This window comes from Dendrobium catenatum, unplaced genomic scaffold (genome assembly GCF_001605985.2).
Source record: "Dendrobium catenatum unplaced genomic scaffold, ASM160598v2 fragScaff_scaffold_920, whole genome shotgun sequence".
NCBI lineage: Eukaryota > Viridiplantae > Streptophyta > Magnoliopsida > Asparagales > Orchidaceae > Dendrobium > Dendrobium catenatum.
Genome location: NW_021319382.1, coordinates 2,656,594 through 2,728,682, shown reverse-complemented (window position 1 = coordinate 2,728,682; position 72,089 = coordinate 2,656,594). Strand labels below are relative to the sequence as shown.

Here is a 72,089-nt window from a genome sequence, read left to right as displayed (position 1 = left end):
CCTATTGGAAAATTAAGCTTTTATTGTTGTGCATAGATCGTCCATCTATGAATATTTGATCTTTGTACTTTTCCTCTTCTTCAATAGTGAAGAAAGGAAGTTATTTGTATCACTTACTATATAATGAATTTTGAAACTAGGTCAAGCACGTGGTGTTTCACATTCTTGGTTTTTCATATAAAAAATTCTTCTAAACTTATCCTTTTTATCTGTTTGTACTAAATCTTTACACACTGCTAAGACATGAAGCAAAAACTCTACGGACTCAAATTTTCTAGTATGCAACAAAACAAAATACATATCTTGTTCGGATCTTAATCAAATTTTATTCCAACAAACGAGTGTTCAAATAATATTTGAATCATATTCAAATTATATTCTAATATCTTTATAATCATATTTAAATAAATATCATCTGAGCCATATTCAAAACTTATTCAAATCATATATATATATATATATATATATATTTTTGTCACATAGAGGGATAATTTACTTTTGCATAACATAGTACCATACATGGTCGCTTAAGGCCCATCTCCCTTCTATGCCTCCCACCACTCTTTTATTGGCATATGATCGAACTTCATGGATTTGAAATTCTAGGTGAAGTTTAGCTGGTACCCCTATTCAGAGTAGAGTGGTAAATCCAGATCGGGGCTGCCTAGATCCCTGGTGGGGTTTAGGTTATAAGTCCCCTCGGTGTCTTATATTAGTTAGGTTATGGTCGTTAGTACCGAGTATACAATACGTCCTTTATAAATCTAAGGAAAAAGGCTGGAATCTCCTTTTCCCCTTTTTCCTCTTCTTCTTCTTTCTTCTGCGAATTCCGGGCGTTTCCCGAAAATCCGGCAGAGTTCCGGCGTCTTCAGGCGGCAGGAAGAGCTCCGGCGGCGGTGGTCGAGGAGGTGAGGAATCTTCTTTTCCCCTTTCTCCTTCTCCTTCTCTTCTTCTTCTCTCTCTTCACTTGAGTCCCTTTGGTGTAGAATGAGGGCTCTATTTAAAGTTTTTCTGGAGTGGCATAGCCCGTAAATAGGCGTGAGATCAAGGGCGAACAGGGAGTGGTTTGAATGGACGGCCGATATCGAATCCTTTGATTATGCACCGTTTATTGGACATTTGAAGGCCTTAATGATGTTGGAATTCGATGATCTTGGGCTCGTTGGATTCGTCTCGTCGAGCCGCTCAATTCGAGTATAAGCTCGTCAAAATCGGAGACCGTTTGGTAACTCAAATCGCGGTTTGAATCTTCCAACAGCGCTTTGAATCCTTGATTCAGACTCATTTGGGCTCGGATTGGGTTGATCTTGGTGTCGTTGGGTTCGTATTTCCGAGACGCTCAGTTTGACTGTAAGCTCGCTGAAATCAGAGTTCATATGATCCCGAAATTAATTTTTGAAGTTCCCAACCAGCTTTTGCCTCGAGATTCGTGCCCGACCATGATAATTTTGAGATGACGTATCACTTATTAATCATATATTTAAAATTAACTGATAAAAATAAGAAGATTATATCAATAAATAAAAAAAATTAAGAAAAATTAATTAAACATTGTCATTTCTTCTGGCCAAAATTGAGTTGTCGGACTAACCCATTTAATAAACTAGTCAAAATATTCTATTCGAAATTTCGAATTAGGAGGCATGTAATGTGAAATTTCAGTTTACCAAATTCCGGTTCAAAACTTCTGGATTGACTCGTTTGGGCCCACCTCAAACCTTCATTCTCCTCCCACCACAAGCCGAATTTCTCTTTCCAAAAGGCTGGGAATTTTTCCTCAAATATCATACTTTGGCATACTGCAACAATCCAATCTGTAACACAGGGAGAGAGAGAGAGAGAGGGAGGGAGGGGAGAGAAGATTAATGGCAGCGAATCAAGTGATCAATGTGGCAGCAATCTCCGGCTCCCTTCGCAAGGCCTCCTTCAATCACGGTCTCATCCGAAGCGGTCTCTGCCTTTCTCTCTCTATCTACTGTCCTTTCATCCTCGTCTTCTCTTTTTCTTCCTCTGTTTACATCTTTATTATTGATGAACAAATATCTCCGTTGCATATGAAGCAATCGAGCTCTGCAACGAGTCTATTGAATTGGAAGGTCTGCAGATCGAGCATGTGGACATCTCTCTGCTTCCTCTACTCAACACGGACCTCGAGTTCAACGGCACTTACCCTCCCGCCATCGACTCCTTTCGCCGCAAGATCCTCGGAGCTGACAGCATCCTCTTTGCTTCCCCTGAGTACAATTACTCTTTTTCCGGTAATAATTTGATTTTATTCTCTAACCTCCGCCCCCCTTTCGATTTATGGTCTTGATTCTTAGGATTAATTGGCAAATTATCCGTGGGGTAATTGTTCTTAATGTTCCCAGAATTATTCTATTGCTTAATCGGAAATAGCTTTTATTTAAATTTCGAGCTTTTCTCACTACGTAAAGGCTAGATTTAGGTGTTCATTCAAACGGATGTCTTTCTCGGGTGAGGAGAATAGATTTAAAGAAAGAGATGAACACTCTGATTAGGAGTTGGCGAAAGAATGTAATTGCTTTTCTTTGATTAAGAGTTTGAAGAGGGAAAAGAAAGCGATCAATCTGATTGGGAGTTCTACGAGGGAGAGAAAGATATATATTCTTTTCTCTTTGATTGGGAGTTCTATGAGGGAAAAAAGTGACTCGTTCTAATTTTGATTATGCGTTGGATGAAAGAAAATATTATGATGTATTTTGATATATATGCTCTTCTAGAATAAAGTGCTTAAAAATAGCGGTGTCAAAATCTGACTCCACTCGGAAAAATTTGGGTTCGTGTCAATCTGTTTGTTATACGAGTTGGTTTCGGTTTGAGATTTCGACCTGTTTCTAAAATCGGGCCAAGTACGGGTTGATCCGCTAACCCAAAATTAACCCGATTTGACCCGCCATCAACCCGCGTCTGCATAACCACTACCCACGTAGTGTGTCTCCGACCCCGCAGGTGTCGGCGGCATGCCTCGGCTAGACGACCAGTTGGCCTCGACTCACAGCCGCAGTCCGCGGTGTCCGTCGGTCCAGCATTCTTGCTGGTGGCCTTGTGTACAACGTGTAGCCACTCGCCTCGCTGGCCCTCACTCCTGCTGGCCCGCGGTCGCAGACCTCACCCGAGTCGCACCTCCAGGCCTTGCACGACATGCCTACCGCGCATCCGCGCCAGCCACGTGACATTGTAGCCTTTGGGTTCACATTTTACGACGGGCTGCGGGTCCGATCAATCCGATAACACGCGCGGGTGCGGGTCTGGGTTGGAAAACCCGACCCGTTTGCAAAAACGGGTCAAGTTCGGGTTGACCCGTTTGCAAAAAAAGGGGGTCAAGTTCGGATTGACCCGTTTACGACCATGTCAAGTCGGATTCGACCCGAACCCAGCCCGTTGACCCGAATTGACACCCCTACGTAAAAATGAGACACTTAAATTAATATATAATTAGTTTGATCATAGAAATTCATCAAGTTAAACATTAAATCTCATAATTTTAGCATAAAAAACTTAAAAAAAATTATATTTCTTTTAACACACAAAATGAGATAATTTTGTGCCAACAATTTTCGGGTGAAGCATATGCATTGAAAGACCACGCAACAAAAAAATTTGGCAAAAAGTTGAGAGAAAAAAAAATGTGCAAAGGTCGACAAAAATCAATCAAAATTATAAAAAACCAAGTTATTGATGGAACCATGCATCAACTTTATTGAAGGAACCTCCTTCCTCTATCATCTCCGCATGACCTCCTTGATGGCGAGTTATACCTTGGATATAATCTTCTCAACATTGATAATAGACCCATTTTCAAAGGAAGATTTGAAGCCGGCATGGTCATTCTTAACCTCTGGCATCTCTCATGAAATCTAACAGTTAAATGAGGACAATCGATCCTATTTTCTTAAAAGACTGGTGCTTTGCCAGAGGGATTATCAACCTCGAACATTGTTCTTGCATCTTATTTGTTCAACAAGAACAATCAATCTCATTTTTTAGAGGAAGACAGGAGTCTCGCTGGAGGAGTTATGATCAAACTTCCTGATACATTATTGATAGGTTTAAGCTATATATAAAGCTCCTCTTATTCATGAATTTTCAGAAATTAAGCTAGTCTACTTAATGTGTAGTGGAAGTTTTGTTGCTCTTTAATGGATTAGTATTTTGCATTTTTTTTTTCTCACTGAAAAGTATTCATGTTCTAATCCAATCCTGAAAATACATCTCATCTTATTTGTATTGTTTGAGCCAGAAAATGGGGGACTCTTCTAACTAGATTTACTAGGTGATATTTTTTTCTTAATGGTTTTTTTTTTTTTTGGTAAGAATGCAGTAGCCTAGGACCTAGTTGAATACATTTCCATTGGCATCTGGAATAAATAGGAAGACTATTTGCAAAGCCATCTTTAAACATTTCCAATGCATAGTTCATTGTTTTTAACGACAAAAAAAAAATGTGCAAAGGTCGACAAAAATCAATCAAAATTATAAAAAACCAAGTTATTGATGGAACCATGCATCAACTTTATTGAAGGAACCTCCTTCCTCTATCATCTCCGCTTGACTTATACCGTGGATATAATCTTCTCAACATTGATAATAGACCCATTTTCAAAGGAAGATTGGAAGCCGGCATGGTGATTCTTAACCTCTGGCATCTCTCATCAGATCAAACAGTTAAATGAGGGCAATCGATCCTATTTTCTTAAAAAGACTGGTGCTTCGCCATAGGGATTATCAACCTCGAACATTGTTCTTGCATCTTATTTGTTCAACAAGAACTAACAATCTCATTTTTTAGAGGAAGACTGGAGTCTCGCTGGAGGAGTTATGATCAAACTTCCTGATACATTTTTGATAGGATTAAGCTATATATAAAGCTCCTCTTATTCATGAATTTTAAGAAATTAAGGTAGTCTACTTAATGTGTAGTGGAAGTTTTGTTGCTCTTTAATGGATTAGTATTTTGCATTTTTTTTTTTCTCACTGAAAAATATTCATGTTCTAATCCAATCCTGAAAATACATCTCATCTTATTTGTATTGTTTGAGCCAGAAAATGGGACTCTTCTAACTAGATTTACTAGGTGATATTTTTTTCTTAATGGTTTTTTTTTTGGTAAGAATGCAGTAGCCTAGGACCTAGTTGAATACATTTCCATTGGCATCTGGAATAAATAGGAAGACTATTTGCAAAGCCATCTTTAAACATTTCCAATGCATAGTTCATTGTTTTTAACGACAAAACCTTCAATTGGAATGATTAATATCCTTTAAAAGTCAAATATGCCTCACTGGCCTATTTTTCCATTTTGCTACCTGCAATGCTTTATGGTGCCGAATGTTGGTCATTAAAAGAGAAACATAATACTAAGTGTTGTAGAGATGAGGATGCTCAAGTGGATGAGCGGCTTTACCCTTAGAGATAGATACGAAATGAGCATATACGTGAAAAGCTTGGAGTAGCTCCAGTGGAAGATAAGATTAGAGTGAGCCGCCTTGGATGGTTTGGTCACATAAGACGGCGGCCTCCCGATGACCCGGTTAGGAAAGTTGAGGGAAAGACTTGGTTAGAAAATATTAGAAATGATATTCCTTTATTAGATTTAAACGAGAATTTAGACTTTTAATAGGACACAATGGAGAAAAAAGATTCATGTTGCCGACCTAACGTAGTGAGGCAAAGGCTTGATGTTGTTGTTGTTGCTACTTGCAGCCCCTCTGAAGAATGCAATTGACTGGGCATCTCGGCCCCCAAATGTTTTTGCCGATAAGCCAGCAGCCATTGTGAGTGCTGGGGGAGGCTTTGGAGGTGGAAGATCTCAGTATCATCTGCGCCAGATTGGAGTTTTCCTGGATCTTCATTTCATCAACAAACCTGAACTTTTTGTTCAGGCATTCCAACCTCCTAGGAAATTTGATGATGAAGGAAATCTCATTGATCCTGAAATAAAGGAGAAGTTGAAGCAGGTACTCTTATCATTGCAGGGTTTTACCCTCAGACTCCAGAACAAAATTTAACTATATTTACATATTCTTGTTCTGTCTTTTAAGGTCTTCTCACTTGCTGAATTGCCTTATAAATTTGAACGTTACTGTGCTTTGGATATTACTTCCTTCTATAGTATTTACTCTTTTGATTAAGCTTTTGTATAGTACACAACATGAGATTTCACCCCACAGAATTTCCTCATGGCTTGTACTAGCTGCTTTTATCTTAAATATTCTGGCTATATATTTATATTTAAAATAAAATATATCTTTTTATGTATATATTTTGATATGATTTAGCTGAATAAATATAAAATATTAGATATTAAGTATATAAGTATTTGAGGAATTTAGTGTTATGCAATCCCCCCTAAAAAACGTTATGTTAAGCCGATCATCAATATTGTGGCGTTGCGGTAACTGGAAAATGTAAGGATGATTTTCTATAAGGCATAAATTAGTATTAATCATTAAATTGGTTGTAAAATATTATCATTTGTAGTGTAATCGCAAATCATGAGACATATTTTTGATAAAAAATACATCCAAAATTATATTTGTTCTCGTTAAGAAGGAATATATATATATCACTTTCTATCTTATTATTTATTAAGAGATTAATATTTTTTTCATAAGATTGTTAATGAATTGAGTTCAAATAAATTAATTTTATGTTTATGATTATTTTATTTGAATTAGTTAAATTAAGTCTTAGTTTTGAATTATATTTAGATTAATTATAATTAAATGAGTATAAGATAATATTCTACCTAATTCTAATTTAATTATTTATTAAATTAATTTTACATAATAGTTCACATTTTGTTCAAGAAAATCATAAATAATAGAATATTATAAAGTTAATATTATTAAATTAAATAATTTTCTTACTAAGATTTATTAAAACTTCTTATTAATTAATTAACCTCTCCTCCACTTCACCTTCCTTCATCCTTCATCTTTCATCTGTGCACAATCCATGCAGAATTATGTGGAACATCCCTATGCAATACTTTTTTGCCCTTTTCATATGCTTTTGCATTCTTCCTTTCTCTACAGAATTGCCAACTCTCCCTTATTTCCTTGGTGTGCTTCATTCTGCTCTCCAGAATTATCCATTAGTTTTTTTTCTGTTAAGATGGGAAGTATCTCGTATTGATGACCTGCACTCTCTTCGGAGGAGCGGGGAAATTATTGGGTTCGGACACCGGATGTCGTTCAGAGCCCAATGAAAATGCGCTACATCACCTCCTACTCGGTACTGAGCTCGGTAGTGAGCAGTACTGCAGTACCGAGCTCGGTTTTGCTTGGTATTGGATAACGTAGCTGCACCTGATTGGTCTCCACAAGGTAAACTGTGTCCGGTGTCCGAACGGTAAGCCTTCGAGCGCCACCTCTCCTTTATTCCCATGTGGCAACTGCCAAAAGGCAGGCCACATTTTATTCTTTAAAGTGGTCCTTTATAATTTCAAATTAGTATTAAGCTTTGGGGCAGTTTTTTTACTCTTATATGAAGTAGTTTTTTAATACATAAATTTTAAATTCAAAAAAATTTTATACTAAGAAACTGGTTCAAACCAATAAGAAAGTTGACCTAATGAAGCCTTAGTTGGACCATTTTAATTAGATTTTCATAGAAAATTTTTTAGTTTCATGTGCAACTACTAGAAAGTTAGATTTTTCGCACCACTTCGGTTTTAGAACCGCTTCTAAAAATCTCTTTTAGCACCGGTTTTAACCGGTGCTTTTTAAGCACCGGTTTTAACTGATGTAAATTATCCTCTTTTGATCCCGCTACAGCCCTATTTCCATGCGCGCGAAACTAATTCTTCCATCCCGCTAAAGCCCTAATTCTCTGATCCCTAACTTTCTCATTCCTGCGCGCGACTCAAGTGGACCATACGAGGGTTCGTCTCCGATCCCTCTTCTTCCTCCTACGCTCGACTCAAACAGCACATTTTGCTCGGTATTCTTCTCACGCGACGAGGCACCAGATTAGGCTTCATTGTGAGTCTCCTCTGCTTCTTCCTCTTCTTCTTCTTCTCATTCTTCTACTTATTTTGTTAATGTAATTCCTAAAATCAAGAAGGATAAAATAATCTAGGCAAATAAAATATAAATTAAGATATACATCTAACATGTTTCCAAGCTCATTAAACTACATAGAATGTATAAGGAAATGTTAGTGAAGTTAAAGCAAAGAACGAAGAAGATAACTGAGAATATTATAAATGATGAAGAAACATGGATCCTGTAATCAAATTTAAATAACAGCAAAAAAAGTAAAGTTGCAAGATGTGGCAAGCCAGCAACTTTACATTCTTATTAAATTTATTTAAATTAGCTTATGATTTTAAAATTATATTCAAAATAAATTAAATAAAATTTAATATTAAAAACTTTATTTAAATAAAAAATATGTTTGTTGAATTGTGTTCCAGTTCGATGATTTTACTAGTTGAACAGGTGGTTTAAACCGATTCAAACCAGTTCAATTCAAATTCGGTTTTTCAACTTCTTTGGGTCGACAACTGAACCGGTTCACGATTGAACCGGTCGAACTGGACGGCCTTGTCCGATATTTAAAATATTGTTAAATAGTTTGAGTTGGAAAATAAAGCAAGAAAATAAAGCAAATCATTTCAGAAAAATGTTAGTTATAATGATATTTTTAAATGAAATAATAATTATTATAATAAGTTAATTAATAAATATAATTTTAGTTTAACTTAGAGACTTATATAAAAATAAAAAAGAGAAAATTAAGTGAAAAAAAATTATATTAAAATATTTAAAAACATTATTGATAAAAATAGAAATTAATAAGAATTATATTTTTATAATAAAAGCAACTCCTATAAGTTAATAATTATTTTCAAAAAAAGTCTCCTTTAATTCAAATGGATAAAAGAAGAGATCTCATGTACAGCAAAAGGATAACATAAAAATTTAGATATAATAATAAAGTTATAATGCATTAATTTTTTATTTTAAAAATATATATTCTATAAACAAGATGAAATAGAATTGGTATAACAACATCAAGTGTTTATCCCACTACGTGGAGTCAGCTACATGAATAATTTTTCTCCATTGTGTCCTGTTAAGAATCAAATTCTCATTTAAATCAAATAAAGAAATGTCATTTCTAATATTTTCTAACCAAGTCTTTTTAGGTCAACCTCTACCTTTCATGGCATAAGCCAAATCTAATATATATACTTTCCTAACCAGTACATTGTTTGATATGATCAAACCATCTATGGCGACTCTCGCTAATCTTATCTTCAATTGGAGCTACTCCAACCTTTCAAGTATATAATCATTATGTATCCTGTCTCTAAGAGTAAAGCCACTCATCCACCTGAGCATCCTCATTTCTGCAACACTTAATTTAATATTATGCTTCTCTTTTAATGGCCAACAATCTGCACCATAAATCATTGCGGTTCTCACCACCATCTTATAGAATTTTCCCTTATGTTTGACGGGCTCTTTTCTATCACACAATGAGCTCAATACATACCTCCAGTTCAACCATCCAAATATTTGTATCTATTTCACCATTACTCTGCATAATAGACCCAATGTATATATAACATGTACTATTATTAATGACTTGATTGTCCAAAGTCATAATCCCTCAATTAGATCTATTACTACTAAAATTATACTCCATATATTCAGTTTTAGATTTACTAAAACAAAAACTTTTAGACTCTAAGGTTGACCTCTATAATTCAACTTTACCTTCAACTTCCTCTTTAGTCTTATCAAAAAGAAGAATATCATCCACAAAAAACATACACCAAGGTACAACCTTTTGCAAATGTCTAGTGAGAATATCCATGACTAAAGAAAAAAAAGATATGGGCTTAAGGCAGATTCATGATGTAATCCAACTGAAATAGGAAAATACTTGGTCAAACCACCTTGTTTTTTAACACAAATAACAACTCCTGCATACATATCATTGATAATTTGAATATAAGCATTATTAACCCCTTTGTTTTCTAAAACTCTCCATAGCACTTCTCTTGGAACTTTATCATATGCTTTCTCAAAATCAATAAATATCATATGATGATCCTCCTTATTCTCACTATACGTCTCCATCAAACCATTCAATAAATGTATAGCTTCCATAGTAGACCTACCCAACATGAATCCAAATTGATTTTGAGAAATATTAATATCATGCTGCAACCTATGCTCCATAACTCTCTCCCATAGTTTTAAAGTATAACATATTAACTTAATTGATAATTTCTCTATAATTCGCACAATCTTATGTATCACCTTTATTCATAAAAATAGGAATCAACACACTCATCTGGCATTTTTTTGGTTGTCAAAATAATATTAAAAAATTTAATAAGCCAAGAAATTCCTTAATCTCCTAAGCGTTTCCACTCATCTATTGGAACATAATCAGGTCCAACAGCTTTTCCACACTTCATTTTCTTTAAATCTCTCTAACTTTAATTTTACTAATACGCCGATAAAAAAGAAAAACCTTTATTGATAAGACCATTAAAGTTAATTATATTCTCACAATCTTCCTTGAAAGTTTAGCAAAATATGTCATCCACCTTTGTTGAATATCCTCTTCTAATAAAGCACTTTTTGATCTTCATCCTTAATACACTTCACTTGAACTAAATCCTTACTACTCCTATCTCTTTGTTTGGCTAACTATACATATATCTTTCGACCTCCTTAATATCTAATATATTATATAAATTACTAAAAGGAAAAATCTTTATATCATATATTGCTTTCTTAGACTCCTTACAAGCCTCTTTAACACTACCATTGCCAAGTCCCAAATCCTAGATGAGAAAAATGCAAGGTTGCATTAGATAAGGGACAGTCAGCGTATAACTTGTCGAATAATCATAACATAAATCTTTTAATATGAAATAGAAGTGGTGTACTAAATAAAATACTTATAAATAAAAATTCATGGTTTTGTTGGCTCTTTTAAATTTGGAATACTTTAATTTAAAAGTGAAATGAGAATGTTTAAAATTCCTCTTGACTGTATGTTAACACCTAAATACTCCAAGCTCCGAAGCAGGGCCAGGCCATGACATGAAATAAAATATATACCAATTTTCACATAGAAAACACCAAATAAAGATATTTTTATGTTCCTTAGATTTAAGATCTAATTTTCTCTAACGCATAGAATGAATGACGAACATCTAAAATTTTTGGGGTTATAGAAGAAATGGTTTTGTTAATGGCAAATGAATAAAGATGGATGTAAAAATAAGTATATTTTAGGGCAAATTCTATTAATGAGATATGTAATTGTTATGACAACTTTTCCATAGAGATATTTGAGAATATTTATAATAAATATTATGGATCTAACTACCCTCTAAAAGGAGTCTATTTTTTTCTTTTAGCAGCTGCATTTTGTTGAGGGGTGTTGACATAGGAGTTTTGGTAGATAATCCATTGATATAAGTAATAAGGTAATCCATTAATATAGGAGCTAATATTCTAAGAATTCTTAAAAGTATTCTTTGTCATTTCCAATTTTTAAAACTTGGAATTGGGCTGAAAATAAGAATGAATGATGTTGAAATTTTAAATAGGTCTATCTTCGAATTTTTATATAATTTTAGAAAACACATGTATAATGGGAACAATCATTGATGAAGAAAATAAGCCATCTAACATCGAATAAAATTTTGACTCCTCCACGCATCATTGTGGACTAGAGCAAAAGATTGAGAAGGCTTATAGGTTTCAATGGAATAGAATTCTGAAAATGTTTAATTATATGACAAATTTCCAACATTTTTTTATTATTCTTTATTGGTGAATAAGAAGGAATTAATTTTTCAAGATAAATAAAATTCGAGCTTTAGGTGATAGTGCCAAAAGCCAAATATCTCGATCATTATTTGAAGTATATTTGGTAGGGGTGTCAATTCGGGTCAACATGTTGGGTTCGGGTTGACAATATTTGACATGACCCGAACCCGACTCGTTTTTTCAAACGGGTCAGGAAATGCAACAAGGACTCGATCGGCCGGGTTGACACGACCCGACACAAAACGGGATTTCAACTGAAGCAGCACGCGAAGGGAGGAATCGTCTCTCTTGTCGAAGCTGCCACCAAATTAAATTTTGAACGTCCTCGTTGGGACTTGGAAGGGAATGTCGGTGCCTCAACGGGATGGAGTTGAAAAGTCGACGGACGGCCTAGAGTTTAGCTTAGGAAGGACAACGGACGGTCAGGACTCGAGAGGGAATGTAGCTAGTGGCCTAGCTGCTTAGTGTTTAGAGCCTAGGGACGAGTTGAACAATAGAAATGGCAGAAGGCAGTCGACGGGGCTGCTGGATGGAAAAAGGCGATCGGCACAGCCGCAAGATGATGCGTCTGGCAAAGTCCGGGTTCACTCGCGAGTCGCAAGTGCATGCGAAATGAACTCAACGAACAAAATTTCAGGTCATTGTCGGGTTGATTTCGGGTTTCTAGGTCAACCCAACTCGATTTTTGAAACAAGTCAAAAATCTGAACCTGAACCGGACCCGTTTGTTAACTAGGTCAACCCGAACCCATATTTTCTGGGTCGGGTCCTAGTCAGGTTTCAGGTCGTGTCAAAAATTGACACCCCTAATATTTAGTACCATACATGAGAACGTTCTTTAAAAGTTAGAGTCAAAAACACTTTCTTGTAGTGTCAATCATCCTCCTCAGGTTCAAGTCATAAAAGTTTAAAAATAATAGATTAACACAAATTTTTTCTTGAATATTTATTTTTCTAATATGATTCTTAGATAATCTTGTTGGAGAATTTTTGTATCCTCAAACGGATTGCATATTTTATAATCGAGTACGGCATAAGAACATGATATATTACCCCGAAGGGTAAAAATATCATTTCCTTATGGACTCAATGATAAAATTTACAATTTAAAACAGAGATTCCACAATTCGATGTTTGGTCGAATGGGGTTTATTTTATTTCTGGGGTATAGACGTCCCATAGGGGCAAGCCCCTATGGTTAACTGCATCCCAAGTTTGGCTTGGAAAAAACTTTTGATTAAACTAGTGGTTTTGCTTTCTTTTTGAAGTCATTTAAACGTTGGCTAAGATTTGATTTTTGAAATCCATGAAAGTCTTTGTTAAAGGATTTGGTCCTTTAGAAATTTCAGAGAGGAGTTGATCAACTTAGAAATTAGATTTTGGAATGAAGGTCAAAATAGGTGAAGTGGGAGCACTTGATTCTGAGGGACACTCAGAGGTGCTCAAACTATCCTATGTTGGGCTTTACATTTTAGAAATCTAATTTTGGTTTAAGTTGATATTTTAATTAGAAAGCTGGGGCTTACATTCCAACAACACATGTTGGAGGAATTGCCCGAAAGGTTAGGGCTTATAGGGTGATTTAGAATCAACTCATGTCTCTGACCCTAAAACTAAGGTGAAGACTACCGATAGGTAGTGCCTAGAACCTAAATCTAATGAGTGCAAAAGGAACTTACAAATTACACCTCACATGAGGCATAATCTGCCCGACCTGGAAGGGACTACCAGCTAAACCCTCCTAATCGCTTTTAAAATCATGTGTCTTGGTCTCCATGCAAATGTAGAGCGGATGGTTATTTTTATTTAGAAGGTAGGCCTTATAACTTGGCTTTGAGGCCAAGATGCCTATTTACGTGGGTATGCAGATGCTGACTCACAAAAAGAAAGATTTTTTATTATATAATCCTTATGTGGAGGCTTTTCTACATGAGACACTTGTTGGGCTATGCATGTTTATTTTTTATTTTTGGAAAATTTGGATCTTTGAAGGGAGCCATGTAATTTTTCTTATTTAGAAAACATGAAGCCTAACTTTATTTTTAGATTGCTTGCATTTTAAACAGTAGAAGATTTATTTTATCCTAAGAGCCTACCGTAACAGAGTCCAGGCCACACCCAAATAAGCAAAAGAAGAAACCTAGGAAAGACATGTTGTTCTATTGCACACCCAGTAAACAAACAACGCATGCTTTTGTATATAAATAAAGTGCAATAAATGTAGATAGAGTCCAAGTTATTACAAACATGTTTGGCAGCTGAGTTGTCTGCCATTATACAACCCAGTTAAATTTATTACAGACTCTACTTGTGGGGTCTTCAAGCTTTACAAAAGATCTTTGAGGTTTCATTTCCAAAAAATGTATATCTTTCCCATTTCGCTCCCTTCTTTTGTTCCAAACCCCCACAAGTTTTACATCCTACTTCTATCAAATACATTTAAAAATATAAAAGACTCAAACCTGCAAAATAAAGTTAGACAATAGTTTATATAATCATCACATTATATTCCCAAAGTTGGTCTAGTACTTAGAGTGCTAAGTGCTAGGTACCTGCTTCTACCCTATTGGTCATGTCTCTTGGGGGGTTTTAAGCAGCGCCTGCAAGCAAACAGCATTAGCATAATCATGACATTTACCCCCTTCTTGGACATGGCCACCTGTACAGAAAAGTATTTATATCTTTCTATACTAACCACTTAAGGGTAAGTGCCCACAACGCAGACAATCCAAAAGGCAATCACTCCACAACATTAATCACATGCGCACACAAAGAAAAATCATAATCCTATCATGCCTAAGAGGTTGTGCACCTAAGTGTGTGAGGCTTGTATGGTATGTCACACTAAGGGTCCAAAAGTTTGGGTCTGAGGAAGTGTCCAACAAGTGGCTTTTAAGCTCAATATTGGAGGAATTCTCTTCCTAACTTTTGGAGCTAGGAGAAAAGTGAATTCTTTTAGCTTTGAGGCTAAGGAACAGAAAGAAAGATAGTACAACACAACTTTTGGGCCAAATGTTGGGAGAATTCTCCTTAGCTTTTGGGGCTAAGAAGTGAAAGGAGGAATCTAACATTTAGCTTTTGAGCTAAATGTTGTAGAACTCTCTCTAACTTTTGGAGCTAAAAAGAAGGGAAATCTCCTACAACATTGAAGTTGGAGGAGAATCGAGGGAATATGCAACTTATGGGTTGCACATTCATGAAGATCTTCGAACACTTTGATGTCCAAAAGAGGGTTGCATCCCTCCAACTTGAGTTGGAAGGATGAAAGGATGAGATTACTTGTTGCTTTTGGTTCAACAAGTAAGATAATTTGAAATAAGATTGAACAACTCAATATGGGTTAAGCACAAGGGAGTTCCATACAACTTTTGAGTTGTAGGAATGTTGAATTTCTCTACGATTTTGGGTTTGTAGAGAAAAGAGGAAGATGCAACTTAGGGGTTGCAACCTTCCGAACATCCCTTTGAACATTTGGTGTTCAAAGAGAGGGGTATACTCTCCTAACTTTGGTTTAGGAGAGTAGAAGGGAAGAGAAAGTGAAAAAACCTATGGCTTCGAGCTAAGGTAAGGAATTCCTTAAGACTTTTGGAGCTTATAGAAATGAAAAAGGATTTGTAATTTTAAGGTTACAAATCAAGAAGATGCCTACTTGAATTTTTGTATTCAAGGAGGTGGAGTTTCATTTTCTTACTTTGGGTTAAGAGAAATGAAGAGAAATTTGGTGGTTGTCTACAATAGATTTGTAGGAGAAGAAGTAGTCCAATGTGCAATCTAGGGATTGCAAATTGGAGGAGTTCCTTAAAACATTTGGTGTTCAAAGAAAATGTTCATTCCTCCAATTTTGGGTTGGATGAGAAAAGAAGAGGGGATGTGACTTGGAAGTCATAACCCCAAGAGAATTCTTTGAACATTTTGGTGTTCAAAGGGAAGTGCACATTCTCAAAACTTGGATTGAGAGAATGAAAATATCTTCCTACAACTTTTGAGTTGTGGAAAGATGTGAAGGAATATACAACCTATAGGTTGTACATGAAAAGGTAAATCATTGAACTATGTGTTCAATGATGTATCATCATTTATCAAATGTGTGTAGGGCAAATAAAAGAAGAGGCGTCCAACTTGAGGGTTAGAAGCTCATGATCGTTCCTTGAACATTTGGTGTTCAAAGAAAGGTGTACATTCTCTTAATTTGGGACTTTAAGAGAATGGGATAGTTCCCTACAATTTTCAGATTGTAGGAAAGGGAGGATGAAAAGATTTCTTACAACTTTAGAGTTGTAGGAAAGGGGAAGTGAAGTGCAACTTGTAGGTTGCAAGTTAGAAGAATCCTTTTGAACATTTGGTGTTCAAAAGAGAACAACACAAATTCACTTAATTTAGGCCAAGTGAAATGGGGCGGTTTTCTACACTTTTTCGTTTGGTAGAAGAAGGAAAGGATGTGCAACTTAGAGGTTACACATTCACAAAAGTTCGTTAGGCTTTTAAGTGCCCACAGAAAGGGGTTCACTCACCTAATATGGGTTAGGAGAATGAGGGGGGCATGAGAATAATATTCCTATATTAAAAATATAGGGATACGAGTTATTTTTACCCAACAAAAGGATTTTGTTGGATGCAAACTCTCCCATAACTTTGAGGTTAAGGGGGTGAAGATGTAACTTGAAGGCTACAAAACTTCTAGAATGCTTCTTTGAATATTCGATATTCAAAGAAAAGGGTTGCATCCTCTCAATCCGGATTTGGGAGGATGAAAGAAGGTTCATAAGCTCTCTTATAATCTTAGCTCATAAGAGGTTATGATTAGAGTGCAACTTACAAGTTGCCAATTGAAGGTGCACTTTGGACATTTGGTGTCCAAAGAGAGGTTGTCATCCACATAATTTAGGCTAAGTCAATGGAGGAAGGGGACTTAGATTTAAATTCCAAACCTAAAGGATTCATTGGTTTTGCATTCCAATGAATGAGTCATTTGATAAACTCCTTACAACTTTAGAGTTAAAGGAGGGAGATGTAACTTTGGAGTTACAAGATTTCATAAATGCTCTTTGAATACTTGGTATTCAAGGGGAAGATCATTCACTTGATTGAAGCCAAATGAATCGAGATAAATGCTCGTTTGTTGATTTTATGGGTTACACATAAAGGAGGTAGCTTAGGATTTGGCCCTAAGCTCCAAATAATTCACGTAATGATATGCTTGGAGGCTAAAAAGAAGCTCCAAAAGTGAGGTAAACGAAGGAGGTGATTTGTAATTTTTAAATCACAAATCAAGAGGCAACCATCAAGTTTTAGACTTGATAATGCAAGATCATTTAGCTTAGGCAAATGAGATAGGGTAGGAATTCATTCATTGATCTTTGTGTTTCAAACGAATGAAAGAGAGATATAGTTAGATTTTTGGCTCTAAGCTACAAGATTTTCATATAAAGATAGGTTGGAATTTTAGAGAATTCCAAATCATCATGTATGAAGGGAGAAACGTTCATTTGCTAACTTTGTGTTGTTAGCAAATTGAATGGGAGCTTAGGATTTGTTTCCTAAAATCTTGATTCATGCACTAATAATTGGGATTTAGAGAACACCCCAACTACTAAGTATGAGGGACATGTACATAAGGAAGAGAACTTCCCACTCTCCTACAAATGTTTTGGATTTGCTTGAAAGAGGGAAGGCTAACTTCCTAAAGCGTTGGGAGGTTTTCCCAAATCAAATTTGATATGATTTTGGGGATTTGGAAGTTTCTAGGAAAATCCTAAAGATCCGTTTTGGCAAGATCTAGGAGAAACCTAAAAGTAGACATGTGATGGTTTGTACCTCCTAGGTTAGGGCTAGGATTCACACAATCTCACATTTGGAGCCTTGAGGATGTTCCAAAATGTCCAAAATGAAGGGCGATGGACAAATGTTTGTTGATCTTGATCAATAAACAAAATGCCACGAACCTAGGATTTTGGTCCTAAGTCAAAAAGTTTCATGTAATAAAGTGTTTGGAGCCTTGAGGTGCTCCAAACCACTATGCATAGAGAAGGAAAGATTTTGTTAGAAAACTCCCAACTCATTGAAACAATCTCAAAATCAATTTTGGCATGATTTGAGATGTTGGATAGGGTGGACTTTCCCATACTACCTTTCTACAAAGACAACACATGGTGTCATCTAAGAAACCTAAAGACATAGGATGGAATGTCATTAGAAATCCTATGGATAGGCTCTAAGAATTAGTTTTCTAGAGTCTAAGGGAAGCCTAAGAGAGAAGGCTTTCGATTGTCTTTTCGAAAGCTTCACCAAGTGCCTAAGTTATGTGTTAACACCCTTGATCCATCAACTTACAAACTACAATAAACATGTCCAACAAACTTCCAATATATAATGGGGTGCAATCTATAAGCTCCTTGAAGCCATAGACCACTCCATCTTTGCTTTGCAAGCATCCATAAGTTTGGTGGACACATTCATGGTTTTGCAAATTGTAGGTACAAGGACCATAGCCATTGACATAAGGCGAACATTCAAAAGGCAATAACTCACATAAGCTCAATTTAGCATTTAGGAAGCGCATAAAAAAAGAGAAATTTCACTTCGTCTCCCTAAATTTAGAGAAGTTCAAGGATGTCTTCCAATCAACCTTTTAGTTGTAGGATTTGTAACATGAGTCAAAAATGCAAATGGACAATCCCACAACTTTATAAAAAAAGAATGATTGAAATACATGCTTGAACATCTAGTAAATCTAGAGGTAATTGTGTATGTCATGGCGGTGCAACCCTATCACATGTATATGCTAGTTTTGTCATAACATGCAAGTTTTAGGGGTATGTTAACGCATGCCACACTTAGATAAGAGACTCCACGCTCCTACATTTCATTCGACATCGAATAAGCCACTAAACCTAAGATTTGGTCGTAGGTAAGGGCATTAACTATGACATGAATGATATAACATGCAAAAATGGGGACATTGAACACCAATTCGATGCCCCACCACCTTGCCTCCATCCTTTTAGCTCTCATATGAGGGCAAATCATGAAAAATCACTTGATTTTCATGATTTAAACAAGTGGACAGCGGGGATAGGGTTTTAGGAGAGCGAAAATTGAAGTTTCTAAGGACCTAAGGCTTGGGGGCGTCAACCACACAACAATTGGCCTTGGGGGACCCTAGGTTTCACTAAGTTTCAAAGATATACCTCTCCCGGGTTGTCCTAGCGCTCCTACCCAAGTTCCGGCTCGCTGTCCAAGCTCCGAAGTCGCTGTCCAAGTCGCTCCGAGAGGTGGATTTGCTATCCAAAGCACTCCGGACAGCAGATTTCACTGTTTGAAGGCTCCCGGAAGTTGTTGTTTGCTGACCAAACTGATTTGAAGGCTCCAAACTGCTGTTTGGAGAGTTTCGAAGCCTTCCCTTACTGTTTGGAAGCTCCAAATAGCTTCCAACTCGCCTCGAGATCGCTGGAGACGAAGAAAGAAGGGAGTAGAAGCGTTCTACAGCAAGAATACACCAAACCCACCAAATCTGGAGGAAGTGGGAGGCTTTGGAGCAAACCTGGAGGCCGGCGACTCCGAGAGATGTGGCAAACGGGAGGAGACCGACGCCTGGAAGGCTTAGCCGAAGCCTTGGACGGGGTCGGAGGGAAAGTTCACGTACGGGAAGAGGGTTTCCGCCCCTTTCTCCCGCTCTCCGTCACTCTCTCTATCGCTCTCTTTCTCTGGGTCGCGGGACGGGCGAATGAAAACCACAGGGGGAGCCGAATGCCGCTCCCCCTCACTCTATCCACTCTCTTAGGGACGCACGCACAGAGCGGGTAGCCGCCCGTTCCGTCACATCTCTCCGCCTCGTAGCGAGAAACGAGAGAAAAAAATCTACTCGAGTAGATTTTCTGCCCATTAGATTTGAAATTGGGTGGGATTTGGGATCCAATCTCAGCCCTATATCAAGAAATATGATTAGGGAAATCAAATCAGCTATGATCTCATTAGTTAGGGCTGAACTTGAGCCTAAATTGGACTCAACTCAAATCAATTTGGGTCCGAGCGGGTCCGATCAGTTTAATTTTATGAAATTAAACCTGAATCGGCGCCGAATTGCGTCAAATCGCGTCGAATTGGGCTCGACGACGCTCGACGGGGTTTGATTGGGTTTGATTTGATTTTAATTAAATTAAATTGGGTTTAATTTAATTAAATTGAGGCTAAATTTGGATCAATTTTGCCTTGACGATGATCGATTGGGTTGATCGAGAGCGATCGAGCCTAGTCGGGCTCGATCAAGGTCGAGTCGATGCGAAAATATTCGTCAACAAATCTAATGATTAATAAAAAATAGAAATTTATTATTTATTAAATTTCATATCATTCATTCAAACACTTACAATATGGCATATTATCAAATATCAAACTCATCTACAATAACAACATCAAGCCTTTAACCCACTACGTGGGGTCAAATCCAGACTAATACAATAACTAATTAATTCTATAATCCCAAATTAGATTATATCCCTCTCTAGACATTGCATTACTAGAAGTTCCATGTGTTTTGATATCAAACATAATTCTCCAAATCTCAATAGGTAACTCTCATGAATCTAAAGTTTTATCTTTAAGCATCTTTTAGAACAACTCCATTTCGCTTATGCCTCATAAATCAATTCTCATGTTATGAATCAAATTTTCATAGATAACAACCTCATTGTTCAAAAGCCTATAGATGTCTCTGCTAAAGTAGAATGGGCAATCCCATGCATTAGAACCAGTAAATACATGATTTCAAAAGGAATTAATGTACGTGCAGTGATACCATCATCTTAGAGCGGTTGCTTCTGTGATTCAAACCAATGTCCTCCCAATTACAGATAATGCAATCTAACCAACATGCTTGCTCTTTAACAGAAACAATATGAATACTCTGATCTCGTAACTAGAATTGCTCCTTTAAAAATATGCTGGCAAAAATAATGTTTATGACTTAGGAAAATTTTAATGCTTCACGTTTTGTCATTCCTGGATTGTGCCACAAACCAAAATCATGATCAAGCAACAGTTAAAAACAAATATTCTTAGAGGCATTGAAAAAAGAATGTTTTTGGATTTTAAAATATGGCATTCAGAATACGTACAGAAGTTTATCTTCAAATATATGAATTGAACTTATTCCATCTTTCTGTTAAACGTATAAATTCAAAGGCAATTCTATTCATGCATTGGAAGGACAAAAGGCTCGAGAATCAGAAATTAACTTTTATCTCCTTGATTCAATAGGGTCAATATGTTAACGCATAGTGTGAAAACACTAAAATTATTTCTCTACTGACCTCTTCCGCAGCAGACCTTGGGGACAGTGATGAGCAGAGAGGAGCAGGTAATATTGCAGGTGCATGAGCACAAGGGATCTGAAACCTTTCCACAATAAGATGGCTAATAACTGCCTCAACTCCAGCCAATGAGTCTATGCCCTGCAGAATTGTATAACTCATATGTGAAAATAGATTTAGGCCAAAGAAAAGATGCCTTCCTAATAGATTGTATAACTCATTGCTTAAAACAAACCTACATTTTTCACCTAAAACCTGCTCTAGTTATTTCATGATTCCATTGGAATTTCGCAATGAAAAAGATGCCTTCCTTTTATTTGTCGACTTTTTAAGTTATTTCAAAAGATTGGTGGAGACTGAAGCTCTCGAGGGAACTAAAAATAAAAATTAGTAAAACGTTACAGTTATAAATTATTATTCTAGTATTATCAATTCCACTTTAACAAGTATAGTTTAGGTCGTTCATCAATGTTAGCATCAGATCATGAGAATTGAAGAATAAGGTTACAGAGTGTTTGATTACTTCTTTAGTAAGAATCAGAAAAAATACTTAATGAAAACTAAAATCGCTGTTGAAAATTACCTTTCCTTGTCGATAATCATCCATTTCTTCTAAATCATCTGGGAAACGCCCAACAACAGCCACTGCATTTACATGTGACTGACTAACTAACACATCGACTGCCCTTAGTAATGAATCAGGGTTCTTAATCCTCCCCGTTGACTGCCCAGTCTTGAGGTTGATCCATTTCTCAACCTACGGAGAAATGAGAGATTTTTAGTGTTCTCTTCCAAACGAAGTTGGTAAAGTTTCAAAACAACTCATTTTTCTTTGATTTGAAGTGAGGTTACAGGATTAAAGATTCAAAGTTCAATTTCTGCACAGATCTTGCTGCAAAGTTGTACAATGCAATCGCTTGACAGAAAAGAAATAACCTTCAAGTAGTTTAATGATTGATAGATTTTGGAATCTTCTAGAAATGTGTAAAATGCACGATGGACAGAGATTCCCATATAATAAAAAGTACATTCAACATATATTTAAAACATTGTGCTACGACAGATGTTTATTATTTGTTAAATGAAATAGAATCCTAAGCTTATAGAGAATAACACATGACCTTATGTAGAACAATAAAGTGTGTCACCATTCATGAAACTCCTAACTGAGGGGTTAGGGGAAGGTTGATGTATAGGCCTCATCACTACATTTTTAGAGAGGTGGTTTTCATGACTTGTACCCATGATATCTAGATCAATGATTGCCAGATCAAAATGAAAACTACAAAATCATTGATCCACCCGCCCTCACGAATGTAGAATGATGTAAAAAGCAAATACGCATTTGATAACTTCAATCTATTCAATGTGCCATCACTTTCATTTAGTTTATTTGGATGGATAGAAATTATGCAAAATACAGGAATATTCCTATGAATCATAAAAGAATTACTGCTAGAACCATGGAAAAAATAGTTGGTCTACATAAAACAAATTTCATAAAAAACAATCAATTTCGGGGCATTAAATTTGTTGCTAAAAAGTTAGGCATGACTCTAATTGGCAATCTTTTGGATAATTATCCCAAACTTATTTTTTGGCATATCCAAAAGAAAAAATTATCAAAACTAACACAAATGGTTCTATTTCAAATCCTAAATGCGGGCGTGATGGAATTATGCGAGACAACAAAGGTACTTTCCTACTTTCTTTTGCTGGCCCTCTTCATTCTTGTACCATTATTTATGCTGAAGTCATGACTATTTATCATGCACTCACATTTTACATTACTAAAATTTTCTTAAGAATATGGATTGAGGTAGATGCTAGTTTAGTCCTTCACTTACTTACTTCTGATAATTTAGATAAGTCTGATTCATTTTACTTGTTGAAAAATATTAAAAAATTACTTTCTCAATTGAATTACTCTATTACTCATAATTGGAGAGATAGGAATTCATGTGCTGATTTTTTAGCTAAAATGGGTGCTGATTTACTTGAATTTACTACATTCTCAAACTTAAATATTCCCTTTCTCTTGAGAGGTTTAATAAATTTGGATAAAAAAGTTTTGCCTTATTTTAGAAAATGAGCTTATGCTTTGGAAGTATTTTGTTTTCAATATCATTCTGCTTATTCATTTTCCAACTTTCATTTCCTACCTTTTATGGTTATATATCTTTGCCTTTGGGAGTTTCTTTCCTTTTGGTTGGAGGAGGTCACAATGGTTGATTTGGTTGAGCTTATGGTGAAGGCGTTAAGTCATGGTTTAATGGTTGGTGTTGAGGTCCATTGGTTTTTTTGTCTCTTTAGATCTTTATGCAGGTTGTTTTTTGAAAAAGGCCTGGATTGGATTTAATGAAGTTTTGGAGCTTTAGCATCTGACCCTTTCCTGAAGGCTTTTTTGGATTGTGGCTTTCTATTTAGTTGTACTATTTCATTGAAATTTTTTTGTGTACTATAGACAAGAATCTATTACTCTTTAGATTTTATTGATGTAGCTCTTTGAGCTTTTATAGAGCTTTGGATCCCTCCTAAGGATCTTGTACTCACCTGTTTTTATGATATAAATTTCCACCTTTTAAAAAAAAGGTGCTTGAAAGGGGTTCTATAGTTCTAAAAAATGCATGAGTTTAAACCACGTATTTGGATATGAATATTCCATAATTATAATTAGAACGAATTCATTAATGATATTTAACAGTTTTAAAGCATTATTCTTGAGAACTAGGTATTATCAAATTTTTTATCCCGCTATATTATATATCATGAACTCATGCTTTGTCAATAAAATGAATGAGCTAAGGATTTTGAATCCAAATTCATCTATGAGAAACACCAAAACCATACTATGAAAAGTAACAAGACAAATAGAAAAAAAAATTGAGAAACAAAAAGAATCTTAAGAAAGAAGTAATGAGATTTCACTATATTATGAAAAGTACAATACTTGAATACAAATGACTTGGTGTCCTTTGTTCTTCCCCTGACCCCATATTTATAGGTTTAGGTCAAGATTTGACAATATATGGAAAGGCTAATGCTGTTAAATATTTAATTACTTTAATTTCAAATACTCAATTAATTAACTACAGCTCAAATTCTCCTCCACCGTCTCACATTGAAGACTTCATCACCACCTAAAACCAAATGTTGTTCAAGCTATTTTGAGATATAGATTATGTATTATTTTTAATTTCTTATTATATATTAGATTTGTTTCTTATTTGAGTAGCTAATGTGAGGCCCATAAATCGGACTGAGCCTTGTATATGTACAAAAACACAAGTAATAGCTAATCAATTAGTTTACAATCTCCAACTTCTTTCATCTTCATCTTTATGGTAGTAGAGAGGGAAGAAGATGTTCATTGTGACCTCCCTTATCCTCGATTCTTGTCATTTGCATTAGTCTCGACCTCTCATGTCCTCGCTTGTCTTGTTTTTGTTCGTTTCTTTCACAACTCAACCCGGAGACTCGAATTAATGAGGCGGGAACAGACAATCAAAGGGTCAGTACAGTTCTTTCAATAATATAAAACACTTAATAAACTAACATCCAATATATACAACTGAAGAACCACAAACAAATTTTCTAATTTAAAGATATATTAAACTAATTTACTTCTTGCCATTTGATCAACTTCTTTTATAGATTAACTCTTCTCTTTCAGTCATTTAATTCACATAAGATTTATGTGACATTTAAATTTAACAATTTGAGTTCTCATAATAAACTTAGTGGGTAATTATAGCTTATAATATAGCAATTTGTTTTTTTAATATAGCATTTAAACACACATAAAAACAATAATGTTCCTTTGTTGATCTTTTCCATTAACATAAACATTTAATATAAATATAGATTTTCAAATATCTTTATTCCTTTTTTTCATTTCATTTAGTTCTTTCCTCTTTTCATTTATTACAGGTGCACCGCCAAAATTTTGTACCAACGAAGATACAATCATTTACATTTTTATTTCAATTTCATTTTTCATTTAACGTGCTCAAGTATGTTGTGTCCTCAGCCAATACCATAAGAGGGCGAACTCCTATATTTGCATGCATACATTTTTTCCTTCTTTTAATACTTTCATTTACATATTATGAATTATTTTATTCATTTCACTTTCTTTTGTATGTAATTTAATTAATACGTGCACTTTTCTTTTCACATACACACGCGCGCGCGCGCGCACACACACACACTTTAATAAATAAATACGAATGAACATCTAATATATATATATATATATTACATTGCACATTTAATTGCTAAACTTTTATCATTTTGGAACATAATGAACACTTAAACTTTAATAAATAAATAGGAATGATATTATATTTAAAACTGAAATGAAAAACAAAATAATGTAATTGCTATGTAATAAACATAATCATCTGTTTTACTTCTTTCTTGATTAAATCTTTTTCAAACTTTCACAGTTTCTAAATGGCCTATTTAATATAACACCTAGGGTCACATACATAATTACATAAATTTGTATTGTTATCTTACAACTAACTTTAACTAATTTCAAATAAATTTTCAATGAATATATATATATATATATAACTTTACTGAAACACTCCTTAAGATCTCTTATTGACTACAATACTTTATTTCAGTTCAACAATTTAAATCCTACAATGTTTCAAATGATATTCATTTGCTTTGAATATACCATTTAAATAACATTAAATATTTCTAAATTATCACAACATTGCTATAATTTTATAATCTACACTTAATCTCTAAAATAAAAAAATTAACTATCAATAAATGACATTAATTACCTCAATTTATCTCTCTCTTCAATGAATCAAAACTTTCACCATCAAAATTTATCACAAAATTTTGATTCACCAAAATATAATTATTAAATTTCTTCCTTTTACCATAAAAAAAATTTACTTACTTTTCACCAATAATAAGAGAGTTGAACATTCTTCTTTGCTGCATTCTACTCAAAACCAACTAAACAAAGCCTATCTTATGAAATAAATTACATCAATGGACTGTTAATTTTTATATATGATTGAAAGTTAATTATTCTTAAATTAAAAATTACCACGATAACGTTCTTTTCTCTTCTTCCATCCTCAACCAATTTCATTTCTTTGCCGTTAAATAAAACATTGTTCTCTTCTTAGGTTAACATTACAAAATAATTTGGAAAAAAATGAAAATTTTCATGAACATTCCTTCTCCTTCTTCTTCTTCCTATTTGTTAGCAATTTTCCCTAACTTATGTCTTTCTCTCATGTAATTTTACAGGATTGAGCGAAATGAATTTTTCTTACATAAGGAGTCGCATATTTTTACTTCCGAACGAATCGTTTTGCACGATTACATTTGTTCAATCGATCCCGCAATCGCTAGCTCGTTCACTCGCACATCCCTCTTGCTGTGCGATCCTACTCGCTGGTTTTGGAGGATGGAATCTGTGGCGTCAGCCCATAGGGTTTCTAGTTTTTCTATTAGGGTCAGTTCAACAGAACCGTCCAAGCCGATTCTAACAGTTTCAGCCTCCCGCATCTTTGATCATTCCACTCAAGTCTAACCTGGTGAACATTAGACCTTTGATTCATCCCTTATGCAATTCATGTTCATTCCACTACGGATAGGATCCTTGGGTTCATCCCAACCTCGTCGTTCATGGATGTTCTGACGTTCAATGCATCCTCATGCTTGCTCCCACTTATGACAGTATGTCTAGAACATCTAGGATAACACTGTAGCCTAAATTGGGATGTCATCCCACTCAGCAGCCTTAAAATAATCATCTCACCAAGATTGCCTCCATCAAGTCGAACGATCAAAATTTTCTACAATGGTCTCAATCAACATGGATGTACCTCAGAGGGAGAGGCAAGATCAACTAGAACTCAAGAGAGACTAAGATGGTCAATGCGGACAATCCAATCTATTCCACTTAGGGTACAATAAATTTTATGCTAATGACATGTTAGTCAATTTGATGACCTAGGAGATGAGTGGCAACTACTTTTGCTATTTAATGGAAAAGGATTTGTGGGACAATATGTCACAAATGTATTTACATCTTATGAATCAATCTCAAGCTTATGATTTAACCATACAAATACTAGAAATTTGTCAAGATGAGAATTCAGGTAACTAAATATTTCATTTCTCCAACTTTGATCATTTCCAAAGATTAAATATTTGATAAATATTTCACTTTGATAATTTCCTCTTTAGGCTTTCATTTATAAAATTGATTTTAAGTTGATTCAATCTGTTTGGAATTCACAAAAATCAAATATGTGATAATTTTTTTTTTTTAAATCATATAAAATATTAGCCAAAATTTCAATGAAAAGATATAAACCACTATCATAATCAAAAAAATTCTCAAATGATAAATCCTTGGGATATAATTAACTATGGGATTGCCCTTATGTAGAACTTGTACTCCAAAATAAAATAAGCCCTATTTAATCAAATATATTGACTAGAAAATTACTATAATTAAATAAAAAATATATGCTTTGTTATTGAGTCCATGGCAAAATATTTTTATCCTCCAAGATAATATATTATTCTTCATGTCATACTCAACAACAAAATATTTGAATCCAATGAAGATGGCAAAAAATCTACAAATAATTCCAGAAGCACAAGTCAGTCGCAATTTATTTCAAAATAAGCATATAGGAGAAGATAAATTTATATAGTAATTATCATGGGAAACTTCGTCATAAACATGGAACATGCCATAAGTTACATAGCAAATCAATCAAAAGTAGAAAAAATAAAACCAGTGGATAAATCACTCCTACGACAAATAAGGTGAATCATCTCCATTTAGCGAGATGTAGTTAAACTATCTTCTTAAACTGTTAAATCCAATTCATTATTAAATACTCCTATCGATTATGTGGCATAAATGGGTAACACTAATTTGGTACTTTCATTGTTGAGGAAGCCAATGTCACAGCCCGGCCCGGATACTCGAATTAACGAGACGGGAATGAAAAGTCGAACGGTGGAAACAATTCATTCCATTTCATAAGCAAATTAACATACAACTTCTCAGTACAACTGAAGAGCCACTATTACAAAATCTTCTATCAAACTACCCATTAAATATTCCAGATACTTAACATTATCATAAATTATAAATTACCTGCTTGCATTTGTGCGCCGTCTTCTGTAGACATATTCCTCTTCTCCTTCAACTATTTCTATTTCTCTGGAGACTTACCTGAAATTATTAATTTAATGGGTTGAGTTTACGATATAAACTCAATGGCTAACCTTTCAATATGAATAACAATTAAACATGTATAAAATACAATGCATATTACATTTGATATACGTATAGTCATATAACATTTAATATGTGCATTTTCATTTGATTTTATTCATTCATTTATAAATTTCATATCATATACTTTTCATAATAATTCAACATTTATTCTTTTTCCAATTCAATTAGTACAGGAGAATCATCTAAATATATAGTTAAAGCTACAAACTTTTCTATTTAAATTTAATGTGCATAGGTACGTTGCTTACCCAGTCAATATCATACGGAAGTGAACTACTATAATTTGCATGTATATCATTTTTCTTTTTTCATTCATTCTCTTTAATTCATTTATGCTGCTATAAGTTATCATATATTTCTTTATTCTCTAATTGTATTCTTATATGTTATCTAAATAGTTTCCAACTTCATTTTCTATTTCCTTTATATGTATTTTCTTTGCATGTATTTTCTTTCACATATTTATATACTTTCATATTCTTATAATATTTTAATTATTTTCAACTATAACAATTTATATTTCAATTTCTATCATCATCCATGCATTTGAATACATCACCTTACTAATGATAGTTTCCAAAATAAGTCATAAGAGGTAAAATAATTATATAAAATACTCCTTTCATAATGAAAATAAAATACAATAATAAAAATTTGTAATCACCCACTTTGAATTTTTTGACTTCAACTACTTTCAAACCTTCAACTATTGCGATGATCTTCCTTAAAACAATCTCTAAATTCACATACAACATATTATTATCATCTTTCAATCTTCACTATTCCCATATAAATTCTACTTAAATAAATTTTTACCTCTAATCTCCTTTATTCACTATTGAACCATCAAAGCAATGCTAACCTGAACGGAATTCTTCAATTTCTTCAATCAGAAAAAATAAGATTATAAATTCATACCTAAATCAAACTTAATTTAATAATTCACTTACTCTTTATTTCACTTTAAGAAGAAAAGAATTACCGAATTCTTTTCACGTTCTAGCAAATAACATGTTTAAGTCTTTTATTACATAATGTTAATGAGCTTTCATATTAAATTTAGATTCAAGATTTTCATATTTTAAATGAATGATTTTTTATTCACAATTGTTCTCTTTACGCATATGATTGACTGAACACAAAATATATTCATATTTTAAATGAATGATTTTTTATTCACAATTGTTCTCTTTACGCATATGATTGACTGAACACAAAATATAAATTATAATATGAGAATGTGCATGATGATGCGGAGTGCCCAAATGATAAAAGAGCTGAAAAAGCTTAAATGGTAAAGGAAACTCGTTAGAGCCAATGATAAAGAAATGACCAAATAATATGAAAATATGTACCTAATTAGTACAGAATTTATGGGCACCTCCGAGATGCATGATATAATAGACATTATGCATAATATGGTTTATATATGTTTATCTACGAAATATGAAAGTTAATATTTGAGGAAAAATATTAAGTGAAAGGTTTATGATTGAGGAAAGTTTTAGAAAATATTTCTTATAAGTAATGTTATGAAGTTGTGCGAGTTTGACTGTCGTTTAATATTTTATTATGAAATGATGCTTTCTTTTGATTCATGCAAATTTTTATGAAAAATAAGAATACCTGCTAAGCGAGTAAGCTCACACCTGCTTGTGGGATTCTTTTTTAGGAGAACCATCTAGAAAATAATGGTGTTCATGTTCCGTTATAAATGAGTTAAATGAAATTGTTATGTTTTATGTTATGGTGTTTTCCGTACGACTGTCTTCTCCTGCCCCGTTAATTCGGGCTAGCCAGGTCAGATCGTGATATATTTTACGGCAAAATCACTCGGTTTAGAGGGCCTCAAGTCATAACGTTTATCCTGCAGTGCCATTTGGCGGCAAAACTGCCGGTTAGATGACACATACCACGCCGTTATTGGCAGGAGGTTCTTTGAGAATAAATCCTAGTGATATTTTTAACTAGTCAATAGCTCTATGTGACTTGAAGTAAATTTTAAATTTATCCACCTCGGCAAACTATTGCGAAGAGTTGATGTATTTTGTTTTAAGTGTTTTATGGTTAGATTTCAGTTTTAAATATCTGGGATCTCAGATGATTTTTGATATTTGGATAACATTTTGAATTATTTGGAATAAATCCCTCCGGTTGAGATTTGCATTCAACACGACCAACATCGGGGTGTTTGGGGTCATTTAAAAATATTTATGTTTTGAACCTTGCCGACTCTGTCGAGTTGTTGATAGAGGATCGGGTTTCATAGGCTTTATGCATTTATTAGTAAATTCTCCTGATTATAGGCCTTGAAGGACTAATATAAATGTATTAGAATAAATATATTGATCGCCACAACCATATATTTATCCAATGATTCGAACCCTATCGACTCCTATTGACTCATATAGAATGATCGGATTTCATAGTTTTATGCCTTCATTAGTGAATTCTCTTGATTATAGGCTTTGAAAGCCTAATATGACATGTTAAACGTACAACAGGACTTTTACCACTACCCACAAATGTCTGCATTTACCACTGCTCTCTTATACTCACATGCGGTGAACTTCTCACAACACTGTGTAGGCACTTTACATTTTCTGCATATTCTTTACTTTTGGTTTGCAGAAGCTCAGTGTATTTATTGACAGTTAAATAGTGGTTGATCGTAGGAGCGTCCTAATATTCATTGCATATTGCATTGAACATGTTGGCAAGGGATCTTGTTGTTTGTGAGCAGATTGTATTTGCAAGTTCTTCATCATCTATAAGAGAGGCTCTACTTACTAGGAGCTTGTTTCATTCACGCCATTAAGTTCCTTTACATGAACTTGTGGATCCACTGATGTGGACACTTGAGGCATCATGTTACTCATGTGTTGAATGAAAGTTCTTTATTGTAGCAATGAACATATTGTCATACTACAGATTCTCTCGTTCATGAGTTTTATATATGTGTTCATTTACATCTCAATTGAGGTGACAATTTCTCAATATTCCATTCACAATATTGCGTTGTCGTAAATTTGAAACTCTTTACAACTCATTCATTTCAATTATACTCGAACTCAAGTTAGGTTCAAGTTCAAATTAGGTTCATGCTCATTGCATTATTCGTCTGAGCTCGAGTCTAAGCATGACACATTCAAGTCCAAATCCAAGTATTCTTGTTCATTTCTAAAACTTGCTCATTTGAGCCAAGTTCACAAATCCTTGTTATCATGGCTTTGTAATCAAACTATCCTTCACACTTGCATATAGGTTGATTGTGCGAGTTCGTTGTCTTCAAAGATGATTCACAAAGGTAATTTGCAATCTATATGATGGACTTGATATTGAATTCATCCATCTCTTCATCCCAATTAAGTTGATCACCACAAGTTCCTTATATATTCCTTTGCATTTAGTTTTGGATCATTGTTGACAAGATTAGCATTATTACTTCTTGATACGCTAGGAGGATTCATGTGTTTTCTTGAAGTTAAGTCATTGTCTATTGCAATTCGGAGACAATAATTATATGTAGATTGCATCAATCGTCATTATTTGTAGGTGTTACATTGTATTCATCACCCACCAACTTCTCTTATTTGCAGAAAGCATGATTTGTTTGCAATCAAATGATGATTGAATTCGTATGAAGACCTCATGCTACGAGTTCCCTATTTTGTTGATTGTTACTTGAATGATTTGGATTCATCACTTAATGTTTATATTTTTGTTGTGATGTTGCATTTGTTAATGTTCACTTATGGATTGCATTTAAATTTTATTTCTTGTTGTTTTCTCATCCATTTCAAATTCGTAAGTCCCATTTGTTACAACTCAGGCTTTCGAGTTTATGATTTTGATGATAACAAATAATATTTATTAATCTCTTATTTCTCCTAGTATTTGTAGTGCATATTTCTTTCTATGTTGGCTAATATTTCAGGTACATCATGCACCATTCTTTGAATATTCAAGGCTCAAGATTGCATAGAATTGGTCGTATTAAATGAGTCTGTAATTTTCATTTATTAAGTCATGTCTTGTAATGATGTATGTTAGCTTGTTAACCATGCACACACATAGGGGGAGAGGTTTTAAATGTAGAATGTAATAGAATTTCTTCTCTGTAGACCGTACTGTAGGATGATAATTCGTACCGTACGATCAGAGGGTTGTACGACGATTCCGTGAATAAATCGTACCGTACGAATATATTCGTACTGTACGATATGTTCAAAGCCAAAACCCTAACAGCCGTTTTAACTTAAATAAGATGTTTTCCGCCGCTCGAACTGTACGAACAAGTGCGTACTGTACGATGTTCTTTAAATACTTACTTATCCTAACCCGTGATTAGTGCAAGAAATCCGGACTTAATTATAATTTGAACATCGTACTGTACGAACCCATTCGTACAATACGATGAACAGAGACGAACTATAATCGTCCCGGATATCGTCCCGGACGATCAGTTGTTTTTTGTCTCATCGTACTGTACGATGTACATCGTACCATACGATGAACAGAGACGATGTTCGGCTCCTCCGCCGCACCGGGGAAGGTGGAAGTGATTGTGTAAGGGCTTCTCCGCCTAGCTGTGGGAGCTAAAGGAGAATCACTAAAGGTTTAGTGTAATACTCGGAGGGTGCCTCCGGGGAGTGGACGTAGGTCATGGTTTGACCGAACCACTATAAAAATCTTGGTGTGTTCTTTCCTTTATTTTTTCTGCACTTTATTTCAGCATATATTTTTTATTGCGATTTATTGTGTGAATGAAATTGATTATCTATCTTTTTATTATGAATGAAATTCGCTTCCGCATAAAATCATAAAAAGATATTTCTTTTCATTAAAGAAGTTTTTAATCATCCAATTCACCCCCCTCTTGGCGCATCTAGTAATTTCAATTGGTATCAGAGTAACTTCAATTGGTATCAGAGCGGGTTTCAAAAATAGTGTTTTAGAAAACCTTGAAAAAATCTATCATGGCATATTTTGGAAATCGTAACATTGCAGAAGGCTATTGTATTACACGACCACCTTTATTTGAAAATATTTCTTTTAATTTTTGGAAAATTCGCATGTCAACATTTTTGCAATCAATTGATTATCGAATGTGGTATATGATTCAAACTGGCTACTTTGTACCTTCATGTATGATAGATGGAGTCAAAATTAATATTCCTTTTACTGAATGGAGTAGAATAGAACTAGTCAATGCACAACTAAATGCTAAATGCTTGAATTGTTTTTTCTGTGCATTAAATTCTGACGATTGCATGAGAATCTCTACATGTACTACTGGAAAAAAAATTTGGGATAGATTGTGCATTTCATATGAAGGTACTAGTGAAGTCAAACAATCGAAATTGAATATTCTAATGCGTGATTATGAACTTTTCAGCATGAAACCATATGAGACTATCTTAGATATGTTTACTAGATTTAATCAAATTGTGATGTCATTGCATGATTTAGGTAGAGAACTTTCAAAAGTTGAAAAAGTTAGTAAAATTTTACGTTCTTTACTTGATAAATTTGATGTCAAAGTCACAATTATATGTGAATCAAAAGATTTGAATGCTTATTCTATAAACAATCTAATCGGCTCACTCATTGCCTACGAGCAAAGTGTGAGTCAAAGATTTTTGGATGCAGGTGATGAGATGACTATTGTGCTAAAAGCCAAACACAGATGAATATGGCTTAGTAGATGATGAAAGTAAGGAGATATCATCGATAACAAATAAATTTGAAAGTCTATTGAAGCACAAGCATAAACATCAACAAAAGCGGAGTAAAGGTAAAAATTATATAAATGTTAAGTTTTGTTCTGACATAATTTGCTTTGGGTGTAGGAAACCCGGACATTTGAAGCGTGAATGCCCCAACTTAAAAACTCTTCCTCCAAAGGAAAAGAGTAAAAATAAACCATTTGTAATATGGGGAAAAGATGAAAAGCAAAAAGTCTCCTGGGCAGACTTAGTTTCTGATTCATCATAACATGAGCAAGATGATGAGGTATAAGTATGTTAAGGTTTGTTTGTGTGTTTTGTTTATGTGTTTTTGTTTATGTGTTTTGTATGTTTTTTTTTTATTTTTGTATGTTTAACTTGTTTTATATAATTGTATGTTTTTGTTTCGTTATTATGTTGTTATTTTATATTTTATTTTATCTCTTCTTTTTTATAATGTCAAAGAGGGAGAAAGTATTGTAGTTTATTGCATTTTGTTTTAATTTTTTATGTTATTTATTTATCTTTTTTAAAAAAAAAAAATATTAAAAAAAGGAAGCTTTCCCCTAATTTTTAATATAATTCTTTTACTGAGGGGGAGTTTAGGAGAATTTTTTTTAATTTGTAAAGTCAACCAATATTATTTGACATCATCAAAAACGGGGAGATTGTTACAACTCGGGCTTTCGAGTTTATGATTTTGATGATAACAAATAATATTTATTAATCTCTTATTTCTCCTAGTATTTGTAGTGCATATTTCTTTCTATGTTGACTAATATTTCAGATACATCATGCACCATTCTTTGAACATTCAAGGCTCAAGATTGCATAAAATTGGTCGTATTAAATGAGTCTGTAATTTTCATTTATTGAGTCATGTCTTGTAATGATGTATGTTAGCTAGTTGACCATGCACACACACAAGGGGAGAGGTTTTAAATGTAGAATGTAATAGAATTTCTTCTCTGTGGATCGTACTGTACTATGATAATTCGTACCATACGATCAAATGGTTGTACGACGATTCCGTGAATAAATCGTACCGTACGAATATATTCATACAGTACGATATGTTCAAAGCCAAAACCATAACAGCCGTTTTAACTTAAATAAGATGTTTTCCGCCGCTCGTACTGTACGAACAAGTGTGTACTGTACGATGTTCTTTAAATACTTAACCTAACCCGTGATTAGTGCAAGAAATCCGGACTTAATTATAATTTGAACATCGTACTGTACGAACTCATTCGTACAATACGATGAACAGAGACGAACTATAATCGTCCCGGATATCGTCCCGGACGATCAGTTGATGAATGTGATTAATCATAATTAATCATAATTAATTATATTTAATAATAAATAATTTTAATTATTTATAATTAACAATAGATAATTATTATTAATCTTAGTTATAAATAGTTTAAGCATGATCTAAATAGAACTAAAGCTGACAGATATCGAGTTACAGTATAAAGCAGGATTCGAGCAGGATTTAGGTTAAATCCTTATAAACAAAATTTAAGGACTCTTAAATCTCACAGCTAGCTAAATCCCTCCCCTTCCCTCTTCTCAGTTCGACAGCTTCACAGGGTTTGGCCAAAGAATCACATAAAAGGGAGAAGTTTACCTCCATAGCAAATTCTCCTTATTAATTACGATCAAAATGTCGGAAATTCCGACCCGATGGAAGAGGGGCATCAGCTAGGGCAGGGGGTCTGGAGTCAGTTGGAGCGATACGGTCGGCGGCAGCTCTAGGAAGGTTGGTCGTTTATAGGAGTTCGAAAAGGTAGTAGTTCGACTAGGTATGGCTTTGTTCGCAAATAGAGAGGAAGATAGAGGCTTCTAAAGGTGAAGATATCAGCAACGGGATTCGGCTCAAGGGAGGAGCAAGCTAAGTCGACTCTCTCTCTCTCTCTCTCTGGACGAATGAAGCGGAAGGCTGAGTGGGAGATCGGGAGGTCCAGACGTTTGCTCGTGTACAAGAGCTTGGCCTGCGACAGTGGAGATCTCGGTTTTAATGTGGGAATCGTAGTTTGAGAGGAGCTTGTAAACCGAGAGAGGGGAAAGGGCTTGGAGCTTGTGGTGGGGATCGGAGGATTCGGAAGCAGCTATGGGAATTTAAGATGCGGGAAGAGGTCAAGAATGGAAAAGGAGCTTCGGTCCTGGGATTTGCAATTCCAGTGCAGTGGAGGCTTGCAGGAAGAGAGAAGTGTCGAAGTCTTCATTTCATTTCTTTTTAACGACGCAAGTGGGAGTGTGATCGTAGGATTTGAGCATTGTCTCTTCTGAAACACTGCTGAATCGCAGACTGTGATGGGATTTTGGCAAATATATGGGTATGGGCCACCGAATGGTGCAGTATGCAAAAAAAAAAAATTTTGAACCTGAAATTTGAAGGTTAACAAATGCCACCCCAACAAATGTAGTACGCGCCCAGAGCGAACCACGTTTGTTATATGCTGATTGACCCTGTGGATCTCCATATATTTGTTCTTGATGTCACATAGAAGCTTTCCTTTATCTGATAATGTGAGTTCCCCCTTTCGGTATTTTATTTCGATCCAATCCTTAAAGACATGGTAATCTTCAATAGAATGGTTGATTACCTGATGGTATAGACAATAATTTAGATCACCAATGTGTTTCGACTCTTCGGACCTCTTGTATTCAGGCAGTTCTAAGCCCTCTTTCAAAGCCTGTCAAAATAATTTGATGACACTCTCTCTCTCTTGAATGAATATTCTTTTTTTTTAGAGATGAAAACATTCTATCACCATTTCCCGTTGTCTATCTTGGGCGCTCCCCACCAGCTTGATAAGTTTGTGGCTTATCGTCCCCCCCCCAAAGTATCAGCTTCGGTTAGGGGTTGGGGTTATAAGCTTGTTTTAGCTTTTCTTCGTATTGCATTGGTTATTTACCTTTATCAACGTTGTAAATCACCTATTTTTTCTATTAGTTCTAGAGAAAAACGTAGAGTCGGCAACACCTCTTCTATCACTTGAGGCTTTAGCCTTCTTGGGCTTATCAGAGTAGCTCTCTGATCTGAACAAGTTTAGTTTCTCAAACTTGGCCACCCTATCCAGCAGATCTTGAAATGTGATAATTGTAGCCATGCATAGAAAGGGTTGCATCTTGTCATCAATATTTCTCATTAGTAACTTCACAGCATGCTCTTCTTCTAATTGCTGCTCATATTTCATGCTTAAATTACGCCAGCAAGTGATATATTTTGTCACAGGTTTTTATCTTTTTCTTTTATCCAGAGCAAGGTCAGCAATCGTTATCTTTTCAGTCGCACTGACGAATCTCTTCACAAACATAGCTTCCAACTCTGCAAATGTCTTTAAAAAGTCGTTTGGCAGTTCAACATACCATTGGAAAGCAGTTGCTGTCAAACTGCTGACGAACTGTCGGAAGAGCAAAGCGTTGTTTCCCCCTATATTCCCACAAGTTACCTTAAATTGTGCCAGGTTTTGCCTGGGATTGTTATTGCCATTGAAAGAGTTGAATTTTTGTACGTAATATCCCATTGGATAAGGCAAATAGGATACGGCACATGATCATACTCTGTCGGGTACAGGCGACCCTTTCCCACCAACTTCCTCGCCTGATCAACGGCTATGATGGCCTTGATCTTCTCGGTGATAATCCCTTCCAATTGTGCAGCAGTCACAGGTTCAGAAGTACTTGCAATGTTTTGCAGGGTGGATTGGTGAATGACATTATGAACCTCATGACAACCTTCAGGAGTGCCCCGCACTCCCGAGACTTGAGGCATTTGGAAATTTGGAGGATTGGCAGGAGGATTAGGCACAGCACCAACAGCGGCAACCCACTGTATTATTTGCATCATTTCCCCCATCTGAGCAATTATCTCAATCATCTTCTCATTCAACTGAGAGATTTCCCTATCTTTGGCTCTCATTTATCGCCTCATCTGCCTTCTCATGTCGAGGAGTGTGATGTTTTCATTATCGAGGGGATTCCCATCTACTTCCTCCACTTTGTCCTCTCTTTGGGAATGACCACCTTCGCCAGTGGTGGATCCAACTTCATGGAGATGCCGATGTGCTTGCCTAAGTGGAGGTTGCCAACGGTTATCGCCTTCACCGTCATCATAGTAGGCCTCATCATCGACATTGGTGTGTCTCACCATATAGACAATTTTCATATCCAAGCTATTATTCCTTTCATCCATTTCTTTTTCTAAGTATTCTTCCATATTTTCTTCAATATCTTCTTCTATATTTTCTTATTTTTCTATGTCTTCTTCTTCTTCCTCTTCCAGTACACGGATCTCCGAGCAACGACGCCACTAGATTTATGGTTCCTATTTTGGCAGGATTATTTCTTTGACCAATGGGCTGCGGTCGAAGTTGGCTCTATTTAGGTGGAGTTAGTGAGGGACGGGATCTCCTGGAGGACTCTCCAAGTTGTCGACCATCGGAGATCCGCCATCATGGGCCTTCCTTGGGACCCATTTCTGATGTTGTTTGTTGTTGGGGCGAATCTCCGGGAAGTATCACTAGATGTCACGCCCATATCAACTATTCTTTCTTTTCATTCTTTCTCATTTCATTGAGGCTTTGGCCTCCAGACTTGTTTTCCTTTCCACCGGGATCTTTCAGCGGCGGATCCCTGAACCCGAGATTCAGGTGTCACGCTTTGATGCTCATCGCGTGTAATATACTTTCTTTCTCTTCTTTCCATCACAATAAATAGATCTTGTTTCATTGACGCCATTAAGTTCCTTTACATGAACTTTTGGATCCACTGATGTGGACACTTGAGGCATCATGTTACTCATGTGTTGAATGAAAGTTCTTTGTTGTAGCAATGAACATATTGTCATACTACAGATTCTCTCGTTCATGAGTTTTATATATGTGTTCATTTACATCTCAATTGAGGTGACAATTTCTCAATATTCAATTCACAATATTACGTTGTTGTAAAATTGAAACTCTTTACAACTCATTCATTTCAATTATACTCGAACTCAAGTTAGGTTCAAGTTCAAATTAGGTTCATGCTAATTGCATTATTCGTCTGAGCTCGAGTCTAAGCATGACACATTCAAGTCCAAATCCAAGTATTCTTGTTCATTTCCAAAACTTGCTCATTTGAGCCTAAGTTCACAAATCCTTGTTATCATGGCTTTGTAATCAAGCTATCCTTCTCACTTTCAAATAGGTTGATTATGCGAGTTCTTTGTCTTTAAAGATGATTCATAAAGGTAATTTGCAATCTATATGATGGACTTGATATTGAATTAATCCATCTCTTCAGCCCAATTAAGTTGATCACCACAAGTTCCTTATATATTCCTTTCTTGTTTGCAGAAAGCTTGATGTGTTTGCAGTCATTGCAGAAAGCTTGATGTGTTTGCAATCAAATGACGATTGAATTCGTATGACGACCTCTTGCTATGAGTTCCCTATTTTGTTGATTGTTACTTACTTGGATGACTTGGATTCATCACTTAATGTTTATATTTTTGTTGTGATGTTGCATTTGTTAATGTTCACTTATGAATTGCATTTGAATTTTATTCCTTGTTGTTTGCTCATCCATATTCAAATTCGTAAGTCCCATTGAACTCAAGTTCTCTCGCATTTACTTCAAACCCAAGTTCTCTGCGGTCCAAGAATGATTCAAGTCCTCTGCAGCAATGTTTAAAATTGCGTAATCGGGTATTGAGGCGTTTTTCGTTCATGAGGCAAGGCGTAAGCCTCAAGGCATTTTTGAAGTGAAATATAAATATCCCAATAATAAGACAACATGAAATATAGTTCAACTCAAACTCCATCTTTCCCAAATCACAGTATTCTTTTCATTAACATATAATTCCAAAAATAAATAGCAATGACATATCACATAAGAACTCATAAGTCATCAGCACTGTCATCACCATGTTTAAAAATGCGCAATTAGGTATTGAGGCGTTTTTGTTTGTAAGGCGAGGTGTAAGAATCAAGGCATTTTGAGGCGTAAGCCTCATAATAAAAAAATTGTGTTAAGTGCAAATAAATATTAAAAGTAAATTTTTATATAATACTCAAATAATATGTTAAAAAATGGCGACAAGTTAGAGGTTAAGGAAGTTGAGAGGAAGTTGCTGCGACTAGGGGGTAAACGAAGTGTGATTTGTTCGCGGCTTTACTTCAGGATTTATGTAAGTTTAAATTTATATCGGGTGAGGAGTAAGCCTCACGCCAGTGAGGCGAGGCGCGCCTTAAGGCGGGCCTCAACCAAGTGGAGGCGCAAGCCCTCATAAAAAAAACTTGAGGCGTAAGCCTCAAGGCGCTTTTCACTGGAATTGCGCAAAGGCGAGCCTCATATTGCGCAATTTTAAACCATGCTCTGCAGTTCAATTCAGATTCGAGTTCCAAAGTAGGTTCAATCTTGACTTCCAAGGTCTAGCCCAATTTTGACTAGAAGTATAGTTCAAGCTCAAGATAAGCTTCTTCTATTTATTCGAGTCCCATGCTGTCCAAAATTTTACTGCTTGTTTGAGTTTGAATTAAGTTTAATGCCATTTGGGTTCAAGTTCTTTATGTTCATTTAAATCCTTGTAGTTGTCAATCAAATCAAGTTCTATGTTGTTATGAATTTATCTCTTTATAATTCATTCAAACTCAAGTTTAACATTCAAATCCGAGTCCAAGTCCTCTGTGAGTGTTCAAGTCCTTATCTTATTTTAGATAAAAATTTGGCAGCCTCCCAGCGTCTCCCCTGTTTAGGAGAAACTACAGGAAACTGAGCCTCCCGCCACGCTAGAGAAAAGTGTGCACAGTCAGTGTCATAAGACACCGCGACCATAATTTTTGTCCTCCACCGCGCCAGAGAAAGGCGTGCATGGGTCTTTGGGCACCAGTTTGAAAGCACAGTTTATATTTGTCACAGCTTCGTCGTAGGCTTCGCACCAGGTTCCCTTCTCACTACGCTAGAGAAAAGCATGCATGAGTTCATTTTCGGGTGCGCTGCTAACGCCAATAATAGGGTTTTATGATTACCCGCCCCGTCGCAAGCATCGCAACGAATTCCCTCCTACCACGCTAGAGAAAAGCGTGCATAGGTGGTCGTTCGTCGCGTTACAAGCACCGAAAACAGGTTCTCAAAGTTTAGGAGGTTATACTTGCGCAATGGTTGGTGACGACGGGGTAGCACACAAATCGAGACAAAAAAAGATCATTTTCTTTTCTTCCAACATTATTAATTACAAGTAATCATGATGACAATTAATTATAACTAATAATTTGAATATAATTAATTGATTAATAAAAATTAAACATAATAAATAATAAACAATTATAATTAATTATTATTAAAGATAATGAATGTGTGTAATCATAATTAATCAATATTAATTATATTTAAAGTAATAGACCTTGTGAGGGGATTGTGACTTTGGGCGATCAAGTCATTAATAAGAGTACACGTTTTAGATACCTTAGATCTGTTGTTCAGAGTGATGGTGAAATAGATGGAGATATTATCAGCAGAATTCAAGTTGGATGGCTGAAGTGGAGGAATGCATCGAGCTTGTTATGTGATAAAAATGTACCCCTCAAACTTAAGGGAAAATTCTATAAGATGGTAGTGAGGCCTGCAATGCTTTATGGTGCCGAATGTTGGCCATTAAAAGAGAAGCATAATACTAAGTTAAGTGTGGAAGAGATGAGGATGCTCAGGTGGATGAGTGGCTTTACCCTTAGAGATAGGATACGAAATGAGCATATACGTGAAAAGGTTGGAGTAGCTCCAGTAGAAGATAAGATTAGAGAGAGTCGCCTTGGATGGTTTGGTCACATAAAACGACGGCCTTCTAATGACCCGATTAGGAGAGTAGAGGTATTAGATTTGACTTATGTTAAGAAAGGTAGGGGTAGACCTAAAAAGACTTAGTTAGAAAATATTAGGAATGACCTTTCTTTATTAGATTAAAATGAGAATTTGACTTTTAATAGGACACAATGGAGAAAAAGGATTCATGTAGCCGACCCCACTTAGTGGGATAAAGGCTTGTTGTTGTTGTTGTAATAATAAATAATTTAAATTATTTATAATTAACTATAGATAATTATTATTAATCTTAGTTATAAGCAGTTTATGCATGATCTGAATAGAACTAAAGCTGACAGATATCGAGTTACAATATAATGCAGGATTCGAGCATGATTTAGGTTAAATCCTTATAAAGAAAATTTAAGGACTCTTAAATCTCACGGCTAGCTAAATCCCTCCCCTTCCCTCTTCTTAGTTCGACGGCTTCATAGGTAAATCACATAAAAGGGAGAGGTTTACCTCGATAGCAAGCTCTCCTTGTTGCTTGCGATCAAAATGTCAAAAATTCCGACCCGATGGAAGAGGAACGTCGGCTAGGGCAGGGGGTCTTGAGTCGGATGAAGCGACTGGGTCGACGGCAGCTCTAGGAAGGTTGGTCGGTTATAGGAGTTCGACAAGGTAGTAGTTCGGCCAGGTATGGCTTTGTTCGCAAATGGAGAGGGAGACAGAGGCTTCTATAGGTGAAGATATCGGGTATAGGTGGCACAGGGATTCAGCTCCAGGGAGGAGCAAGGTAAGTCGACTCTCTTCCTCTCTCTCTCTCTCTATGGACAAATGAAGCGGAAGGCTGAGTGGGAGATCGGGAGGTCTGGACGTTTGCTCGTATACAAAAGGTTGGCTTGCGGTAGTGGAGATCTCGGTTTTGATGTGGGAATCGGAGTTTGAGAAGAGCTTGTGAACCGAGAGAGGTGATCGGGCTTGGAGCTTGTGGTGGGGATTGGAGGATTCGGAAGCAGCTATGGGAGTTTGAGATGCGGGAAGAGGTCAGTAATGGAAGAGGAGCTTCGGTCATGGGATTTGCAATTCTACTGTAGTGGAGGCTTGCGGGAAGGGAGAAGTATCGAAGTCTTCATTTTGTTCCCTTTTAACGACGCAGGTGGGAGCGTGATCGCAGGATTTGAGCATGGTCTCTTCTGAAACACTGCCGAATCGCAGACTGTGACGGGCTTCCGGCAGAGATGTGGGTTTGGGCCGCCGAATGGTGTAGATATGCAGAATTTTTTTTTTTTTTTTTTTTTTTTTTTTTTTTTTTTTTTTTTTTTTTTTTTTTTTTTTTTTTTTTTTTTTGTGAACTAGTTATGAAGGTCAACATTTACCATGCAAGGTAGGCTGATAGTCAATGGCAAGATCAATGTACCTCTAGAGTTCTATATAGTTTATTCTCATTACTCCACAGACTTGCTTAATACATCAAATCGAATCGACTTGAAGTGAATCAATTCTTCAAGATATTTGAGTATACAGGCTCGAAAGCTGAGTCAATTTTGAATCAAATTCAATCAAGTGAAGTCATAACCTCCTAAAGTAGCTAGAAACAGTAAAACATAAGTCCATGTTAACTTGCTTCAAATTGAAATGGGACAACTCTAAAAAAATGTACCTACGCATGCTTGCACACATAGACAACTAAAAGCATGCTTCTATGCACACTCAAATGTGGCTATGTACATGTGGGTACTTTTTCATTATATAATGTTCATTATGTAATGCTCCAAAAAAGTGAAAGGACACCTAAAAGGAACTACAATACTACCCTTTAATCATCCCCATTATTTTAATTTTTACTCATTTCTTCCCTTTTCTAATTGGACTTCAAGTTAAAGAATTGCAAATTGGCTCAAAATTGGTTGCTTTCCACCTGAGCTAGTTTAATTGAAACATCAATTTATTTCCTAAGATAGGTTCAAGTTGAACTAAGTCAACCATTTTAAGTTCCATTGTGGCTTGATTGAATTAGATTTTGATTATCTACTCTTCATTATTGGCATTCCACTTTTAGTCAATAGGAATTACTTAAAATTTGTATGAAATGGAAAGATGAATTGTACCACCAAAACATCTATATTGCCAATTACTAGTACCTAAGAACCTAACCGAACCGCCAAGCCTTTACATTTACTTCCCTTTTTTTATTGTTTGAATGTTCATCGTGAGCACTTCTTATACAAAAAAGAGCCATCAGTGCACCTCCAAGGGAGTGTCAGTGACAATATATCCCAGGACAGGCAAACCTAGTGAAGCCCTTGATGCATCTGCAACTTGTAAATGACGAATCTGAAGCTCTTCCTCCATTCCAGCATCAAGTATCAGACCTACCTATATTAACAGAAGAAATATATTTAAGAGAATCTGAAAAGATCTATTTCATGAAATCAGCATATTAAAAAAAATATAGAAATATTTTAAGGACTTAGCCCACATCACATGTCTAAATTAAATATGTTAATAAAGCAACAAAAGCATATTGCAGTTGTATTGATAGAGGCATGGTTGCGTGTTTTGAAGCTTTCTATCCCAGCCACACTAATCTCACTGACTGCTGAGAATTGCACTCCCACACAAATCCACCACTTTAGGAATGTCTGGGTTACATTCATCAATAGCATTAGACATAAGACAAAAGTTTATCATACAAGTTTTTCAATAAAAACATAGAGGCCGTTGATTTACTAGTGTAGCTCAATTAACAGCCCGTTCTATTTAAATTAGATCATGCTTTAATAACTATTAAAGCAGGGTCAATGTGAGCTGCAAGAATGGAATACTTGATTCTGCTACAGTGTTAGAAGATTTAACTGCCGAAAAACTCGAACTTATGCTCAACAAGTCAAGGTAATTCAATAAAAAGGGCCACTAAATTAAAAAAAAAATCTAGGTCAAAGAATTAAAAGATATAACCTCAAAAATTTTGGAGCTCTGCGTTAATCCTAAAAATGCTGTGAGGTTTAGGTATCATCCATCATATATAATTCAAGCCATCATAATTCTACAGAATATGATTTCATGCAAGAAAATATATATATACTATCAGTGTTGGAAGCCATCTTTCTTGAAAATGCAAATCGTTCTAGTTCAGTAATAGCAATAAGAAAAGAATGAGATATTACACAACGTTTACGCAAATAAATCACTTGAACTTACAAATAGAATTCAACCATTTTCCCAGAATCCTTGTATGGTTAAATACAGAACCACCTTAATATACGACTAAAATAGTGACCCGTCTATGTATATATAGCCATTCAATGGTCAGATTGATGAATTCCTAATTTTAGCAAGGGACCTCAGAAAATTTGTGTACTATTTTAAAAATTCAAGTTGTCGTATCAAGACAAAATAATGCACAAATCTGATAATTTAACTTGATATATACCGTATTGAGGTGAACAGGTTGAAGAGCCCAGAGTCCTTCAGCAAACCTATCCAGTGCATATCCCTCCACATAAAGGGTGTTTGGCATTGGCCAATACAACATTGCAGCATTCAGAACCTATCATTTTATCACAGCGATATTTAAGAACATTTAGTCTAATAAATTCTATGGAGATAGTATGAAGTAAATTTTCTTGAATAATTTGTAGCAGTTAAAATAGTATAAGAAGACCGCTGAGAAAATCTACAATTCACTGAAGAAAATCTAACTACATGCACAAACCAGTTCTATGCATGAAAATCATCAAAATTTTGGCATTACAGCTAAGTGAAACAATAAGGATATGTTTTTTTTCTTTTTTTCTATTTAAGTGTCATGTCACATCCAATGAAGAGCTAAAGCAAACATTGCCGATATGTTGACAAAAATATTTGATATAATTGTACGGAAGCTCTCTCAATGGTTAACTTAACGAATAGAAAATAAGGCCACTTGTTTAGCTAAACCTAAATGACGACCGTGTAAAATTCTAAATTGACATATTTTTCCATGAAACAAACGTCTAAAAGGCAAGTTGACCTTCATTTAGCATTTCTAAGACAGTTCTCTGCTCCATAAGGCAGCCGTAGGGGTCATAAAGGGGAATAAGGTTACCAATATCAAGTGATTGTTATCAATCCTCAATAAGTTAACATATGCTCTTTTGATAGCTCGAGCTACTACTCACAAATGGATCATAATAACACTGAAAAGAAACTGATCAGGCGAGATTTACTTATTTACAAGTTTAATATTAACGTTAACCTTGAGAATCCAAGCCACTTCTTCTAGGTTTTTCTAATTTAATTTATAAGAAATGCGTTTTCTCCCATAGCTCCTTCATTCATTTCTAAGAGAAATGTAGGCAGTCGATGCCATCTTTTGCTCCAAAAGAAATTAAAAAAATGGCCGGCTGTCCAAACCCTGATCAAAATCCTCCTACATGTTTTAGCAAGTTAAATAAATAAAAGACGAATAATCCAAAATGAAATTGATAGATATTGATTACCGATTAATTAACCTGAATTAAACCACAACTCCACAAGCACACGCAACTTTAGTGACCAGTTCCTCATGCTACAACACACTCCAATAAATGCCCGGTCTAACCACAAATATATTTGCTCACACATCTTCCAGTGAATCTATTTGTCCTAGTTCAAACCAAATATGTCAAATTTTCCATGTGTGCCAAGACGAAGACCAATGACTTCTGTGGTGATTTCTGCTGATAAGTAGGGTTAACACCACATGGAACATGGATAAGGTATGAATGAAGAAGGATTCATATACCAACCTCGAATAATAAGTAGATGAATCAAAAGGTGTTCACCATAATAATCTTGATTCCTATATGTAATCATCCAATGGCCTTCACATTTGTATGTTGAGCCCCTAAAATTCAACTAAAACAAAATTAGGGGCAATAAATTAATGTTAATGAATACTAATTAATTTTTTAGAAAGGCTAATTAATGAATCAACTGATTGAAAAAATTAATTAAATATTTTCTGATTAACTTATGGGTTTATTTCCTTAAATATAATTTAAATAAATTGAATTAAAACTAATTAAGGGGCTGTTTGGTTGACTGCAAAGTAAATACAATGTAAAGTAAATGTAGTGCATTTCAAATACTTTGAGGCTGTTTGTTTGTCTGCAAAGTAAACGCAGGAGAAATATTTCCCTTGTTTGGTTAGATATATCCAGAGTAAAGTAAAAACAAAGCATTTGTAATATTTTTTTATCATTATAACTTGTGTATTTATAAAAGTAATCACCGATTGTTTAAACTTCGTTTGGGATTCCGAAATCGGGTTGGAGTGGGCAGCCTCAAGAACTGATTCTAAATAATCAGAATGACCATAGTAGGCTGCATAGTGCAAGCATGTTCTTCCATTCACCGAATCAAACATCAAGATCTGAACGTAAGGGAAAATTAAAAGTTCGACGATCAATGAAAGCGGATAACAGAGAAACGCAGAAGAAGATAGAAAAGAAAGCCTACGTTTGCTCCCGCCTGAAGGAGTTTCTCCACGCAAGCAATCTTCCCACGCATTGCGGCCAGCATAAGAGGAGTCTTCGGAGCAAAATCACGGACATATCAGATTTTGATCGCAGAATTATGAAAAAGATTTGATTTTTTCATCTCTTGTTACCTGTTTGTGCCGGTTGAGAACATCGGGGTGATTCCATCGCTCCAAAAGCATTGAAAGCATCTGAAAATAATGTTAACGAAGCTATTAAGGATTGAATAGAAATGAGAAATGAACCGCCTTTGGAAAGATCTCATCAATAAAAAAGGGAAACCTCGTCGTGCCCATTTGCAGCGGCGATGTGGAGGGAGGAGAGGCGGCCGTAAGCGATAGTTTTCTTGATGATTCCGGGGTCTATACGGAGGATACGTTCCACTAAGTGGAGCTCGCCGAAATGAAGTCCTCTCGATTGAAGCCGAACAGCACGACGAAACTTCGCTTTTCTCCTCTCGTTTGAAGCTTCACTTTTCTCCTCTCGATTGAAGCCGAACAGCACGACGAAGCTACGCTTTTCTTCCGATGAATTTATAACCCGCTCAAATCGAGCGGGTTTCTAATTCCCGCAAAATAGCCTCCATAATACACACCTAACGCATCCGACGATTACCTTTTGTTCCGCTCAAAATTAAGCAAACAACCAAATTTAGTAAATACAGGTATTTGTTTTACTTTACACTCCTAATTCAGGCAACCAAACAGCCCCTAAAAATAATCACAAAGATCAACCTAACCCGAGCCAGGTCTGGAAAACTACCTCATGCCTAGTTTGTAGGTCAAACAAACCGACACTAAAGCCCTTCCACAAAAGAAGAATATAGAGAATGCCTGACCATGTTTCTCATATGAAAAAGCAGCCCACCTACAAATCGAATTTCTCTAGCATTCTGATTTTTTTTCTTTTTTGAAGAGATGCAAATTGTATTAAACCAGAGAGAAAAAACTATTACAAGCTAAAACAGAAATAAAACTAAAAAATTTCCATTTCCAAACAAAGGGAAAGGAAGCACCGAAGAAAAGCAAACAAAGCATAAAAACAGTATAATTTCAAAATTAAAAAAGACATAATGGAAATAAGATCCATAAACCTCACTTTGAACCAGTTAGGGTGTAAGGGACACAATTTTTAAGACAACCAAAAAAGTTTGGTTAGTATTCTAGAATTCTCAAGTAGATAAAAAGTGACAACTATATAAAATCTCAAATTTCATTACTCTAAAATCATAATTCAAAAACACAAAGCTGATAACCAGAAAATCGAGAGTCCAAACAGCCATCCTATCACTACTAATACCAAAAATAAAACTAATCATCGCAGTCAACCCACTGGCAGACAGGAAATTTAAAATCTCCACTCCCTTCAAATCTTCAACAATCAGGAATTAAACTTCAAAGATCAAAGCAATAACATTCATTGGCTTAGATTGGATAAGATTCCACCTAATGCCATCACCAATGCGTTCAACATCAGACACCTTGGATGATCCAAACAAAGGCAATGATGCAATAACTCAGGTTCCAACAGCATAGAAGCCAATTCCCATAGCAAACGGATTAATCATTCCACAAAATATAAATTCCAATCACAAAACCTGAGCACTTCCAGTCAATTCCAACTCCACTGAAGAACTTAGCAGGAGACGATCTGCAACTTTCACACTAATCGGAGGAAAAAGTTCTTCAACAGGAAGCCAAAAAACTGCACCAACAACGGCATTCAAAAAAGAAACTGCACTTAACACAATCTCCAATACCTCAAAACAATCAAGAATACCATACACAGTCAACCCACTAGCAGACAGGAAATATAAAATCTCCACTCCCTTCAAGTCTACAACAATCAAAACTTGAACTTAAAAGATCAAAGCAGTAATCTTCATTAGCTTAGATGGAATAAGATCCCACCTAATGCCATCACCAATGCGTCCAACAGCAGACATGTTGGACGATCCAAACAAAGGCCACGATGCAATAAATTCAGCTCTAACAGTAGAGAAGTCAATTCCCAAAGCAAACGGATTAACAATCCCACAAAACTTAAGTTCCAATCTCAAAACCTGATAAAGAAAACCTGCTTGAATAATCACCAAACCCTCAAAACAATCAAGAAAACCACTCCAATAATCACCAAATCCAACCAGGATAAAGAAAACCTGAATCTGGAAACACTTCCAGTAATCACAATTGTAAGGAGCGATCCTTACATGAAGAATCACAAACTGCAGCCGAAAAAAATCAATCAACGAAACATTCTCCACAAAATCAATTGATCCACTTCTAACCAACCAAAAACCATTCACACACTTCTTGAACAATAAGAGATTCATAACCAAGCACTTCTCATTTCTACACCTCATTGCAACAAAACAATAAACCAAGAACCACTCCAAGAAATCCTTTCTACACATAATCAGAAATGTATAGTATGAAAAAAACTTTACCACAGAACCCTCCGTCAGCCACACCGGGCCGACGGACGATCACCGCCAAAACGGCGGTACGAAAGATAAGCAACTCTCCGATGCTCCGCTCCACTCTCTGCTCTTCGCTCTCCGCTATCCTTTAGAAATGTTGCTCTTATTTGAGTTCTAGTATCCTGATTTAGGATCACTTAATAGCCACTTTAGAAGCTCAGACTGATGAAGAAGGTGCAACTAAGGCTTTATAGCAATAGGTCTAGTCGCCCTGGATCAGTGGGTGCATTGCAATGCCCATGATTCAATTGACCACCACAGTTGAATGCAAACTCATGGCTTAATCATCTACCATGAACCTGCAAGACATATTACAATTGGTATCATATCCTCTTGAGAGTTTTATGTCATTCTCCTCTCTCCTAGATGCACAATTGCAACACTAGCATTTGAACTCATGACCTATGTTCTAGTACCAAATTGATGTAAGACCAACCAGTACAATAAATATCCAAAAGTTTTAATTGATGGAGATGTTGCAACTAAGGCTTTATAACTAATGACATAGCTATCTAGATACACAGGTGTGCTGTAACACCCAAAACTAAGTCATACACAATTGTTGAATGCAAGCCCATCAATCATCCAAATGAATTTGCAGGAGACAAGACAACTCTTCACTAGACACAACACCCGGTTCAAGTAGAAAGCAATGCAACAAATATAGTAATTACTCATTAGCATACTTCTCTTAATTTTGTCAAAAATGTCTGATAAAAAAAATTTTAAATCATTAAAATATGTCATTAAAAACTAGCTTGTGATTAAGTCCAAGTGCATGATCAAGGACATCATAATTCAAGCTCAAATGATTTCCATGCAACGAGGTTCAAACAGGGTCAATAGTCCATCTAGCTCTTAGATCATTTGATCGACTTAAGATTTGGTTGATTCAACAATTGTTCTCAATATAACACGCATGCTTTGACAATGATCTCAAAAACATCAGCACTATTTGTCTAATTCAAAAAAGCACCGGTAATGATCTCATAGCCCCATTCCTCAATGTTTTGTTAACGATCACACTAGGGGCATGATGGTCTAAAATACATCTCAAAAGGTGTTTGGGTATAAGTGAAATATGTTCATCTAATTTATGGTGATATCATGTTGTAATCACTATATTCTGATTGCATATAGACATAATTTCTCACACGCAACAAAAAGCAGCACCACCCCCCTCCTACAAAGAAAAATCTATGACAATCAAATACACAATAACATTCCCAAATTACCCTTAATCAATAAACAGTTCAACCCTCAACTAAATCTCTATAGCACATTTTAATCTTCAGGCAAAAATTATAATTTAACAATCTCCCAATGAAAAACTAATCAATCATCTTGTCTCCACTGCAATGATGGTGATTCCTCAACCCTAATGGAGAAGTCCAACTAAAGTTGCACATAACTTTGATTTCTCATTTGAAATTGTCTTTGTCAACATATCAGTTAGATTAAAGTTCCCAAAAATCATCTGAAACATTAAAATACCATCCTCCAAGGCTTACCGGAAGTAGTGAAAATGAACTTAAATGTGTTTAATCCTAGCATAATAAACAGGATTCTTAGTTGAATGAACATAACTCTGACAGTCACTTGAGCACACTCTTCCTGTACTTTTGACCTAGTTTTCTAAAACTGATTGAAGCAAACAATCTCCTAATAGGAAATAATAGGAAAACAGGAAAACAATTGCTGAAATTAGAAATTCTGTAGATTAACCATACAGATTTTTAGGTCGTTATGGATGAAAACACAAGAAAAACACTCTGGGTTGCTAGGAGATGAAAACAAATAGCAAGATACAAACTATCATCTATTCGAGAGGAGGATCAATCTCACTAAAACTCTCTAGACGCCGCTAGAGCCCAAGACACCAAAGAGAACTTCAGGAATTCAACACCAAAAAGATGCCCTGACCCTAATACAAACTCCTAATTAAAGCAAACATAAAAATAACCAAAAAAACTAAATAGCCCCGCTCTCTCTTCCCTAAACCGTGGACCCCACCCCCAAGGGGGTGGCAATTCAAGCCTACGGCCCACCTATTGTAGGTTTGGAGCCGGCTAGACTAGTCCCTTTTGAATTGGTCAAGGCGTATTATCTTCATGTTTGCTTTGGTCACTACAAAATAGTCTTAGTAGTAGAAAAGGAAACAATCTTTGCATCTTTGAAACCCAACTAATTGTCATACAATACTTTTCCTATCATCAATGTCTCCAGCCATGTTAACATCAAAATATCCCAATAGTTTCAAGTAAGATCTCTTGAAGTAGAGCTTAATCCACAATGCCTCTTAGATACATAAAAATTCACTTCAATGTCTTCAAATATTATTTTGCTGAGTAACGAAAGTACATACGTACAACTCCCTTTGCTTGGAAAAAGATTTAAAATTGGGCAATTAAGTATTGAGGTATTTTTCATTCATGAGACAAGGCATAAGCGTCAAGATGATTTGAGGCATAAGCATCAAAATTCAAAAATTGCATAAAATAAATATAAAATTAAAAGTGAGTTTTTATATAAAAACCACATAATATGTTAAAGGATGATATATTAACTTTTTATTAAACTATGAAATAACAAACTGATATACATATGAAATAAAAAATTGTATACGATGAAAAGTGGAAAATGATAAATTGCATGAAATAGAATTAAAATCCAAATATTACAAGAGCAAAACATCATAAGATATAGGAATTGTTTAAGAATATCATATAACATCATGTTCAACTTTAAATTCCTTCTTTCTCAATTACCTAATCATTCACATTTAATTGAAAAAAAAAACCTAAAATAATTGGCAATAACACGCAAATCATCTACACTATAAATACAGAAAGAGGTCTTTATTTGAGTTGTTGTCATAACAAATTGATCTCTCTCCTACCACATCCTATGGATCCAATGTGTACACCCATGACTATTTGTGCAGGGACCTCCTCAAAAGTATCATACAGGTTACGTTCAAGTCGCACAGAAAGATACTCACGCTTCTTCTAGGACAGTCTGTTCGAGGGAGTCACGCAGCAGCTATGAAGGAGCTTATCACTGGAACACGACGTATCACCTTTGGCCACGTCCTCCATACAACCACCCTCCTCGACAGGGGTAACCACAGTTCTTTTCTAAGTAGTAAAAATCTTTATTCATCTTGGAAAAAATCAAGCCTTCTATATGGGAACTCTCAAAAAATTAAGCTAAAGGCACATATCTCGCCCGCTAGGCATCCTTTGTAATCGGATCACCACCAAGCTCAGACATCCACATCAACTCATTACTCGCCCCCTCTCACCTCAACGAGGTGAAACTAGACTGGATTCTTACTCAACGCCAGCTCGATCTCAGAAGAACTACATCAGCAATCTACTCGCCCCCTCTCACCTCAATGGGGCGACATCAGGATCGGCTTCATACCCAACGTTGACTCTCTCACAAGATCGCCATAATACTCGGCATCACTATCTCAACTCTATCATAAGCTAACATTACAACTTGTACTCTATACAAAATCAACCGTAACTCTCCAAACCCTATAAATAAAGGGGAGGAGAGCAGCCTAACAACACAACAACGCAAGATAACAAAAGACAAAACATAATAAGACAGACAAAATGTTGGCAAAATAGAGAGATATATATTGTGATAGTTTTCCTTCTTTTGTAGCTTAAGCTCTGCAAAACAGAGCTCTCGTTCCTCTTTTTTTTTGTTCTTTTGATTGATATAGTAAAGATTTTGTCTAGATTTACTTTTTCCTTCTTTTGCTCTTCCTCTTCCTTTTTTTCATTGCTTTCATCATCTCGTCCATAGGCTCTCAAGCTTACAAGTGGCATATAGTACGGTTGCACATCATCTACCGAACAAATCAGAATGATATAAGAATTCCTCAAGAGACATTTCTTAAGCAAAATCTATCCAACCATAGTCCCTCGACTGTGCAATAATCAAGCGCAATAATCTGAGTAGCGCGGGCTAGTCGAGCCCCCCTCTAGGTTTAAGATAAAATAAAAGATTGGACTACTCCCTGCGATGAGCTGAGGCACCCATGGACTCAACACCTACACGAGCGTCGAAGCCCCCATCATGAAGAAAAGTTATCTTTCTAGCGAGATTCACTCCTTATTCTCTATTGAGGAACTAGCAGTAGGCTACATTTCAAATCCTGAAAAGTAACCTCTAAACAAACTTGGCTACACTTCACGAAATATAGACACAAGTTGAAAACCTATGCTCAAGGAACTCAGGCAGAGGTGTAATATCTTTCATTATGAATATGCGCACACACACTCGTGTCTCTTGAAGAAACAGAGCTTCCTTAAACTCTCCCTCGTGCAACATTTACACTGTCGCTTTTCAAATACATACTTTCTCAAATAAGTATCTCAGCAGAATGGTAAAAACATACAGAGATAAAAAAAATGACCTTTATTTCATGTCTTTCATTACAAAAATTCACGCTTACATTCACCCAAAGGGCTCGAACAATTTTCCAGTGGAATATCCAATACCGAAAAAAGCATCCTTGACAAGTAAAATAGAATTGGACAAGAAACCTACACCTCTATTTCACCCTACTTGTCATTTGGCACTTCCCCTGCAAAGAGTATCTCATCAAAAAAATACATCAGGGCACTTGCATGCAACCCTCAACCAACAAATAAGTATCCTGATTCATAGGATGAGTTAGGTTAAAAGAATGACCTCCCCCAACTCATTCGATGAGGTGAATCGGCTTCTCAACCTTCTAAGTGACAAAACCAGTCGGGATATCACGCCAACCCTGCTTTAGCCGACTCTGATCATCTTGAAAGAGGCTTAGAAAATCAAAAGGAAAGATGAAAATTGTGCGCAAATCATTGTCCAACAACACCCTCGCCATCCATTCTTTCACTCAACAAAAATAGAGCTGTGACACTCCCCCTATGTAAAAAATTTATTTACACCTAAAGGCTAACATTAAAAAATAAGAGATGCTTCTTTCTTCTTTTCCCTCTGTGTCCCCCAAGAAGAAGCACCACCAGATAGATGAAAGCTTGCAATCACACAAACCGTCGGCAAGTAAGCTCTCCCTCGAAAAATAGGTTCAAAGAATGTCACATCTCAACAGACACCACTAATATGCAAGTTTATTCATGTTCCAAAGAAATCCACTCGTTATATTTATATACGGATGACTGCGAAGCGTCACGTCGAAAGCCATAAATGGAAATAGTGATTCATTAAATGGAAAAAAATTGGAAAGATAGACCAGAGTAAATGCATCACCAACAGTCATGAAATAACCCACTTCACCTCTAAAAATATTTATTGTTCCGTACAAGCAGGATAAACATCACTTGGACAAGACAAGGGTCACATCTTCAACAACAAATTGTCTAAACCATTGTTGGTCGACTCCCCCCATCACGACAAGCTCCACAATGATTAGCACATGAGCCCCTAACAAAAGGCGAGTCCTAAGTGTCCTAGCACTATAGGCAACTACAGGCATCGTGCCATAAGCCACTGTTGGCCAACTCCCCCCATTATAATAAGCTCCGCAATGAGTAGCGAGCGAGTCCCCAACAGAGGGGGAGTCTTAAGTCTTAAGTGCTCTAACACTATATGTGATCACAGGAACCATGCCATCAGTCACTATAGGCCTTACCCCTCTTTTTATGACAAGCTCCGCAAAGTGTAGCGAGCGGTTTCCCTCTTAATCAGGAAAGTCTTTCACTACAAATGATGGCAGCAATCACCCCTAACGGGTGACAACCCCTCCCTTTAATGTGGCAAGCTCCACAACAATGGCAAAGTACAAGATCCCTAAGTCGGGGAATCTTGATGGCTACCCTCACAAAGCCACGAGTCTGGCACAAGGAGCGTAGCCCAGCACGGGCAACTTCGCATACAAGCGACAAACCCGCTCACAGTCGAGTCGAGAGGATCAACTCACATCACAAAATAAAGAAAACTTGAAGTATCAACTCTTCACAAAACCCCCACAAGCTTAATGTTGGAACACGAAAACTTACCAATATCACCATTCAGGTATGAAAAGGTATGAAAGACAACTGAGTAACTAAAGAATCTCTTAGTATATTCAAGAAAAAGTATATTAAAATTAGAAAAGCATGATCAATGTGACATATTTATTAGTCGCACTCTTGCCTCACTCTCTTTGTCAAAATCACTATCAGGAATCTCTCTAAATTAACAAGAAGGATCCTTGAATCTAGGATGGAGCTCACCTCTAGCTACCATCCTCTAAATGCAATCATGATCCCATCAAAGTAACGGTCACCTAGCAAACATTCAAAGTCACCGCAGCAAAACCACAGAAGGCCTAATCTAGTTTTCCAATCAACTCAGCAATGGCCGCCTTAGCATGTTCCTTGGCCTTCACAACTGCGGTGAAATTAGCAGCAATCGCCTTGGCCCAATCTTTGGCTTCCACAACTAACCCAGTCACAGCCTTCAACGAGTCCAGTTCAAACTAATGCTAATCCTTCAAACGGGCAATCTCTTCCAACAAACTTAGTTTCTTTATCGTCTCCAAATGACCCTTCAGCTCCTCATCCAGAACAACCTAAACAAGCTTCTTCATTTCAACCAGACGGTCAGCTATAGTGACCGAGGCAAGATGACGCTTGTCCAAAAAATAAATTTCCTACCACGAATTAGCAAACAACTTCATGCCGAGCAAACCAGCCCGTGCAGACTCAACTCAAATATGAGCCTCTCCAACTCGACACTATATAAAAGATTGTCGTTCTCAAAGAACTAAATGGGTGGTACTCAATCAAGACCCTGATCAGCACTCATAGAACACTCCCTACTGGAGGGAGAGACATCATCATAAAATGGTGTATAACCTCTGAACCCCTCCATGGCTTCATCACACTCAACAAACTCTCTGTCTCTCTATTTACTTGGAGCAACCATCTCCTCAACTCTTGTCATCGACTCGGCAGGCACTTCCCTCCGGATGGAAGAATTAGCAATTTCCTTTCCACTAACAAGCACGGAATGACAACTCCGCTCCTCAAGTGCGCGCGGCCTCTTTGTGATCGGTACCATGGAGCTTGCTCCCACATCAGCGTCCTTGCGAATCTTGGAACATACCTATCGATGCTGTTAACCTGCCGTATAAAACAAAAGAAAAAAAAATATTAAAATCCACGTACCTGTCCGGCGCCGAATTCAGCACGTCGTCGCCCACGACCTCGCACGATCGGATGTCCCTCTACGTCGTGTTAACGACTCTCGCTCTCGCTCTTTCTCTCACCCCGACATCACTCTCTCGATCTCATTCTCTCGCTCTCCGATATTTCTCCCTCCCTCTCGTACGCTCGACTTCGCTCCTTCGACGACACTTCCTGTTGGATCGGAGTTACGACATTCTGATCGGAAGTAGGCGCGGGAGCACGCTCGCAGTGAGGATAACTTTCTCCCTTTGCTTCTTCGGCTCCTTCTTGGTTGTTCGACTCTGCTCCTTTGGCGACATTCCCGTTGGATCGGAAGTTAAAACATTTTGATCGGAAACAAGAGGAGAGCTCGCTTGCTGTCGAGGAAACTTTCTCCCCTTCGTGCGGCTTCTCCAGCTTCGTCCGTGGCTAGACGACTTCGCACCTTCGACGATTCTTCCTTCCAGCAGGATCGGAAGTCACGATATTCCGATCGGGATCAACAACGGGAGCTCGTCACTCCTTCGGCTCCTTCGTGGCAGTTCGGCTTTGCTCCTTCGACGGATTTCCCTTCCCTGCCGGATCGGAACCAGGACATTTTGATCGGAAGCGGCCACGGGAGCTCGCCGCAGTGAAGGTGACTCTCTCCCTCTCATTCGCTCGTTCGGCCAAATCCCGTAAATCTTCCCAAACAAAAAAAAAAGAAACGCCCTCTGTTAGTTAAGGTGGATTCAAATTTGTCCCCTTAGACAAACATTCACCCCCGGTCTACAAGGTTCCCTTGGACGAAGCAACCCATGGCTGCTGACAAGGATCCTTCTGTCAGGTTGGGTCGACTACCTCCTCTGACTAAGTAGACCAGGGACCACGATGGCCCGGGATGACGGAACCATGGGATCTTGATCGGGTCCATCATTCATTCCCCCACCATCCGCTTTAAGTGAAAGATGGTGAAATTTCTATTTTAAATATTAAACCTTTCCAAATTCCAAATCAAAAAACCCAATTCTTCAATTCCCAATTTCCAAACCTTTCAAATCTTTCAAACCAAATTCTTCAATTTCCAAATCCAATTTCTATCAATATCCTAAACCCATGCTGCTACTATATGCCAGATAACATGTATTTCTATACGTATCTGATCGATGACTAGCCTTAATCGAAAGTTCTCTCTCGTGATCGGGAGGGGTAATTAACTATAGGGGCTTGCGCCTATAGGAAACCAGAACTCAGATCAAAAAGTCCTCGCAAAATGAGGGAGAAATCTCTGGGTAGTGTCTTATCTACAAACCCATCTGCCTTCCAAAATTTACCCCGGAACTTAGTTTGTTAAAACTCCCTCGCCGAATAAGAAAAGCGAGTGGAGGCCGAGGCCGAATTTTCAGAGCCCACAGATGCGCTTAAGAACTGACTTAATATGGTTTCCCTTCGGCCTCATGGGCGCCAATGCAGACATCTTTAGAGACCCAAGGTTCGTGGGAAAAAATGCAACCCGCGACCCTTCCTACAAGGACATACACAGAATCAGAACGAGACAAAGACTTTATATCATCAAGAAAGATAAGTCACTTACCCATATAAAATTTTGAAAATATTCAGGTGGACGACATGGTATTGAACGATCAAAGATTCATTCTTCACTCATGCCAGTACTGCCTACACTTCATAAAACAATTTTAGAAGAATCAACTTCATCTTCAGCTCAACCAAAGCAATCGGCACGCTCCATCCAAGTATACTCAGGACAACAACAAACTAATCCTTCCAATCTCGCACCTTATTCGCAAAGCCTACAGTCTTGCCAGACACATGCGAGAATTAGGCAAAGCATTCTTGGGATGATTTCGTTATGAAGACATGTTTGAACAAGTTCAGCGACTAAGGCAAGTTGCACTCCCTTAAGAAAAAAGCAATTGATATAATCACTGTCATAGTTCGACAGCAGTGAGCAAGAACCACTCTGTGGAAATCTAAAGTTTCCTCCATCTCGATACAAAGAAAGTTGCAGCCCCAACGCCAAATAATCTATGGGAATGGCCAAATCCCCATCCAGTACAAATTTAATGCACTCATCATCCTTCGCCGACTTCACAGAATAGTAAGCATGGGAAAACTAGAAAGCTTGAAAGACATACTCGGCATATTCCTCCCTAAAGCAAATTCTAAGTAAGCCCTTCTCGCAAAGGAACTTACTTGCACATTTACACAAGCCAAACATATCAATGGATGTGTTCAAAGAACAACAAAAACAAAAGAGACAAAGCGAAGACCATATCCTCAGAGCCCTATCTCTAGTATTTATAGGACGAACCTAGCACTCAGAGTTCAAAACATCTCAAATCAAATTCAATGCGGAATATCTCACCATTCCCTCTCATCATTACAAGATCTGAAGATTCATATCGCACTCATCAAAGTTGGGGGGTTCCAACATAATCTCCATGTCCTCCGTCAAAGTTGGGGGTAGTGATGATGTTGTATGTCCTTCTATCGCCTTCCTCAGTTGAGATACATGAAAGATTGGATGTAAGGCTGAGGATGATGGTAGCCTCAATCGATAGGCTAATAATCTGATGAACTCTAAGACCTCATAAGGCCCAAAATATTGTGGGATAGTTTTTCATTCCTTCTCTTGGATAATATTTTCTGTCTGTAAGGCCTCAATTTTAAGTAAATCATATCTCCCACTTTAAAATTTACCTCTCTTGTGCCCATCCGCCTTCTTTTTTATTACATGTTGGGCTCTCAGCAAATGCCCCTTAAGCTCCATTGATACCATGTCCCTCTATTCTAAGTAGTGCTCTACACTGGACACTGTTGTAGTGCTTCCTACATAATGCATCAAGTGAGGTGGGTCTCTCCTATAGAGAATCATAAAGTGAGTAGCCTTTAATGCTGAGTGGCACGAAATGTTGTACCAATATTCTGCCCATGCAATTCACCTAGCCCAACTCTTTGGTGTGTTTGATACAAAGCATCTCAAATAGGTCTTTACACTCCGGTTGACCACTACTATCTGACCATCTAACTGAGGGTGAAAGGTTGAATTTCGTTTCAATATTGTCCCCTGTAAACAAAATAACTATTACTAGAAGTAGCCAAGGAACACCTAGTCCCTGTCAAACACATTGGCTTTTGGGAACCCGTGTAAGCGTACTTCTTGAATGAAAATAGTAGCCACTGTAACTATGATGTAAGGGTGCTTCAGAGAGAATGAAATGTGCATACTTGATTAGATGGTCTACAACTACCAAAATCATTGTAAACTCTTATGTTCGTGATAATCCTTCAATGAAATCCATCATCACTTCCTCCCACACCCTCCCCAATAGGGCTAAGGATTGTAGTAACCTTGTTGACATCATGGCTAAGTACTTATGCCTTTGGCACACATCGCATTTGGCTATCCAGCTCTCTACATCGCGATGCATCCGTACCCAATATAATTTCGTTGATAGTCGACTATATATTTTCTGAACTCCATAATACCCTCCTATCGCACCACCATGGAACTCTCGCAGTAGTTTAGGAATATAACCTGAGGTCTAGGGAAACACAAACCTCCCATGGTACAGTAATGGTCCCTCATTCAGAACATAACCTAAGTGATTGTTTGGATCCTGCAGCAGCTCCTTGATCCTCCCTAACTCTTATTATGCTCATTCTCATGTCTTAATGCCTCCCAATCTACCATCAATGGTACTGACAAGACCGCCAACTGAGATCACTTGACTCTCCTGAACAAGGCATTTGTTGCCTTATTTTCTAGTCCTGGCCAGTACTAAATCTCAAAATCATATCCAAGTAACTTGGATAGCCATCTTTGATGCTTTTCAGTGACAATCTAATGTTCCAACAAAACCTTCAGGCTCCTATGATATGTCTTGACTATGAAATGTCTCCCCAATAGATAAGGCCATCATTTCTAGATAGCCAAAATAATCTCCATCAACTCCCACTCACACACAGACTTGATCTTTGCCTAGGTTGTGAGGACCTGGCTAAAGTATGCAATAGGCCTCTATTCTTGCATGAGTATTGCTCGTTGCCGATAACCTGATGCATCTATCTCCACTAAAAATGGTTTCCTAAAATCTGGAAGTGCCCGCACATGTACAATGATCATCATTGTCTTCAACTCCTGGAAGGCTCAGGTTGCCTCCTCCCTCCACTTGAAATTATCTTTTTTTAATTACTCCGTTAAAGGTCTTGTTATGGTACCATATCCCTTCACAAACTTCCAATAGTAATCAAGGAGCCCTAAGAACCCCCACAACTCCCTCTAGTTCTTAGGAAGAGGCCAGTCCACCATAGCCTGAATCTTGGACTGATCAACTGATACTTCTTCTATGGACACTACATGCCCTAAATACTCCACATGTGATTTCCCAAATGTGCATTTTTTCCAATTGGCAAATAGCTGATGCTCCCTCAATGTCTCCATGACAGTCTTCGAGTGCTCCCAGTGTTTCGCCTTTGTCATGTTGTATATCAAAATATCATCAAAAAAATACTAGGACAAACCTTTGGAGATATGGCTGGAACACTCGATTCATAAGTGACTAGAAGGTGGCAAGGGCATTGGTGAAGCCAAAAAGAATCACCAGGTACGCGTAATGTCCTGAAGGTCGTCTTGTGCACATATGTTGTCCTCATCTTAATTTGATGGTATCTCGACTTCAAAGCTCCAAATAACTCATGCAAGAGTTCATCTATCATGGGAATTAGAAACTTATCTAGCACCATTTTCTTATTTAAAGCCCTGTAATCTACACAAAACCTCCAACTTCCATCCTTCTTCTTCACCAATAATACAGGGCTAGAGAAGGGACTCATACTAGGTATGATGATCTCTGCTTGCATCATTCCCCTAATCAGCTCTCTATCTCATCTTTTTGTATCTGAGGGTAATGATATGGTCTGAAACTGATTGTTCTTTCAATTTGATGGCATGCTCGTGCTCTCAAGGCGGTGGTAACCCGACCGGTGGCTGAAATACATCCTGATACTATTGCAGAATCTACTGGGCCCCCATTGGAATTTCCCATGACTCCTATTCGTGGACCCCTTCTATGCTTTGCAGCTCTACAAAATATCCCCGGCCTACATCCTGGCTTATCCTGAGCATAATTTTTAAAGAGACCATAGTTTTGCATAAGCTGGCATCCTCTTAAAGCGCTACCTTTTTCCCTTCCACCTATATCTCCATAGTCAATCATTTCCAGTTCACCTTCATATCCCCCATACTCTATAGCCACTTCATCCCCAGATTTACATCCATACTTCCCAAGTCCAGAGGCAGGAAGTCTTCCACCACTTGAATACCCTGCAAGGTCATCAACATCCCTTTATATATTCCCCTGTTCCTCTCTATCTTACTTGTTCCCATCATCACCCCAAATCCTTCTGTCCTCATTAACTTCAGCCTCAATCAGTCCAGCCAATTTGAGATGAAGTTATGTATAGCTCCGCTATCCACCAAAACTACCACAAATTGCTCTCCAATTTTCCCCATTACTTTCATGGTGTGATTTGGAGTAAATCCCGCCACAAAGTTCAAGGACACCTTTGTATGTGTTTTTATATGTTGCTAGAGAACGTAATAAGCTGGCAGACTTTTGTGTTTTGTATGCAGTCTTGTTTATTTCCTTTGGGATGATGAATCATGTCCTTCAGAGTTCGTTGAATTGTTAAGGAAGGATTGTGATATAATAGCTATCACAAAGATTTTTTTTGTAATCTTTGTTCTTTTCATTAATGCTTTTAGCATTTCTTCAAAAAAAAAATTGCAACTACTATGTCTCCTCCAATACATCCTCCAACTCGTCCCGGCTCTCCTCTTCCCCTTCATAGACCATCACCCGGGTGTAAATCTCTCATCACACCTAAAGCATAGCCCTTTTGTCCGCCTATCCTATACTTTTGCTTCGATCAAGCATTTGAAATAATCTCCAAGACGCTCACGCTCCAGGGCTCTTCTCCTTAGGTGCTTCCCTCTGAAATGACACCATTTGGCACCAAGGTCGTAGAGGTGTTCCTCTAAGCCCCTCCCATTGGTTGCTCTAGCTGGTCTTCTCCCTCTGATGTTTCTCCTCCATCCTTTGTGCTTGCTCCATTGTCTCTCTCAATCCTCTAGACCTCAACACCCTAAGCTCTTCCCTTATGTCTTCCCGAATGCCCTTTATGAAATTTTCTTCCAATCCATCCTAAGAGATTCCCCTTAGTCTTCCCGACGGCAGCTCAAACGTCTCCCGATACTCCATAACTATCCCCTTCTGAGTTCAGGCATAAAACTGCTCTTGGATGTCTCCTTTCTGAATGGCTCGGAAACGTTTCAACAAAAATTCCTTAATTTCTCCCTATGAGTAGATCGGATACCTAGCCTCCCCCGATTGGAACCACGCTAAGGCTTTCTCTTCCACACATAGACCCGCCACCTTGAGTTTTTCTCCTCTGTCAGTCCATTGATTACAATCCTAATTTCACTCACATAACAAAAAGACAACATCCATGCCCTTCCCTTAGATACATTTTGGGGGCTTTGTATCTGAACCTCAAAGAGGGCTCTTTACCTACCTTCAAACCCCCAAAATGACTTTACTGAGAAAATCAACTTGTGATTAAAACGAAGTAGTGCATTTTCTTAATAGGACAAAAATAAAGCTCCACAACTTAATAAATTGTGTTGTGGCTTAATTTCTCATTATTCTACAAATTGAATGACAAAAATGTCCTAATTAACCATAATTTGATTTGGCACAAATCTTCTAGATGGCTGGCTCATCCTTCAAATGTGAATACTTAATAAAAGGTGATGCGGCTTATTTCCCCATTATTCAACCAGTTGAATGACAAAAATTTCCCAATTAACCATAAATTTGGTTTGGCACAAATCTTATAGATGCCATGGCTCATTCTTCGAATTTGCAATTCATCGGGGTATCCAAAGGCCCTCCATTTGATAGTGTATAAGCTCCTTCCAAAGGAAGATCAAGGTAATGGATCCTCTCCTTTTCATTTATGTGTGAGATTTTTTAAATTTATGTCAACTCTTCTTGACCTTCAGGTTCAGCTATTGACTTGAGTACCAAATGTCCTTCCAACAGGTTTTAACCCTAACATTGACGCTTTGTTTATCAGCAATATATAGGCAGTAAGAAAGCACGAACTAAAGAAAGTCATTTTGGAGAACCTCAACTCGAACCAAAAACACTGTCACACACAGCAGGCTATACCATATAAAAATCTTAATAAAAAACAAAGCAACCATATAAGTAATTCTAGATAAAGTGTTAGGCCTTTCTTTCTCTCGAGCTCTACCAACATTCAATCTTTCAAACTTTAGAAGATTAATAAACTACTTCTGAATTGTTCATTTCTTAATGAGATGCCGGGACTGTGAAATTACATTGGGATGGGAGATGACACAATCGGCTACTGATGCGAGAGTTCTTGCGACGGGCAAAGCATCGCCGGCGTAGCCACCGATAGCCGCCCCCACCCCCGTTGGAACAATCATTACCGTCGTGTATAGCCTGTGATACTGCGGGCCCCTCGCAAGCAGTACAAGTTCAGAATCCCATAAAAAGGACTGACAAAGTCCCCCAAAAAATTGAGATATTTGACCCCTTACCCTGGAACTCACAATAGCTGAGCAACTGAAGCGAAGCCGGAGAGGATATTTGAGATACCTAAAGGAGGTGAGAGACGAAGGAAGGCTGTACAGACCTCCCAAGTTGAACCGACTGCAGAAAGAGACTGCCATTGGATGGGACAAAACGAGCCAAATGAAGATCGCAAGCGATGCCCGTCTCTAAGGGGCGCTATGTTCTTCAACGGCAAGTAATTTCTATTATTTTCCCTAAAAAATAATTTCTATTAGCTGTTTAATGATCTTTCCAAAGATAAATGACATATACTTATTAATCTAACAAAATAAAAAATAAATTTTATTATACGTATATAAAAAATAATTTCTATTAACTGTTTAATGAGTATGACGACACGTTCCACTCACTTTTCATAGAGCCAACACAAGTCATGGCTCTTGAACCACACGAATCCTCTATTGAGTTTGACTTAGTGCAGGAGGTCTGATATGTGTAAACTATGTCATATTTTTGTATGTGTTTTTATCATTTTAAATGTTTTATTTTAATTATTTGTGTTCAGGAAAAACTCAAAAATGGCAGAAAATATAAAGCATAGTACAACCCTGCAACATTCGATAATTACATGTCATAGCTCAATCTTCAACACCACCGAGGCATCATACTTGGGCATGGCAGTGCCCAATTTAATGGATTTATACAGCGCGGTGCTAAATGGTCCTTGGCAGTGCCATGACATCAAAATCTATCTCGTGTTGACACCAAATCTTCCACTATAGTGCTGCAACATTTGAAAGTAAGCAGCATCTCAACATAGTAGTTGTAATTTCCAAGAGACACGATTTGCTAGCGAAGCGATATGACTATTCACTAAGTAACTGGTCCACATCAACAAATGTCACTACGGTACAGAAGTTCTAATACCAAAGTGCTAATTCATTTAAAGGGTGTCATAATGTCACTCTTTCAAGCGCATAGGTTTCTTGCTAAGTATTTCCGACCTTCAAAAACTTCCAAATTTAAAAATGACATAACTTCTTTTATTCAGTTTGGAGGAGAATCCATTTATGAGAGGCAGGAAATGCTTAGCAAATGCCCTCATGATGTTTTGGCTGATTGAATTGTAGGATCTCTTAAAGATATAATTGATATAGTAGCTGAAGTATCATTAATGTCTAAGCCATTTGAGGAAGCATATGAATTAGTATAGGAAATTATTACTAATAATTTCTAGTGACCTGTTGATAGAGTAAATCTTTAAAAAGCAGCATGAATTTATTAATTTCATGCTGTATAAATCTTAAATGAACAAGTTGTAGTAATTTATTAAAAAATAGATAACTTGAAAATTAAAACCAAGATAGATGGATATGATAATTTCAACATAATTTCTCAAAATCTTAGCACCACAGTGCCGCACCACGTAGCGTTGCAGCGGTATCCCTCAAATTTTTAACAACTCTATCATTATAGGAATGAGAAAATAACCTTGAAAAATATTATTCTACATCTAGGAATTCAAGTACAAAATGAATCTTCTACTATTAAAAAAAATGAGGATCAAATAGGGCAACCTGCTAGGTTGATTAATTATAAAAAAATGGAAGAATAATGTCATAATATCCAACTTAAAAGTGGGAAATATTTAGGAGATACTTACAAAGATAGAGATTTGCCTTAGAAGGATAATAGTGAAGTTGAGCAAGTAGAAAATAAATCATCAACAAAATAACCTTAACTTATAAAAGAACCTAAACGAGTAATTATGATGGTTATAGAAAGACCACCACCACCTTTTGCTCAGAGATTGATCAAATAAAATCTTGATGAGTAGTTCTCAAAATTCTTGGAAGCGTTGATAAAATTAACCATTAATATTCCTTTCTGTAAAGCCTTAGAAAAGATGCTCACATATGCAAAATTTATGAGGGATATTTTGAACAAGAAAAGGAAGTTATGGAATTTTACTATGAAATTGACTAAAAAGTATTGTCTTATAATTCAAAAGAAACATCCTAAAAAACTCAATGATCGTGTGAGATTTTCCATTCCTTTAACTATTGATGAAAAATTCATTGGGAGGGCTTTACGTGATTTAGAATCTAGTATAAAAGTCATGCCACCTTCTATTTTAAAAGCCTAGATATATGATTGATTTAACCTACTTCCGTTACTTTTCAATTAGCTGATAGAACTTTCACTAACCTAAGAGGAGTAATAGAAGATGTGTTGATTAAATTTGATAAATATGTTTTCCCTATTCATTTTTTATTCTAGATATGAATAAAGATAAGGAAATACCTCTAATTTTAGGGAGACCATTCTTAGCCACTAATAAAGCAATGATTGATGTACAAAAGAGTGAATTAACTATGATGGTTTAAGATCAAGAAGTTAAAATTGATGTACAAAAGTAATAGAAGATGTGTTGGTTAAATTTGATATAATCTATCAAATCCCTCAAGAGAAGAATGAAGATTGCCTTAGGGTGGATTTAGAAGATGTGGTAATAGAGAATATAAAGTATAAAGGAAGAATTATTAAAAGGAGAAGTATCAGAAGAGAAAGAAGTTAAAGAGAATAAAGAAATGTTAGGGGAATTTGTAGTAAGGAATGAAAGCTTAATCAATGAAAAGTTTGTAATATTAAAAACATCCTCTTTTGAGAAAATTTTAAAACCTTCCATTAAGGAAGCCCCTATTTTAGAGCTTAAGGCTTTATCTTCCATCTGAAGTATGTTTTTTTGGGTAATAACTCTACTCTTCCTATAATTATTTTAGCAAATTTAGAACCACGGCAAGAAAGTTAATTTATTAGAGTGTTGAGTAATTTTAAAAGAGCTCTTGGGTGGAAACTTGCTGACATTAAGGGGATTAGTCCTTTTATTTACATGCATAGAATTTTAATGGAAACTAATTCAATACAAAAAGCTGACTCTCAAAGAAGACTTAGCCCTTCCATGAAAGATGTTGATTAAAAAAAGATTCTTAAATGGATGGATGTTGGGATTAATTATCCTATTTCAAATAGTTCTTGGGTTAGTCCTAGTCATTGTGCTCATAAAAAAGGAGGGTTGATTGTTATAACAAATGAACACAATGAACATATACCCACTAGAACTATTACATGTTGAAGAATTTGTTGAGTCTTGTAATTAGGTTGTTAAACCTAAGTGAATGTCCCAAGGCTACCAAGAGGGGGGGTGAATTGGTACTTTAAAAATTTAAGTCCCCTTTTGAAAATTAAGTTGAACCGAAATAAAAATTTCTTTTAAGTTTTTCTAGAAAAATATTTTTCAACCACAGATTTTTAAAACTAAAATTTAAAGTGCGGAAACGTAAAAACAGTAAAGTAAATGACATCAGATTTATAGTGGTTCGGTCTAAAACCAGACCTACATCCACTCCCCAGAGGCACCCTCTGAGTATTGCACTAATACCAATAGTGACTCTCCTTTTGCACCCACAGCAAGGCGGAGAAGCCTTTACAACACACTCTTTTCACCACTCCCCGGTGCGGCAGAGAACCGTCCGTCCTTTTACACAATCCCCAGTGTTGGCAGAGAACCGTCCGTCCTTTTACACAATCCCCAGTGTTGGCAGAGAACCGTCGTCCTTTCACACTCTCTTAGTGTGGGCAGAGAACCCTTCGGCTATTTACACTCTCCAAGTGTAGGAAGCGAACCCTTCGGCTGTTCACACTCTCCAAGTGTAGGCAGCGAACCCTTCGGCTGTTCACACTCTCCAAGTGTCGGCAGAGAATCGGATCTCTTTGACAGATCTTCTCACAAGAATCTAGAAGGAAGAAAGAAAAGAGTGAAGTAATCCCAATTCACAAGTAGAGATTCTTACCTTTGAAATTCAAGTGAAGCCTTCTCGCTCCAGTGGTAGGAATCCTCCCTTGAATGCTCTCTTTCACTCTCTCCTTGGCTATTCTCTCAAGAGGCATGAAGATCAAATGACAAAAAGATTGGGTGGCGGACGAAAATTTTCCAGAGGACCAATCGCCACGGACGATAATTTATTTTCGTCTGGACGAAAATTTTCCAGAGTTCCGATCGTCCTGGACGATTTTTGATTTCGTCAAGACGAAATTTTTCCAGAGGACCAGTCGCCACGGACGATAATTTATTTTCGTCTGGACGAAAATTTTCCAGAGTTCCGATCATCTTGGACAATTTTTGATTTCGTCGGGACAAAATTTTTTCAGAGGACCAGTCGCCACTGACGATAATTTATTTTCGTCTGGACGAAAATTTTACAGTGAACCAATCGTCCTGGACGAATAGGACTTAGAAAAATTTTTCGAGCAAGTTCCTATTCATTCCATATGCTCTATAGGAGATAACTGTCTGATCGTCCTGTACGAACGAATATCATCCAGTACAATCAGTATAAAAATTTTATATGATCTCCTTATGTGTGTGTGTATGTTTTTATTCACTCAAATTACAATCACTCCCTTTCAATTTGATTTTAAAGAAAAGTGCAAGCTTCAAATTTTATAAAGTATCTCATGCTGAATTTAATTTGAAGTCTTCGTAGTCTGAAGTTTGTTTTTCCTGAAATGTTAGTACACACAAGAGCAAATACAATTCTTCTAAAAAATGTTAGGAGATAACTACACATTTGAACAATAATCTTTGGAATCATCAAAACTACATAAGTTGCAAAAATGTAAAGCATGCAAATAGCAACTATCTTAATAGAATTTGCATTGATTATAAGAAATTAAATAAAGCCACCAAAAAGATGCTAGATATGTTGGTAGGGCATCCATTTTTTTGTTATCTAGATGGATATTAAGGATAACATTATATTCCTATTTCACCTAAAGATAAAGATAAAACTACTTTCACTAGTCCTTATGGAACTTTTGTTCAGGAGAATGCTTTTTTGTCTATGCAATTCTCCTGCTAATTTTCAAAGATGTATGATATCTATCTTATCAAATTTAATTGAGTAGGGTATTAAAATTTTCTTGGAGGATTTCTCATTGTTTGGCACTGTATTTGATTCTTATCTTGAGCATTTAACTTCTATTTTAAAAAGATATGTAGAAATACATTTAGTGTTAAATTGGGAGAAGTGTCAATTTATGGTAACCTATGGCATTATCTTGGGGCATAAAATTTCTAAGAATAGATTAGAAGTAGACATTACAAAAATTCAGGTGATAAAAAAATTACCCCCACCCAATTCTATGAAAGGCATTAGAAGTTTTTATGTCTTGCAGAATTTTATAGAAGATTTATTAAAGACTTCCCTAAAATTTATAAACCATTATGTCAATTATTAAATAACCATGTTTCTTTTCTATTTAATGCTTCTTGTATTAAAGCTTTTAATGCATTAAAACAATATTTGATTACTGCTCCAGTGATTATTTCTCCTATTTATTTTTTACCTTTTATAGTGATGTGTGATGCTAGTGATGTTGTTGTGGGTGTTGTTCTAGGGGATAAGCAAGATAAGAAATTCCATGGCATTTTTTATGCTAGCAAAACTTTGAATTCTGAATACTATAATTATACAACTAAAAAAGAATTATTATCCATTATTTTTGCTTTTGATAAATTTAGATCATACTTGATTGGCAAAATAATAATTATTTATATTGATCATGCTACTATTAAATATTTTATGACAAAGAAATACACTAATCCTTGATTAGTTAGATGGATTATTCTATTATAAGAATTTGATGTAGAAATTTTTGATAGAAAGGGCACTGAAAATCAAATCACCCATCATCTTTCTAGACTTTCTATTGAAAAGTATGCATTAAATGAAGAAGATATTAATGAAAATTTTCCTGATGAATAATTATTTGCTCTTATTATGAATAATTTATTGTGGTATGCTGACATTGTTAATTTTATTATATGTGGCATACTTTCTTATGATTTAAATCCTGGTCAAAAGTGGGCGTTCTTGCATGATACCAAATTTTATTTTTGAGATGAACCTTATTTATTTAAATCTTGCAATGATCAAATTATGAGAAGATGCATTTCTGAAGAAGAAATATAATCAATCATTAGAGAGTATCATGATTCTCATTATGGAACATTTCAGAGGATTTATAAATGCTTCTAAAATCCTTCAATTTGGATTTTTTGGGCCTACTCTTTTTAAGGATGTAAATGAATATATTAAGAAATGCGATCAATGTCAAAGAGTAGGAAATATTTTTAAAAGAAATGATATGCCTTTGACCTATGTTATGGAAATAAAAAAATTAGATGTTTGGAGATTAGATTTTATGGGACCTTTTGTGCCATCCTATGGAAATCAATATATTCTTATCGTTATGGATTATGTTTTACAGTGGATGAAAGGTGTGGAAACCTATAAAACTAATATTAAAATTGTGATCAAGTTTTTTAAGAAAAATATTTTATCATGATTTGGAATACTAAGAGTTTTAATCAGTGATGGTAGAAGTCATTTCTATCATGAAAAATAGAAATAGTCTTACATAAATATGGGATTTATCATAGAATAGCAACTTATTACCATCCTCAAACTAGTGGTTAGGCTAAAATTTATAATAGGGAGATTAAGTGAATCCTAGAAAAAATGGTTAGTTCAAATAAAAAAGATTTGGTGATTAAGTTAGATGATGCAATATGGGCCTATAGAACTGCTTATAAGTCTCATATTAGTATGATTGTCCATAAATTAATTTTTGGAAAGGCTTGCCACCTTCCTATGGAATTAGAACAAAAAGCATTTTGGGTAATCAAAGAATTGATTTGTATCTTTGAAATTATAAAAGTGAAAAGATTGATGCAGATGAGTGAATTGGAAGAAATAAAAAATGAAGCTCATGAAAATGCAAGGATTAATAAAAGAAAAGTTAAAAATGGCATGATAAAAAGCTTCTTAGATAAGAATTCACTCATGGACTTGATGTTTTACTTTTTAATTCTAGACTTAAGTTATTCCTACAAAAATTAAAATCTAGATGGTCTAGACTATTTACTATTGTAAAAACATTTACTTATATAATTGTGAAAATTAAGGATAAGAAAAATTTATATAATTTTAAATTTAATAGCCATAGACTAAAATCTTATTTTGGTGGGGAAATTGATTGTTTGTGAAATATAACTGAATTGATTCAATAATGAAATAAGTGGCATAGTATGGTTGAAGACTTAAAACTTAGTGCTTATGGAAGGTAACCCACATGTGATGATTTGTATTGTGCCTTAAACACTAGTTATCCTTTACTTGTGTTATTATTTTATATCACAAATTTTATGTATTTCTATCACTCATATGAAAACGTGTGTTTATTTTTTTTATTTTCAATATATTTATATTTTATTAAATTCACCTTTTACTTATTTTTTTTTACATTA

The 72,089-nt window shown here is 36.2% G+C and overlaps 2 protein-coding genes across 5 annotated transcripts; one reads left to right on the top strand and one right to left on the bottom strand.

Moving 5' to 3' along the window:
• The first annotated feature begins 1,781 nt into the window (after positions 1-1,781).
• LOC110113293 (NADPH:quinone oxidoreductase) lies at positions 1,782-6,152 on the top strand. Its single transcript, XM_020845805.2, has 3 exons — positions 1,782-1,950; positions 2,061-2,258; positions 5,725-6,152. The coding sequence occupies exons 1-3, from the start codon at positions 1,866-1,868 to the stop codon at positions 6,027-6,029; spliced, it is 588 nt and encodes a 195-aa protein (XP_020701464.1). The 5' UTR covers positions 1,782-1,865; the 3' UTR covers positions 6,030-6,152.
• An 11,054-nt stretch (positions 6,153-17,206) lies between these two features.
• Positions 17,207-64,964, bottom strand: LOC110113289 (uncharacterized lipoprotein syc1174_c). 4 transcript variants are annotated; one of them, XM_028697372.1, is made up of 8 exons: positions 64,744-64,963; positions 64,519-64,653; positions 47,588-47,647; positions 47,437-47,508; positions 45,389-45,505; positions 44,203-44,331; positions 21,719-21,892; positions 17,212-21,276 (listed from the first exon to the last, which is right to left on the bottom strand). In XM_028697372.1, the coding sequence occupies exons 1-8, from the start codon at positions 64,873-64,875 to the stop codon at positions 21,085-21,087; spliced, it is 1,011 nt and encodes a 336-aa protein (XP_028553205.1). In that variant the 5' UTR covers positions 64,876-64,963; the 3' UTR covers positions 17,212-21,084. The 4 variants fall into 4 exon arrangements, with proteins under 4 accessions (XP_028553206.1, XP_028553205.1, XP_020701456.1 ...); XM_028697373.1 differs by lacking the exon at positions 44,203-44,331 and having other exon boundaries at positions 17,207-21,276; positions 64,744-64,964; XM_020845796.2 differs by lacking the exons at positions 47,437-47,508; positions 47,588-47,647 and having other exon boundaries at positions 17,224-21,276; positions 64,744-64,958.
• Between the last annotated feature and the right edge of the window lie 7,125 nt (positions 64,965-72,089).

Bases quoted from the DNA above. Each gene is read 5' to 3' on its own strand.
- LOC110113293 (XM_020845805.2), top strand. From the start codon at position 1,866: ATGGCAGCGAATCAAGTGATCAATGTGGCAGCAATCTCCGGCTCCCTT. The intron at 1,951-2,060 runs GTCTCTGCCTTT...TTGCATATGAAG, and splicing joins TCACGGTCTCATCCGAAGCG to CAATCGAGCTCTGCAACGAG. The intron at 2,259-5,724 runs GTAATAATTTGA...TGCTACTTGCAG, and splicing joins GTACAATTACTCTTTTTCCG to CCCCTCTGAAGAATGCAATT.
- LOC110113289 (XM_028697372.1), bottom strand. From the start codon at position 64,875: ATGGCAGTCTCTTTCTGCAGTCGGTTCAACTTGGGAGGTCTGTACAGC. The intron at 44,332-45,388 runs GTATATATCAAG...CTGTTAATATAG, and splicing joins AACCTGTTCACCTCAATACG to GTAGGTCTGATACTTGATGC. The intron at 21,277-21,718 runs GTAATTTTCAAC...ACAATTCTGCAG, and splicing joins ATGATTATCGACAAGGAAAG to GGCATAGACTCATTGGCTGG.